Below are 72,089 nucleotides of genomic sequence, written 5' to 3'. Positions count from 1 at the left end.
TCTCAATTGCTCGCCGATCATCGGGCAAGTCAACCAAAGTCCATACTTTGTTCTCATATATGGATCCCATCTCACATTTCATGGCTTCAAGCCACTTTGCGGAATCTGGGCTCACCATCGCTTCTTCATAATTCGTAGGTTCATCATGATCTAGTAGCATGACTTCTAGGACGGGATTACCGTACCACTCTGGCGCGGATCTTACTCTGGTTGATCTACGAGGTTCAGTAGTATCTTGTTCTGAAGTTTCATGATCATTATCATTAGCTTCCTCACTAACTGGTGTAGGTGTCACAGAAACAGTTTTCTGTGATGTACTACTTTCCAATAAGGGAGCAGGTACAGTTACCTCGTCAAGTTCTACTTTCCTCCCACTCACTTCTTTCGAGAGAAACTCCTTCTCTAGAAAGTTTCCGAATTTAGCAACAAAAGTCTTGCCTTCGGATCTGTGATAGAAGGTGTATCCAATAGTCTCCTTTGGATGTCCTATGAAGACACATTTCTCCGATTTGGGTTCGAGCTTATCAGGTTGAAGCTTTTTCACATAAGCATCGCAGCCCCAAACTTTCAGAAACGACAACTTTGGTTTCTTGCCAAACCACAGTTCATAAGGCGTCGTCTCAACGGATTTTGATGGTGCCCTATTTAACGTGAATGCGGCCGTCTCTAGAGCGTATCCCCAAAACGGTAGCGGTAAATCAGTAAGAGACATCATAGATCGCACCATATCCAGTAAAGTACGATTACGACGTTCGGACACACCATTACGCTGTGGTGTTCTGGGTGGCGTGAGTTGCGAAACTATTCCACAATTTTTCAAATGTACACCAAACTCGTAACTCAAATATTCTCCTCCACGATCAGATCGTAGAAACTTTATTTTCTTGTTACGATGATTTTCAACTTCACTCTGAAATTCCTTGAACTTTTCAAATGTTTCAGACTTATGTTTCATTAAGTAGATATACCCATATCTGCTTAAATCATCTGTGAAGGTGAGAAAATAACGATATCCGCCACGAGCCTCAATATTCATCGGACCGCATACATCTGTATGTATGATTTCCAACAAATCTGTTGCTCTCTCCATAGTACCGGAGAACGGTGTTTTAGTCATCTTGCCCATGAGGCACGGTTCGCAAGTACCAAGTGATTCATGATCAAGTGGTTCCAAAAGTCCATCAGTATGGAGTTTCTTCATGCGCTTTACACCGATATGACCTAAACGGCAGTGCCACAAATAAGTTGCACTATCATTATTAACTCTGCATCTTTTGGCTTCAACATTATGAATATGTGTGTTACTACTATCGAGATTCAACAAGAATAGACCACTCTTCAAGGGTGCATGACCATGAAAGATATTACTCATATAAATAGAACAACCATTATTCTCTGATTTAAATGAATAACCGTCTCGCATCAAACAAGATCCAGAAATAATGTCCATGCTTAACGCTGGCACCAAATAACAATTATTTAGGTCTAATATTAATCCCGAAGGTAGATGTAGAGGTAGCGTGCCGACTGCGATCACATCGACTTTGGAACCGTTTCCCACGCGCATCGTCACCTCGTCCTTAACCAATCTTCGCTTGATCCATAGTCCTGTTTTGAGTTGCAAATATTAGCAATAGAACCAGTATCAAATACCCAGGTGCTACTGCGAGCATTAGTAAGGTACACATCAATAACATGTATATCACATATACCTTTGTTCACCTTGCCATCCTTCTTATCCGCCAAATACTTGGGGCAGTTCCGCTTCCAGTGACCAGTCTGCTTGCAATAGAAGCACTCAGTTTCAGGCTTAGGTCCAGGTTTGGGTTTCTTCTCTTGAATAGCAACTTGCTTGCCGTTCTTTTTGAAGTTCCCCTTCTTCTTTCCTTTGCCCTTTTCCTTGAAACTAGTGGTCTTGTTGACCATCAACACTTGATGCTCCTTCTTGATTTCTACCTCCGCAGCTTTCAGCATTGCGAAGAGCTCGGGAATAGTCTTATTCATCCCTTGCATATTATAGTTCATCACGAAGCTCTTGTAGCTTGGTGGCAGTGATTGGAGAATTCTGTCAATGACGCAATCATCTGGAAGATTAACTCCCAATTGAATCAAGTGATTATTATACCCAGACATTTTGAGTATATGCTCACTAACAGAACTGTTCTCCTCCATCTTGCAGCTATAGAACTTATTGGAGACTTCATATCTCTCAATCCAGGCATTTGCTTGAAATATTAACTTCAACTCCTGGAACATCTCATATGCTCCATGACGTTCAAAACGTCGTTGAAGTCCCGATTCTAAGCCGTAAAGCATGGCACACTGAACTATCGAGTAGTCATCATCTTTGCTCTGCCAGACATTCATAACATCCGGCGTTGCTCCTGCTGCGGGTCTGGCACCCAGCGGTGCTTCCAGGACGTAATTCTTCTGTGCAGCAATGAGGATAATCCTCAAGTTACAGACCCAGTCCGTGTAATTGCTACCATCATCTTTCAACTTTGCTTTCTCAAGGAACGCATTAAAATTCAACGGAATAACAGCACGAGCCATCTATCTACAATCAAACATAAACAAGCAAGATACTAATCAGGTACTAAGTTTCATGATAAATTTAAGTTCAGATAATTTACTTAAAGAACTCCCACTTAGATAGACATCCCTCTAATCCTCTAAGTGATTACGTGATCCAAATCAACTAAACCATGTCCGATCATCACGTGAGATGGAGTAGTTTCATTGGTGAACATCATTATGTTGATCATATCTACTATATGATTCACGCTCGACCTTTCGGTCTCCGTGTTCCGAGGCCATATCTGTATATGCTTGGCTCGTCAAGTATAACCTGAGTATTCCGCGTGTGCAACTATTTTGCACCCGTTGTATTTGAACGTAGAACCTATCACACCCGATCATCACGTGGTGTCTCAGCACGAAGAACTTTCGCAACGGTGCATACTCAGGGAGAACACTTCTTGATAATTAGTGAGAGATCATCTTATAATGCTACCGTCAATCAAAGCAAGATAAGATGCATAAAAGATAAACATCACATGCAATCAATATAAGTGATATGATATGGCCATCATCATCTTGTGCTTGTGATCTTCATCTCCGAAGCACCGTCGTGATCACCATCGTCACCGGCGTGACACCTTGATCTCCATCGTAGCATCGTTGTCGTCTCGCCAAGCTTGTGCTTCTACGACTATCGCTACCGTTTAGTGACAAAGTAAAGCATTACATCGCGATTGCATTGCATACAATAAAGCGACAACCATATGGCTCCTGCCAGTTGCCGATAACTTGGTTACAAAACATGATCATCTCATACAATAAAATTCAGCATCATGTCTTGACCATATCACATCACAACATGCCCTGCAAAAACAAGTTAGAAGTCCTCTACTTTGTTGTTGCAAGTTTTACGTGGCTGCTATGGGCTTAAGCAAGAACTAATCTTACCTACGCATCAGAACCACAACGATAGTTTGTCAGTTGGTGTTGTTTTAACCTTCGCAAGGACCGGGCGTAGCCACACTTGGTTCAACTAAAGTTGGAGAAACTGTCACCCACAAGCCACCTCTGTGCAAAGCACGTCGGGAGAACCGGTCTCGCGTAAGCGTGCGCGTAATGTCGGTCTGGGCCGCTTCATCCAACAATACCGCCGAACCAAAGTATGACATGCTGGTAAGCAGTATGACTTATATCGCCCACAACTCACTTGTGTTCTACTCGTGCATATAACATCAACATATAAAACCTAGGCTCGGATGCCACTGTTGGGTTTCGTAGTAATTTCAAAAAAATTCCTATGCACACGCAAGATCATGGTGATGCATAGCAACGAGAGGGGGAGTATGATCTACATACCTAGTAGATCGACAACGGAAGCGTTTGGTTGATGTAGTCGTACGTCTCCACAATCCGACCGATCAAGCACCGAAACTACGGCACCTCCGAGTTCTAGCACACGTTCAGCTCGATGACGATTCCCGGACTCCGATCCAGCAAAGTGTCGGGGAAGAGTTCCGTCAGCACGACGGCGTGGTGACGATCTTGATGTACTACTGCTGCAGGGCTTCGCCTAAGCACCGCTACAATATTATCGAGGACTATGGTGGCTGGGGGCGCCGCACACGGCTAAGGAATAGATCACGTGGATCAACTTGTGTGTCTCTGGGGTGCCCCTGCCTCCGTATATAAAGGACTAGAGGGGGGAGGCCGGCCGGCCATGAGGGGCGCGCCAGGAGGAGTCCTACTCCCTCCGGGAGTAGGACTTCTCCCCCAATCCTAGTCGGAATAGGATTCATGAGGTGGAAAAGAGAGAGAGAGAAGGATGAGGGCGCCGGCCCCCTCTCTCCTTGTCCTATTCGGACTAGGGGGGAGGGGCGCGCGGCCCAAGCCCTGGCTGCCTCTCCTCTTCTTCCACTATGGCCCATTAAGGCCCATATAGCTCCCGGGGGGTTCCGGTAACCTCCCGGTACTCCGGTAAAATCCCGATTTCACCCGGAACACTTCCGATATCCAAACATAGGCTTCCAATATATCAATCTTTATGTCTCGACCATTTCGAGACTCCTCGTCATGTCCGTGATCACATCCGGGACTCCGAACAACCTTCGGTACATCAAAATGCATAAACTCATAATATAACTGTCATCGTAACCTTAAGCGTGCGGACCCTACGGGTTCGAGAACAATGTAGACATGACCGAGACATGTCTCTGGTCAATAACCAATAGCGGAACCTGGATGCTCATATTGGCTCCTACATATTCTACGAAGATCTTTATCGGTCAGACCGCATAACAACATACATTGTTCCCTTTGTCATCGGTATGTTACTTGCCCGAGATTAGATCGTCGGTATTCCAAATACCTAGTTCAATCTTGTTACCGGCAAGTCTCTTTACTCGTTCTGTAATACATCATCCCGCAACTAACTTCATTAGTTGCAATGCTTGCAAGGCTTAAGTGATGTGCATTACCGAGAGGGCCCAGAGATACCTCTCCGACAATCGGAGTGACAAAACCTAATCTCAAAATACGCCAACCCAACATGTACCTTTGGAGACACCTGTAGTACTCCTTTATAATCACCCAGTTACGTTGTGACGTTTGGTAGCACCCAAAGTGTTCCTCCGGTAAACGGGAGTTGCATAATCTCATGGTTATAGGAACATGTATAAGTCATGAAGAAAGCAATAGCAACATACTAAACGATCGGGTGCTAAGCTAATGGAATGGGTCATGTCAATCAGATCATTCACTTAATGATGTGATCCCGTTAATCAAATAACAACTACTTGTTCATGGTTAGGAAACAAAACCATCTTTGATTAACGAGCTAGTCAAGTAGAGGCATACTAGTGACACTTTGTTTGTCTATGTATTCACACATGTATTATGTTTCCGGTTAATACAATTCTAGCATGAATAATAAACATTTATCATGATATAAGGAAATAAATAATAACTTTATTATTGCCTCTAGGGCATATTTCCTTCAGCACCAGCCCACCTGGGGCTGATCCCCTCCCACACTTGGCCCATGCAGCCCTCTGGGGCTATTGGCCCCACTTGGTGGACCACCGGGACCCTCCAGGTGGTCCCGGTACATTACCGATAAAACCCGAAACTTTTCCGGCGACCAAAACAGGACTTCCCATATATAAATCTTTACCTCCGGACCATTCCGGAACTCCTCGTGACGTCCGGGATCTCATCCGGGACTCCGAACAACATTCAGTAACCGCGTTCATACTTTCCCTATAACCCTAGCGTCATCAAACCTTAAGTGTGTAGACCCTACGGGTTCGGGAAACATGGAGACATGACCGAGACACCTCTCCGGTCAATAACCAACAGCGGGATCTGGATACCCATGCTGGCTCCCACATGCTCCACGATGATCTCATCGGATGAACCACGATGTCAAGGACTTAATCAATCCCGTATACAATTCCCTTTGTCTATCGGTACGATGCTTGCCCGAGATTCGATCGGCGGTATCCCGATACCTTGTTCAATCTCGTTACCGGCAAGTCTCTTTACTCGTTCCGTAACACATCATCCCGTGATCAACTCCTTGATCACATTGTGCACATTATGATGATGTCCTACCGAGTGGGCCCAGAGATACCTCTCTGTTTACACGGAGTGACAAATCCCAGTCTCGATTCGTGCCAACCCAACAGACACTTTCGAAGATACCTGTAGTGTACCTTTATAGCCACCCAGTTACGTTGTGACGTTTGGCACACCCAAAGCACTCCTACGGTATCCGGGAGTTGCACAATCTCATGGTCTAAGGAAATGATACTTGACATTTAGAAAAGCTTTAGCATACGAACTACATGATCTTGTGCTAGGCTTAGGATTGGGTCTTGTCCATCACATCATTCTTCTAATGATGTGATCCTGTTATCAATGACATCCAATGTCCATGGTCAGGAAACCGTAACCATCTATTGATCAACGAGCTAGTCAAACTAGAGGCTTACTAGGGACATGGTGTTGTCTATGTATCCACACATGTATCTGAGTTTCCTATCAATACAATTCTAGCATGGATAATAAACTATTATCATGAACAAGGAAATATAATAATAACTAATTTATTATTGCCTCTAGGGCATATTTCCAACACCACTTGGGTGGCGTTTTCAGACCATTCATCCCAGACATACAAGGTTTGAGGTTCTGGTTGTAGATGCTCTTAATTTTGTAGCAAGTATATAGGATTTTTTTGAGAAAAACTTTCGATCTATTCATCAACTGTCAATGTAGTACAAAGAACACCTAAAATAATACATCGATGTTCATAAAGCACCGAACGATGACTACAAACACTGTAGCGAGTCGAAGGCGCGCCGCCGTCTTCACCCATCCTTCATTGAAGCCGGACAAACATTGTTGTATTAGACAGTCGGAAAGTCGTAGTGCTATAGTCACTAGACGGATCCAAAGTATCTAACCGTCAGCCATGTCGAAGAAGGCTAGTGATTGTCAAAGAGGAGCATGATGGGGCGAGGGGGGCGAGGGGTGGAGCGGAGCGGAATGAAAGTGGATTGCTAGAGTTTGGTCCGGGATGCAAATAACAATTTTGTGGAGTTGAGGTGGGCCAACGTGGACCGGATCCGACGTGGCGAACATGTTTGGACGTCCCCATATCTGCCCTACATATGAGCTGGTTATGGGAGGTGTCGGACATATCAGACATATATGACAGTTTAAGGGACCCAATTGGGGGGGGGGGGCGTTTTTGGACGATTCTTCCCAAACATATAAGGTTTGAGGTTTCGGTTGTAGATGCTCTTAATTTTGTAGCGAAAATATAGGGTTCTTTTGATCTATTCATCAACTGTCAATGTAGTACAAAGAACACAAGAAGTAAAATATACATTGATGTCCGTAGACCACCTAGTCAGGACTACAAGCACCGGAGCGAGCCGAAGGCGTGCCGACAGCTTTGCCCCTCCCTTGTTAGAACACGACAAACATTATTATAACTAGTAATTGCGCACGTGCAACGCACGTTAAATACTTAGTCAATATATTAATTACACGCGGATATAAGGTATGCTATTATTTATGTGTTAATCATGTGATTAGTGCAATATTTGATATGATACTAATTGCACGTTAAACACGTTTAACGCTCGCCATTGGAGCAGTCTAGGTCGTTGGATTGACTTAGTTCAATGGTTGAGATTGATTGGATCTACTCCTTTGAGTTTTTTTATATTGGTATATAGATAGATAGACAGTTGGAAAACCGTCGTGTTATAGGAGAGCTGCGATATGGCTCGTACTGGCATTTGCTCATATTATCTGGACCGTAAGTAGCAACATGATGAACTGTGCAGCAGCAGTTAATGCGAATGGGTGCGAGCTGGGGAAATTGGTGCCTTGCCGGAATACAGTGATAGTACGTATGTACGTCTGACGCACGTGGATCAGGGTTTGACGGCTGGAGGCACGGTCCATGGACGTTTCGCGTCTGTAACGGTATTTGCACTATAAGTGTACCTGGTCCAGAATTTGGCCGGACTGAAGCTAATTCTTTATTTTAGCTGGGAAAGCTAAGGTTTAGCTGTGCGTATGTTTCGGTGCTGACTTGGAGTGAAATCACAGATAATAGTACTTGCCTTTTTTTTTCGGGGATACATTAGTTGGCTAACGTTGGTCCTACTCGGCTAGATGATTGTATTTATCCGCCGAGTCATTTGCTTCGTCTTACCAAGCCTTATATAGCAGTAGTAAGTTTTACGGCGAACCAACGTGTGCTTGGATGGTTAGAGGGACTGTGGTATTCCTAACCCATCAGAGTTCAAATCCTGGTGCTCGCATATACCGGCTCAGTCTTTCGGAGGTGCTCATAGGGGTAGGGTGTGCGTGTGTGCGTTTATAGGGGTGAGTGTGTGCGCATGTATATGAGCGCCTGTGTCTGTACTGATGTTCAAAAAAAAGTAAGTTTTACGTAGTCACCCTGAAAAAAAGAAGTTCTACGTACTTAACTGAACAATTTTCCATGTACACCCTACAATCCAATATAATTGGCATTTTGAAAAATTTAGGATAGATTAAGGAGGTGCTGAAATCTCCTTTGTGCCCTTTGTTTTGGAAGAGTTTCAAGTGATACCATCCTTCACATGCTTCCGTGCTCTCAAGTTTGATAAATATTTAAATGCTTATAAACATCTTGAATATTTTTTTTGAATGTTCACAGGACATGTGTCTACAAATCAAGAAGGTTCAAATCCAAATTTGAAAGACACATAGGTAAACTAAAAAGATAAATCCACATGTGAGCAGTGTCAGTTTTTGACACTATTCATGTTTTAGACAACTCATCCTAGCTTTGTCTTTTTTGTTGCTCTACATGTATTTTGAATTTTGTAGAAGTTGTACGCACATGCCTTCTAAGCATTCACAAAAAAAAGGATATTTTTGGAACATCTTAAATGCATTTTTTAATTTGCAAGCATTTGAGCATGTGAAGAGTAGCATCACCTAATATTTACCTTTCGTTTTTCTGCTAGTAACCGAACATGCAACTAAAAAAAGTAACCAAAACATGCAGCATTACAGATTTACAGTGGAGGAGGACGATGGACAGTTTAGGTAAAGATGGGCTAGCCACTAAAATGACTCGAAACATGGTGAAGAATGGAGGTAGTGACCTCCTGGCGCTGTTTGGCATAAGGGCTGTAGATAATAGGAGCATATGGAAGTGCGACCCATATTGAATTTTTGCTATTAGTAAGTTCTACATACTCAGCCAGTCAGCCGAACCATTTTTCGAGAACTCCCCATGATCCATATAATTTGCGTTTTCAAAAATTCAGGATAGATTAAGGATATTCTGAAATCTCCTAATTTGCGTTTTCAAAAATTCAGGATAGATTAAGGATATTCTGAAATCTCCTTTCTACCCTTCGTTTTGGGGAGAGACTCGGGTGATACCACCCTTTGCATACTCCGGTGCTCCTAATAAGTTTGAAAAATATTTCAATGTTTAAAATATCTTGAAAAAAATTATGTATGCTCACAGGTCTTAAATAATTCAAATCCAAATTTGAAACACATATATAGAGAAACTGAAATAACTGATCAAGATGTGAATATTGTCGACTTTTTGACACTATTCATGTCTTTACCCTTTTTTGTGGAAAAAAACACAATTCATCATATATTTGTCTTTTTTGCTGCTCTATGTGTATTTTGAATTTGAATTTGAGTTTTGTAGAAGCTGTACACACATGCCTTTTGAACATTAAAAAAACAGGATTTTTTTGGAACATTTTAAATGCGAGTTTTAAAATTTGGGTGCATGTGAAGAGTAGTACTATTTACCTTTCGTTTTCCTGCTAGTAACCGAACATGCAACCCAATGGACCGCAAATGGTGCTCAACCATTGCTCCAGGATAACATGTACTTAAAATAAAAAAAACATGTCATTACCAGAGCTCGTGACATCCAGTTTTACATTGCAAAGTGATTTTTTTTGTTTTGTGAGGGCATAGCAAAGGGATTTTGGAGCACTAACCATCTGACATACCTACAGTGGTAATCAGGTGGCAGTTGGACCAGTAAATGCCGTGCGGCTGCGCAACACCAGCATCACACCTAGACTGTACAGAAAATACATCCATCTGTACCACCACTCCACCAGCTATCTAAGGGGGTGTTTGTTTTCAGGAACTTTTTTATGTAGGGACTAAAAAAAATCTTTTTTAAAGACTTTTTGACCAAACGAGAGGAACTTTTTAGGAATTAAACTAGGCATTTGTGACTAAATGAAGAAAGACTCTCCCTATATTAGAAGTTACTCTACGTATTGCTCCACGAAAAACCAATAATGGATTTGTTTCTGTCTTTTGTTGAATCTTTTTCACGGCTCAATAGAGAATTTGATAAGCCAATGATTTTTTTTTCGTCTTTCATAATACGGTTAACCACCATGTTAATTAATCGATTATGAAAAATTGGATCGGATTTTGCAGTTCTTTTTTCTGCAGTACCTCGACATGACATGAGCGTGAAAAAGGTTCAAGAATCCGTTTTCTTTTTATAAGGGCTAAAATCACTTATTTTTTTTGGCTTTTTGACCCCATATTGTAGGGTGGATCTCTCTCAAGGAGAGTCTTTTTAGGACTTTTCCAACAATGCCCCTCTATGCACCCATTGGCCCGCCACCCTATGGTGTTATTTGATTGTTATTTTTCTATATACTAGGGGCAACACGGTCATTTAATAACCTCTAGTAAGGGACTAGGGACTTTTTAGTCTCCGGAAACAAACAGGAAATGACTTTTTAGGGACTAGAGACTTTTTAGTTGGGACTAAAAAAAGTCCTAGGACTAGAGAACCAAACACCACCTAAGAGCATCTCCAGCCGCGCCCCCAACAGACCCCCCAGGCCACTTTTTCCGCGCCGGCGCCAAAAAAACGCCCCAGTCGCGCCCCCAGGACGCCGAAAAACGCCGGTTCGGCCCTTTTTTCCGCCCGGCGGTCACAGGCCGAACCCGGCGCACTGGAGCGGCAGTTGGGGGCTCCGGCGCAAGGGAAAAGCGCGGCTGGCCCACGCCATCAGGGAAAAAGTCAAGGTTTTCTTCCCTGACTCGCCTCCCACCCCCCGCGCACTCGGCCGCCAGTAGCTATATCCCGGCGCCGCCCGCCGCCTTCACCACTAGATAGCCATTCCACGCCGGAAAGATAGCAGAGCTTCGCCGCGGCAGCCCCTCCAACAGCAGCTGGGCATTTTCGGCCGCCGTTTTCGGCCGCGGAGGGGCAGTTTAGTGGCGGGGACACGCCCACCGAATGCAAGGTGTTCGGCGATTTGCCTGCCTCGGCGATGGACTCGGATGACGAGGAAGCGCTCGCCGCGCTGCTGGAGGAGGAAGCCGAGGCGACGTCCAGGAAGAAGAGCATCTCATGGTGCTCGCCGCCCTCGCCCAGCTGCTGACGAGCAATGAAAAGCCGCAACGAGGTGGCTCGGCACCGGGCGGGTGAAAGCAAAGAACCGGCATCGTCTCGAAGGCTACTGCATGCTCTACTCCGACTACTTCGCCGATGCTCCACTTCATGGCAAGAAAACATTTCGACGCCGTTATCGGATGATCCGAAAACTCTTCGTCAGGATTGTGAATTCCATCCGGGAATTCGACAACTACTTCAAGTGCAAGATGGATTGCACCGGCGCCCTTGGATTCACCTTCATCCAGAAGTGCACGACAGCGATGAGGATGCTTGCATACGGAGCTCCCGGTGATTCACTCGACGACTATGGGCGCATGGCCGAGTCCACCAGCATAGAGTGTTTCTACAAGTTCTGTCGGGCAGTGGTGGCAGTGTTTGGACCGCAATACTTGAGAACACCCAATGCGGAAGACACTGCTTGGATCCTAGCACAGAATGCAGCAAGAGGATTTCCTGGGATGCTTGGAAGCATCGACTGCATGCATTGGAAATGGAAGAATTGCCCATTTGCTTGGCAGGGGATGTACAAAGGCGCCAAAGGCGGTTGCAGTGTGGTACTTGAGGCGGTGGCCACACAGGACCTCTGGATTTGACACTCCTTCTTTGGTATGCCAGGAACTCACAATGACATCAGTGTGCTGCAGTGCTCTCCTGTCTTTGCCAAGCTTGTTGAAGGTCATTCTTCTCCGGTGAACTTCGAGATCAATGGGCGGCACTACAACAAGGGGTACTATCTAGCTGATGGCATCTATCCGAGATGGTCGATATTTGTGAAGACGATCTCAAACCCTGTGCCAGGAGGCAAGAACGTCTGGTTTGCGAATGTTCAGGAGGCTTGCAGGAAGGATGTCGAGCGGGCATTTGATGTGCTCCAATCTCGATTTGCTGTTGTCCGGTACCCCGCTCAGACCTGGTCGAAAGATCAAATGTGGGAGATTATGACTTGCTGTGTCATCTTGCACAACATGATCATCGAGAGCGAGCAAGAAGACCCAGTGTTTGACACTGAACCATACTACAGGCAGGGTCCTCTAGCCGAAGTTGATCACCAGCTACCGGCAACCTGGACTGCCTATCTTAGTATGCGTTAGGAGATCCGAGACCCACAGGTGCATCATCAACTGCAGCAAGATCTGATAGAGCATCTATGAAGGCTCAAGGGTGACGTCGGGCGCGGCGTGTGATGAAATATGAGTTTTTATTTATTGAACTATATAATTTGTATTGAACTATTTATTGTTGTATTATTTTGTTGAAGTATTTGATATTTCTGTGATGAAATATGTAATAAAAAATTTATATGCGTAATTGAACGTCGAACAACGGCGAACCACGCCGAATATGGGCCTATTGTCGCCCATATGGATCCTTTATTCGCCGAAATGGGGCTGAAAAGTGGGCCAATATCGGCGCCTGGGGGCGAAACCGCCCCCAACACCGATTGTATCGCCGGCTCGCCCCCAGGGGCAATTTTTATGCGTCCTGGGGGGGGGGGGGGGGGCGAACGGCTGAAGATGCTCTAACATCAGCATACGAAATGAATGCACTGCAGATGTGGGCCTGCGAACTGTAGCAATATGACGAGAAAATAAAAATACGGACTGCAATACACTGCAGCACCCAGATCCCAAGACATGTCAATGCTTGAGATAATGTGAGCATATGGATGTACAACCCATATTGAATTTTCGGTGCTATAGTCACTTCTGTCACACACGGGACACGGATACTATGAAGTATACCACGGAGTGTCCAACTCAAAAAAAAAAACCCCCCCACGAAGTGCAGCTTCTGCGAGTGAGAGGCAAGTGCGGTGGGAAATTAAACCGCAAGCGACACGGCAGCGGCATACGAGAGCCATTCATTGCTACAGGACATACTACTACTACGTAATCACGTATACAATGGTAGCCAGCTATTTTCCGACGGTGCAGCGCGCTCATGAGCCGCAGAAACTTCTAAATGCGGTTCTTAACCTTTCCGTTTCGAGAATGCATGGACGAGGCATGAGAGGTACGAGGAAGTGGTAGTTGAGAGCTGGCAACCTCAAGCAAATGACCTGCCCGGGGTATATGACGCACTGAATTCCGTTCGCCAAAAGCTGCAGAAATGGAGTAGGGAGGAGTTTGGTTCTGTTCAAAAACAGCTCAAAGCTATGAGACACCGGCTGGAGAGGGTGCGAGCAACTTCTCTGCGGTCTGGACCAACTAGAGCCGAGAAAGACCTCTTGAAACGTATATCTGAATTGTTGGCTAGGGAGGAGGCGTTGACAAAGCAACGTTCCAGGGTACTATGGCTGTCGGAAGGTGATAGAAACACTGAATTTTTCCATGCTAAGATGAAAGAAAGATCCCGCATAAATAAGATCAAAAAATTGAAGAAGCCAGATGGCTCAGTGGCGATGACACAGCCGGAGCTGGAGACCCTCGCTATGAATTTTTATTCTGATCTCTTCACAGCCCAACATGAGACGAGGCCGGAGCTAGTGACAGACTGGGTTCCAAACAAAGTTACTGAAGCAATGAATGTTAGGCTGTGTGCACCAATTTCTAATGAAGAGATAGAGAATGCGCTCTTTATGATGCATCCCAATAAAGCCCCTGATCCTGATGGGTTTATGGCGAGGCTTCTATATTCGTCATTGGCACTTACTTAAAGATGTTGTTTGTGATGCAATTCACACTTTCCTTGAGGGAGGAGAAATGCCGGAGATTGTGAACAATACCGTGTTGGTTCTTATTCCTAAAATCAAAAATCCACAAGATTTAACACAGTACAAACCGATCTCCTTGTGTAATGTGTTCTATAAGCTAGCTTCGAAAGTCCTTGCTCTACGACTGAGACCAGTACTGAATGATATCATTGTGGAAGAGCAGTCAACATTTGTCCCGGGCCGGCTGATTTCGGACAACGTCCTAACGGCATATGAGTGCATTCATTATCTTAAGAAAAAGAAGGGCAAGTCTGGAGATATGGCAGTGAAGCTTGATATGGCTAAGGCGTACGATAGGGTGGAATGGACATACTTGCGTGCGATGATGGAGAAACTTGGGTTTGCTGTTGAGTGGATCGACCGGGTAATGGTATGCGTTCAGTCTGTGTCTTTTTCAATTCGAGTTAATGGCCAATTCTCAGAATCTTTCAGACCTACCAAAGGCATCAGGCAGGGCGATCCCATCTCACCGTATCTATTTCTCATATGTGCGGAAGGGTTGAGCAGTTTGTTGAAATTCCGTGGCCCAGACCAGCTATCCCGAGGTGTTAGGGTTGGAATACATGCTCCATGGGTGTCCCACTTGTTGTTTGCAGATGATTGTCTGGTGTTTACACATGCCTCTTCTGAGGCAGCTACCAGATTGCATAATACTCTGGACGTCTATCGAGAAGCTTTAGGCCAAATGGTGAACCGAGCGAAGTCTGCCATATTCTTCAGTGCCAATTGTTCCGATGAGATGAAAGCGGTGGTCCGTGAGCAAACTGAGATTGAGACGGAAGCTCTTGTTGAGAAGTATTTGAGGCTGCCAACGGCCATTGGTCGCTCATCCGATGTTCAATTCGAACACATTGCCACCAGTATCCGTAAACTAGTAAATGGGTATGTTCCCAAACTTCTGAGCACCGCAGCAAGGGAAGTTTTGATCAAAGCGGTTTGTCAGGCAATTCCCACATATTCCATGAGTTGTTTTAGGTTGTCCAAAAAACTATGTAAAAAGTTGACTGTTATAGTGGCTCGATTCTTCTGGGGTGGAGATGAAAGCCGAAGGAAGCTTCATTGGAAAAAATGGAGAGATATAGCTATACCAAAAGGAGATGGAGGCATGGGCTTTAGGGAGAAATGTTTAATCAAGCTATGCTTGCAAAGCAGGGCTGGAGGTTAATTACCACACCAAAATCATTGTGTGCTAGAGTTCTTAAGGGCAGGTATTTTCATGATCATGACTTTATGTTAGCCAAGAACAAGAGAGGGTCATCACACATTTGGAGGGCAATACTCCATGGCAGAGAGGTACTAAAACCGGGGTTGGTGAAGAGGGTTGGAGATGGCTCTTCTATTCGGCCTTGGGATGATCCATGTATTCCATCTAATTATGGTTTCAAACCTATTGTGAAGCTCCCAGGTGCAGCCGTGAACACAGTACAAGATCTGATAGATGAAGACACTGGGGAATGGGATATCAATATGATAAAATTGCATTTTGTTGAACCTGATGTGAGTGCAATCTGCAGGATCCCCCTCGGTTGCTTCATCGAGGACTCATGGGCGTGGCACTTTGAAAAGTATGGGAATTTCACAGTAAGATCAGCATATAGAGAGCTAGTAGCTAAATGCCATCAAAGAGTCCAGCCGAGTTCCAGTAGCAGTCAAGCAAATGCATGGAAGAAAATGTGGCGACTTCAAGTTCCTCCAAAGGTTAGGAATTTCTGGTGGCGTATTTGTCATGATTTCATTCCGTGCCGCGCGGTGCTGAAGCGAAGACATATGGAGGAAATTGACTTCTGTGAAAGTTGTGGGCAGCCGGAAACTTCGATGCATGCAATTTTTTATTGCATTTGGGCTCGGAGTTTTTGGGACGAGATTAAAAGTCTAACTGGCATTAAAATTCCCAAACTTCACCCGCAGTCGTGGACACTTGATCTTGTTGATGGAACCAAGGTTTCTCAAGCAGATGCTTGCGTTATTTGTTGTGGTGCGTGGGCAATATGGACTGAGCGAAATGCAAGAAGACATGGGGAGGCTGGACGTACCATAGCGCAATCTGTCAAATGGGTTACTGATACAGTGATGGATTTGGTTATGGCAGGAAAAGAAACCATAGTTAAGGCGTCGAAGGTGAAAGCTAAATGGTCACCACCTGAAAATGGAGTGATCAAGGTGAATGTTGATGCCTCCTTTGATGAGAATACCAATCAAGGGTCTTCCGAGCTGGTGATCCGTGATAGTTTTGGCAATCTCTTACGTGCACAGGCCCTTTGGTATGAGTTTGCAGCAAGCTCGATGGCAATGGAAGCTGAGGCGATTCGGGATGGGGTCCGAATGGCCCTGGAGAGAGGCTTCCGTAGAGTTGTCGTCGAGAGCGACGCTCAAGCAATCATAAAGTTGTGGGAGACAAAAGATTTTGATCGTGCTGAGATCGTTGGAGTTTTTCATGAGATCAAAGAACTGAGTGCACAATTTGAGAGTTTTAGGCTAATTTTCGTATGAAGAGACGCTAATGAGGCGGCTCACTTATGTGCGAAGCAGGCGACAAATGTTAGGAGGAGATGCTTATGGCTTAATTGCATTCCAGTATTCCTAACGGATACGTTGTATCATGATTGTATGCCTGATTAGTTAGCAATAAAGCTCTTTTACTAGCAAAAAAAAAGGTGCAGGTGCATGAACAAACGCGGCTTCTTCTTTTCGCGGAGAGGTAAAACAAATGCGGTTCCCAGCAAAAGAAGAAGAAAACAAATGCGGTCGCACGCAACAGAATTTGTCGCAGACAGCGGCAGTGCATGCAGCCGATGGCTCGCCAGCACGGAACACTTGTCACGGCGCGCCTGCCACAAAGCGAAACACTTGGCGCGGTGCATTCCTCCGAGCCGGAGCACCTGTCTTCACCGCCTCGGGAACCGGCCGGGCGCTAATCTCCAAGCCAAACCGGAGCCTCCACGGCCGTCGATGCGACGCTGCCAAGAACCAGTGCGGGCGCCGAGCAAAGCGACGGAAAGGGGAGCGTCCTTTTCCCCGGCCGCCCGGCGAGGGGAGCTGGCAGTGGCACCGGCTGCACCTGACCCACGCCTCCTCCTCCTCCTGGCAGCCAGCTCCTCCGGCGCGCGCGCCCGTGTATAAATAGGGGCGCGGGCACCGTCGCCCAGCCATCTCACTCGCTCTCACCGCGCACCAAACCCGGGCCAGTTCGCCTCGCGTTTCCCCGGTGACGTTTCCTTGTTCCTCGCCCTCCTCCTCTGGAGCAAGGTAAAGAAACCATGTCCAGTTTCCCTGTACTTTAAGAGTGGCTATGGTTGGGACACTACGGAGATAACTGGGGCTAGCATAGTTTCAGTGATTCAAGAGGGGTGCTGCAAAATTCTCTTTCTAGTTTCTTCAGCTTAGGTTCGAGAGCATATATACTGATAAAAAGATTGTGGATTAATCTGGTCTTCTCGGTCTCTGCATGCACTTTGGGTCCAAGCCCTGGTGTCATGCTCTTGGTTGCTGTAGCTAGCCAGCCCAAAGGAGAAGATCTTCTCTCTTCTTTCGCAAGCTGGAACTAGGGTGGCAGAGTGGGTGAACTGCTTGGAGATCCATGTGATTATTACGCCGGTTTGTACACTAAATCAGTGTAGGCGCATGGGCGTATGTCAGTACTGTAGAGATCCAGTGCAGAGTTGCATACCATGCATGTCCGCCTGTGTGGGATCCTTCGGGGAGGCCAGGCTTATCCTCAGTTTGAGCATATTCGGAGTTTCTGGAATGCAAAAGTAAATCTAGCAGTTGTTTTTTTTGCTTCCTATTTTATGCAACTTGTTAAAGCTATTAACTTTTCCTGCAGACCAAAGCTATTAACTCTGTACTCCAAAGTTTCTCCAAGGCCAGTAATTAATTAAGCTTCTTGCCTTGTGGATCATGTGCATGTCATTGTATAATACTAGGAGTACTAAATTACTTGATCCGTTTCTATTATCTGCATGTCCTCCATTGGAAAACTGGAGAGCCTGCCCGGCAATAGTTCCGTGCTCCTGTGCTCACTCATATACTTTGGTCAGTTTTAATTAGCTTGCCAAGCCACGCAAGAAACGGCTACAATACATCTCACGCTAATCCCATGATCTGGTTCCCAAAGCACAGGCTTCTAGGCACTCTTGCACGCCACGCCAACCTTTCTTCTTCCTCCGGCTCTATATATCAGTAGAGCTCATGCATCGTTGCCAGGACAGAGCGCCCTGTTGTGTGGGAGGAGGCTCCACTGTTTCTGCTGTTCAGATTTACATGACTGTTTCCGCTGTTCAGGTTTGAGGACAGCAATGGGGGAGACTGCCGGAGAGCGTGCCCTGAGCCGCATCCACAGCGTGAGGGAGCGCATCGGTGATTCCCTCTCTGCGCACACCAATGAGCTCGTCGCCGTCTTCTCAAGGTCTGTTCCTGATCTTTTGCAGGCTAGACTGGCTGCCAATTTGTACAAATCTCTGCATGTGAGACACGGTTAAGCGATGAATTATGGTTGCCTTGCGTATTTCTATGTCATGCTATAGTATGAGCTGGATCAATGATTTTTTTCTTTACAAAATTTGTACCAAGGGCCATTAAAAGAACTGATGATGAAGTTTCAACAATTGTTCCTGCATTTCTATATAATACCGCTCCTTCCATTTGTCTTTTAACTTCTTTCTTAATACTAGTTGTATTCATACTATAACAAAGTACCTGAACATTTTCTTACTGCTACAATTGTTACCACACTTTGTTCAAGTAACGTTTGTTGATAGATCTGACCCACCTGCTGTTACACGATAACTTGTTCAGGCTTGTTAACCAAGGAAAGGGGATGCTGCAGCCCCATCAGATCACTGCTGAGTACAATGCCGCGATCCCTGAGGCCGAGCGCGAGAAGCTCAAGGACACCGCCTTTGAGGATCTCCTAAGGGGCGCACAGGTTTGCACCACCAAAACGCACTGCACTGTCATTCCAGTGATGTTCAGCTCTTGATCTGTTGGTTTCTCATATAGGAGGCAATTGTCATCCCTCCATGGGTTGCTCTCGCCATCCGGCCAAGGCCCGGCGTCTGGGAGTATGTGAGGGTCAATGTGAGCGAGCTTGGTGTTGAGGAGTTGAGCGTCGCTGAGTATTTGCAGTTCAAGGAACAACTGGCGAATGGAAGGTATCTGTGGTTTTGTGAAATTATTAAGATTCAAGAAGTCAGATTATACCTTAGTTTTTATTATATAACACTTCTTCTGTTCAAATTGCAGCATCGATAACAACTTTGTGCTTGAGCTGGACTTTGAGCCATTCAACGCCTCCTTCCCGCGCCCATCGCTGTCGAAGTCCATTGGCAACGGTGTGCAGTTCCTGAACAGGCACTTGTCATCGAAGCTGTTCCATGACAAGGAGAGCATGTACCCATTGCTCAACTTCCTTCGCGCGCACAACTACAAGGGGATGGTAGGTTACACTCTCCAGTGTCTTGCTTTGTAGATTGGATCGTTTGGCTTTGTAGATTGGATGATTCGACTATATCTTTGCTGAAGGTTCTATAGAAACTACATCTTTGTTGCTGAAAACTGACAGGCTTACATCATTTGTTAATGGCATGGCGATCTCTTAGATATATCTAAAGGCAGCATATGAGCATAGTCAGCCTGCAAGAAAATATAGACACGATCTTACTTAATGTGTCAGGCATTTGCCCTGATGATATGTGCATTTTGTATGTAAAAAAAGTTTTAGAACAAATTCTTTAAGTAAGTGCAAAAGCCTGATTGCTATCTATGAGCCAACTGAAAGTTTAAACTGGAACTACCATACCTGCTGCTTAATCATGACGAGCATGTAATATTTTCTTTCTTTCTTCAGACCATGATGTTGAACGACAGGATTCGCAGTCTCGGTACCCTCCAAGGTGCACTCAGGAAGGCAGAGACACATCTGTCAGGCCTTCCAGCTGACACCCCTTACTCAGAGTTCCACCACCGGTACTGTATATAATCATCATACACATGATCACTGAAATCCTTATTGTTCTCAACAAAGAACTAAAATCGTTGCATAATTCAGGTTCCAGGAACTTGGTTTGGAGAAAGGTTGGGGCGACTGTGCTCAGCGTGCGAGCGAGACTATCCACCTTCTCTTGGACCTTCTCGAGGCCCCTGATCCATCCTCCTTGGAGAAGTTCCTCGGAACAATCCCAATGGTGTTCAATGTCGTTATCCTCTCTCCTCATGGTTACTTTGCTCAGGCCAATGTCTTGGGGTACCCTGATACTGGTGGACAGGTAGAATCCCCTACATCATTTTTGACAGTTTGACATATTTCCTCTTGATAAAATGAACACTATGAAATCTTTGTTATCACCAATTATCTTATGTCATGGCAACCCATAGGTTGTTTACATTTTGGACCAAGTCCGTGCTATGGAGAATGAGATGCTGTTGAGAATCAAGCAGCAAGGTCTCGACATTACACCAAAGATTCTAATTGTAAGTTTAGTACCCAACATGATCGAATATGAGCTCTCTGTTATAAACTTATAATTGATTCCTAATGAGGTCTCTTTGGCCTTACATAGGTCACCAGGTTGCTCCCTGATGCACATGGCACCACCTGTGGCCAGCGCCTCGAGAAGGTCCTTGGCACCGAGCACACCCACATCCTGCGTGTGCCATTCAAAACAGAAGATGGTATTGTTCGCAAATGGATCTCGCGTTTTGAAGTCTGGCCTTACCTGGAAGCTTACACTGATGTATGCATTTCACTTTCCAGCAGGTTGTTTGTAGCGTTTCATTAGAATGGCAATCCATAATTTTTTTCCTGTTGCTTTCAGGATGTGGCACACGAGATCGCCGGAGAGCTGCAGGCCACTCCTGACCTGATCATTGGAAACTACAGTGATGGCAACCTAGTCGCATGTTTGTTAGCTCACAAGTTGGGAGTTACCCATGTACGCATTCTACCCCTTTTGCTCAGTACAAGATGTATTCTCATCTCCGTAGTATCCTATCATAATTCTTATTTCCTCATGTGCAGTGTACCATTGCTCATGCACTTGAGAAAACCAAGTATCCCAACTCCGACCTTTACTGGAAGAAATTCGAGGATCACTACCACTTCTCCTGCCAGTTTACAGCCGACCTGATTGCAATGAACCATGCCGACTTCATCATCACCAGTACTTTCCAAGAGATTGCCGGAAAGTAAGATTCTCTCTTTCACAGAAACACCGCCGTGGTCATTTGCAAATAGGATAAACTGATCTAATGTTTATCGTTCAATTTTCAGCAAGGACACCGTAGGGCAGTACGAGTCGCACATGGCATTCACAATGCCTGGCCTCTATCGTGTTGTCCATGGTATTGATGTCTTCGACCCCAAGTTCAACATCGTCTCCCCTGGTGCTGACATGTCCATCTACTTCCCATACACTGAACAGCAGAAGAGGCTTACCTCCCTCCATACTGAGATTGAGGAGCTACTCTTCAGTGATATTGAGAATGCTGAGCACAAGTATAATCATATATAACTCTTGACTTATAAAATAGATTGCCTACCGTGCTGGTTATCTAACTTGACTACCTCTCCAGATTTGTGCTGAAGGACAAGAAGAAGCCGATCATCTTCTCGATGGCTAGGTTGGACCGTGTCAAGAATATGACTGGCCTGGTAGAAATGTATGGGCGGAATCCTCGCCTACAGGAGCTGGTAAACCTAGTGGTTGTCTGTGGTGACCATGGAAAGGTGTCCAAGGACAAGGAGGAGCAGGCAGAGTTCAAGAAGATGTTTGATCTTATTGAACAGTACAACCTGATTGGACACATCCGCTGGATCTCTGCTCAGATGAACCGTGTCCGCAATGGTGAGCTCTACCGCTACATCTGCGACATGAAGGGAGCCTTTGTGCAGGTGAAGGACACTGTCAACCTAGGAACTCACTATGACTGAATCACGACATTTACTAGTTCTGACGCTCTTTTTTCATGTTTGGCTTCCTGTGCTCAGCCTGCTTTCTATGAGGCTTTCGGTCTTACTGTGATAGAGGCCATGACATGTGGCCTTCCAACATTCGCCACTGCATATGGTGGTCCAGCTGAGATCATTGTGAATGGTGTGTCCGGCTACCACATCGATCCTTACCAGAATGACAAGGCCTCCGCACTGCTTGTGGACTTCTTTGGGAAGTGCAAGGAAGACCCGAGCCACTGGAACAAGATCTCACAGGGAGGACTCCAGCGCATCGAGGAGAAGTATATATGCAATTCTCTGTTACCTATCTATGTTACCATCTGATGCACATGCTCTGACTCTTTTAACAGCACTGAGCTGAGATTGATGCCCTGGGATCTTGACGCAGGTACACCTGGAAGCTGTACTCTGAGAGGTTGATGACCCTTTCTGGTGTCTATGGTTTCTGGAAGTACGTCTCCAACCTCGACAGGCGCGAGACTCGTCGCTACCTTGAAATGCTCTATGCCCTCAAGTACCGCAAAATGGTATGTGCCATGACATTGCGTTCGACCACCTTGATAATTTCAGCTCGGTTCATGTCTTGAGACTTAATTTCTCTGTGCCTTTGTTGTGTGCAGGCTGAAACTGTCCCATTGGCTGTTGAGGGCGAGACCTCGGGCAAATGATTTGTCCTTACCAGAGAAATAAATGGCGGGCGAGCGCTCCGCTTTACCGTTCTTGATTCAGTGATGGAGCACAGATCGGAGGGTGTTATGCCTTTGCTTGTCCTTTGTTACCGTTCTTGATTCAGTGATGAACTTTTTCCTGTTGAGTCCCCGTGTTGTCGCGGTAGGGGAACTGGATGGATGCTGTGTTGTTGGTACTTTCTCATGGATACAGTATTTGAATGAATGAATAAGATAGTCTTTGTTTTACTCCCAAGTTTCCCAAAATTCTGTGCAATTAGCATTTATTAGGACCGGATTTTGATTGAGTCATTTTTCTGAGGGAAAAGGGAAAAGGAAGATTCAAAATCCTTTTTCTTCAGACTTTCACAAAGACATGGCTTCCTTTCTTTTTAGATATATTTCATTAATTAAATTTCTCTATAGTTAACACTAGAACATCTTGCTAATCCTATAAGATCTCGAAAAGGGTGGTAACAGTGAAACCAAATCTACATGAGGTCTACATACACATTGAACTTCCTATCTTGCCAAGCTAGCACCTCTCCATCCTCCTCCGCCTCAATCTTACCTTGGCTCACAAACCCCAAGTTTGTTTAGTTGTTTTTTTAGAATGGATTTTCTATGAGGAATACTATTGGATAGGGCCTCGTTGCCAAGGGCTACAAGACCTTAGTGCACTGGAACTCGTGGTTATGGATCCAAATCCTTCAGTATGAAATATTGTCTTTTCTAAATAAAAACCTGTAGTATATTGAAAAAGGTAATTTCGTTCTTGTGGAATAAGAACCCCTCGCACCCTAATGAAATGAAAGGAAAAAAAAATCATATTTTTTCGTTCCTATAAATCTTACCACTAAAATACTCGATAGGGCTACATTAACTCCCTAAACTATATAGGAAGAGGGGTACTTGACAAATAGGGGGCAATTGCATTGCAAATGACGGTGAGGGACCTCTTGATACCTTTTGTTCATTTCCTAACCGTAGCAGGTTTCGTGTGGCAGAAGCCTTTTTTGGGTTTAAACCGAGCCAAAACAGAGAGTTTCCATTGAAGAAGGAAGTAATGATGCTAGCCGGAGAATCAAGAAATAAATAGTACTCCCATTCAAAGAAATATAAGATCGAATACTTCCCATTCCGATTCTTTTTTTAGTCCAAGACATAATAATTTCTTGGTTTTGGCAAGAGCGGCGCGTGACAACCTTCAGAGCTCGCTGGTCGGTAGTTCTGGGCGATCGATTTCGAGGCACCCGAGATCAAAATCTACGACCGACGATAAAATAATTTGGGCATTCGGTCTAACCCGGAAGATTTCAGCGATATTTCCACGGAACCGAAGCAACAAGCTAAGCAGAGGACTCACACGCGATAGGCGCGCAGACGGAAGACCCGGACGCGGGCGCCGGCCGCCCTCCTCCTCCACACTGCCAGCTCGCAGCCGCGGGTGCCGACAAGAACCCGGGCGAGCCACGCCGTCGCGCCGCTCCAGTCTCGAGCGGTCGAGCTTCGCTTTCTGCCGCGGCCGCCGGAGGCCGGAGCGGCCGGTGTCACACGGCAGCACGATAGGAGAGGGCGCAAAACCGGCCGGCCCATCATCCCGCATCACCTGCCTTCCTGGGCCTGAAGTGGGCCCCGCGGGTCCGAAAAGCAAACCGAATCCGTCACGGCTCTGCCCACCCAGGTCGGACCGGATTGACCAGGACCCAGCCCAAGCCCGAGCCCGATAACGTACAGATGAGGCAGCCGCGTGCGGCGTGCCCGCATCGGCACTTCCTTCAACTTCTTCCCCTTCACACGCCGGCGAACGGAAGAAACCCACCCCAATCCCCACGCCCGACGCTTCCTCCCGCGACGATCGCCTCGAACCCCCGCCCCCGGCCCCCGCCCTCCGATCCGGCGCGGCCATAGGTCGGTACCGCCTGCTCCCCTCAATCCTCCTCCGTGGCTCGCGCGTTCTACGGCGGGGCGATTCGTTAGGGCGGACGGGTGGAGACGATTGATTTAGCTTAGCTGCCTTACGCTTGCCGAGTCGTTTGATGCGATCATGCAGTATTTTTTTGATTGATCTGTGGTGTTTGTTCGCGGTTGCTGTTCTACTGGCTAGGCAGGGTTGATTTTTCCGTTGATCGACCCATCTATTTCGTCTAGGGTTTCAGAAATTGCCCCCAATTGCTTGCTTAGTTGCTTACCCGTGGACGCTAGGCATGCGTGGTTAAGCGGTCGCGTTTTGGGAGTTACTTTGGGTGTGTTTTGCTGCAGTGCAGCTGCGATTTCACCTCTTGTTTTGGAGTCATGATGCACAGAATTACACGGGTTGTTAGTGGCTCTGTTGCAATGCGTGATGTTGAATACATTGCACAATTAGAAGGCTACTCAAAGTTGTTAGCAATATCTCACATACGTGTATACACTATAAAGTTTGATATATTTGCTAGAAGTAGACAATAAACAGAATGAATTGGGTGAAAGAATGGGCTTGTTATAATAATGTTGTATTATGAACTAGAGAGTAGCGACACTTTGAAGGATCTGCACCTTATTGATCTTTGTTTCCATCTCTGTTTTATCAGGTCTTTCTGTGTCATTGCTTATTACCTACATGAGTGCTGTATCTACATGATCCCATGGAGACCCCAAATGAAGTGACATCGTACTCATCCCCCTCCAAAATTGATAGCTACCACAGCCAGGCGGCTCCTATGTCCGATCTAGCTCCAGAAAACACATACCCAGTGTATGACTATCTCTATGAGCCATCTCTGGAACCAGACTTTCCATCTGAATATGGTTCAAGAGAAGATCCCTTTCCGACAGCTCAAGCTAGCTCAACTATCAACCTGAAGACTGTTCTAGGTGGTCTTGCTGCAATTGTTTCGCGTCCAAGCAAGATTGGGGATGATGCATCACGGCAGCAAAGTTTCAGCACGGATGTATCATTTCTAGGTGCTGGCAAGGATGGTGATTTGCATTCATCTGTTTGCGTTCCGAGTGCACCGCCGCTACTTGAGGCAAATGCTTTACAGTTCAGTGCATACAGGGAGGTGCTTCAGGCAGATCCCCCGGAATGGTTACCGGATAGCTCTACCAGTGTATGCCTGCAGTGCAGCTGTCCTTTCACAGCTCTGACTCGTGGAAGGCACCATTGCCGCTTCTGTGGAGGTATATTCTGCAAAGAATGTTCCAAGGGAAGATGCTTGATGCCCATGAAGTTCAGACTGCGTGATCCTCAGAGAGTGTGTGATGCTTGCTACGATAGACTTGATCCACTCCAGGCCTTATTGATCAACTACAACAGTAATGCCATGCAGCCTGCCAAACATGACGTCATGGATTGGACAAGTACGAGGAGCTGGTTGAATTTGCCTGTTGGATTATCAATGGAGTATGAAATATACAAGGCAACAAACACACTGAGGAAATATTGCCAGGTATGTTTAATTTTGTACCCAACCGATATATACTTGTATTCCAGAGCTGAGAAGTGTTTCTGTTTTGGTATGTGTAGGTTTCTAGATTAAATCCTGAGAAGTCAATACCATCATCTATCCTCAAGGGAGCAAAGGGGCTTGCTGTGCTCACAGTGGCCAAAGCAGGTGCAGTTCTTACGTACAAAATGGGCACTGGTCTTGTAGTTGCTCGCCGATCAGATGGATCATGGTCTGCGCCATCAGCGATTTTATCTGTTGGATTGGGATGGGGAGTGCAGGTATTTCTCCAGTAAAATCTTCTCTCTGAATCCACGGGCAACGCCTAAGCTTATCTGCTGGTGATATAATTCTTGTGATGTTCACCAGACAAAAGGAACATGCATGTTACTCATTTCATTCTTGTGATCTTCACAGAATAATTTCCATGAAATGCATTAAGCATCATGTCCTGTTTGCTTATGAGATTGGCATGATATCAGAGACAAGTTTATGTTGAAGCACTCTTGTTATTTGGACACTGAACTACACTATGTCATTACTTAAGATCATCTCACCATGATAATGACATTTCTTTGTGTTTTCCAGATTGGAGGAGAATTGACAGATTTTATAATTGTGCTTCATGATCTTAAAGCTGTCAAGGCATTCAGCAGCCGCATGCATCTTTCTCTTGGGGCAGGATTGAGTGCGGCAGCAGGACCAATTGGCAGAGCCCTTGAAGCAGATGTTCGAGCAAGTGAAAAAGGTTCTGGGATATGCTACACTTATAGCTGCAGCAAAGGTAATAAGAAAGTCGTGTCTGAGAATTATTGCTGTTGTTTCAGATGTGCATTAGACATGACTGAAATGGGTGGAGATCAGCACAATTTTAACACTGTTATCAAGTAAAAAAAAGAGTTAAATATGCTGGAGGTGCCTCAACTTGTCTTGCACGATTAGTTTAGTGCCTAAAGTTGCAAAATACATGAAACTGGTGCTCGAACTTGTCCTGACATGCAAATACGGCGCCTCCATCTGTATCCGGACGTACGTCCAGCCTGCGTGGCGTGCCAGCGTGGCAGTGGCTGAGAGTTGGAAGGCGCTAGGTGGCCCGAGCGTGAGGATTTTTTTTACAAGACCCCCTCATATAATTAGTCATGCAGGCAAATCTCATGAATTAGAAATTAGAAAAGGGAAAAAAATGTGATACAGGATCGAACCCTCGTTGTCACACATTGCATTGTACGCAAAGGTTGTCCACCATGTCATACATAGCTCAGTAAATATTGAGGTCGAACTCCATATATTGCATCGCTATGCATAAAGTAACTTTGGAGCACGGGTTGTGTCCTATTTTTTTGAAGTTCAAAGAAACGGATTTTTTATAGCTAAAAAATTTCTGAATGTTTTTGATTTTTTGTACATGCACACATAGAAGTGTAATATATCCTTGTGAATTTTCATTAATATATGTGCTTGTATGCGAGAGATAAAAAAGACAAATACATGCAAAAATTGGCTTTTTGTTTGGCCGTGATGTTCTCTTGTTTTTTGCAGGATATAATATAACATAATTTCAAATGAAATTTGAAAGTCACTTAGAGCACATGCATACATTTTTGTGTGAAAACAATCAACTCCTTTTGAAACTTTTAAGTGGCAGATGTTAGCCTTTAAAAAATGTGCTCAGTGGCCACCATGCTCTAAAAATCCTCTTTGGTTGCTATGTACCTCTTCAAGCGATTCTTATTTATATATGGCACTTCTATGGACCCGCACAAACTTTATTTCAGTTTTTCAAGTTCTTTATTTTTATTTTTCACACTGTTTTTTTCGTTCAAGAAAAAATGTAAGAAAAAATACGACTGCCATAAACTCAAAGAAAGTGTTAGTGCATTTGAAAAATGTTTAGCATGTATTAAAAAATTAGAATGTGCATTTAAAAAATGTTTGTCTTGCATTACAAAATTGGCAATGTGTATTTAAAAAGAGTTCAACGTGTATTAAAATTATTCTGTAACATTTTTGAATAATTGTATTAAAAAGCTCACCAAAATACCTTTTAATGCATGTTAAATAGTTTACAGAATACAACGTTGTAAAATTGTTAATAATTAGGTATTTTAGAAATACAATGAAGATAAACAATAATAGTGTGTGCTTGTGGTCCAGAATGAACATACATAAATTTACACAATAATTTCTAATATAGGCAGAACTATTTCAATCCCCATAAATTTTTGAAAAGTTAATGTCTACCTCTTCAAAGTATGCAATAACAAAAAAGAAAAAATATTTAAAATAAAAAATAATTGCATATTGTATTTTTTATATGGGAAAGTTACGTCTCATGAAACTAAACAAGAAATTGGATAAAAATAAAAATGAAACTGATAGATAATGAATTAGGAAAATTAAAGAGTGATACGTGCGTCCACATAGCTTTCTAGCTAAGAGGTGAACACAATACATATTTTGGGCAAGTGGACAGATCAGCCGTAGTTGACCAGGAGGTTTTAAACCCCTTCATGATGATTTTTTCATCTTATTTCTCGCTAGCATACACTGTATTTCACGTCTTTCCTATGTGATTAAAATAAATATAAGGGGGGTTTTGTAAAATAATTCCTCATGCACGGAGTACCCAACACTTTCCTACTCTCAGCCACTTATAGGTGGGCCACCGCCATGCTGGGACGTCATGCAGATTGGACGTACGTTTGGATATGGAAGGAGACACCATATTTGCATGATTAGACAAGTTCAAGCACTAGTTTCATGTATTTTGCAACTTTAGGCACCAAACTGACCGCCCAGGACAAGTTGAGGCACCTCCAGTGTATTTAACTCTAAAAAAAACAAATTTAAGTTTTTAAACTTTGGACTGAGCTTGTTCTCTGAAGTTATTTGTCAAGTTTAAGAGTGTTTATTGTGTCATGTAAAATAATGTTTGAAAGTTACTTTACAATCTCATTTTTAAGGAGGAAAAAAAGGTCATAGGCACACATTCTGTCTCCAATGTTTGGCTTTCCCTGTTAAGAATCTTGTAGGCTTCATTACAGGTATCTCAGTATCCTTCTGATTCATAGCTTCATCTCAAAACTTGAAACAGGTGCCTTTGTTGGGGTCTCCCTTGAAGGAAATGTCGTGACAACAAGATCAGACACCAATCTGCGCTTCTATGGGGACGCCTACGTGACCACGACCGATATCCTGTTTGGGAGGGTGGAGAAGCCCAGAGCTGCGCAACCCTTGTACTCGGCTCTCGATGATCTGTTCTCAAAAATGGTTTGCTAGTTCTAGCCATTGTAGTCTCAGCATTCAGCGGTGTACATATATCTAAAATATGCTAGGAACAGTCCTTGGGAGAAAATATCCCAGAAAAAAATGTACAGCTTTTATTGGGTGGGTTCACTGCAAGTATGTGTCGACGCATGTAAATATTGTCAGGAGATCACTATGTTATCCGTCGTCGTGGCTTGATTATTGCAGTGTGATGCTATTAAAATATTTCACTATTTTAGCACTTGAAGGGCGTAAAATTGCTTGATTTGGCTTGTTTTAGCTGTTAAAATGTTGACAGGTTCGTGTTCGTAAGACTCAGTACACACAATTTAAGAGTAGGAACGTCGATATGATGGGCCTGTTTGGTAATCCACCGGCTCCATGAATCTGGCGGAGCACCTATTCCATCTCTTTGGAAATTTGAACTGCAGCCCACTCCGCTCCGTGACAGAGTTGTGGAGCGGAGGGCCTCTGAACGGGCACAATAAGTCAGAAGTTAATTACAATCCTGTGATGAATAACACGTGATGAATAACACTTCAATAAATTTGCAAAGTTGCTATCGTCTAAAAAATGTGCAATTAAATACTGTGAGATTTCTGACTGTATTATTAGCGATGCATGTTGTGTCGAGAGCATCTACAACGAGAGTCCCCATTATCCTCCCCAAACGTTTGACCGGCTTGCTCAGTTACTATCCGGATAACAAATCGGTTACTCTCCGGACAACAAGTTGTCATCCAACTGGACCTGGCAAACTCAACCCAAATGTCTCGGCTGTCCGACACCCTCAGTACCCAACTCATATTTAAGGTGGATATGGGGAGGCCTCGACTCATTTGCCACATCAAATATGGTCCACTATGGGCCACCATGAGCCCACAAATAATCCACCGCCGGCCGAAACCCTAGTCAAAGTCCATAATCTTGGTCGCTTCCACTTTTCGTCTCCTCCCCTTCCCATCCCCCCCCTCCCCCACCATGGCCGTCTTCGATAGCCACTTCGACAGCGAGTCTGATTCCATCGACTGGGACAAGCTCTCGAAGGAGGACGGCTTCGGCAACGAGCCTCTGGACGACGAGGAGCTCGCGCTCCGCATTGCCATCCAACGTTCGCGGGTGGACATTGGCAGGAGCTTGAGCCCTGCGACGCCCCTGATGACCTGGCTACGCAATGTGGGCGAGCACGGGGCCCATCATGCTCCGTGCCACTGCAGATTTGTCGTCAGGCGCGCCACATCCCTTTTCCTCCGGCCCCAGCTCCCCTTGGGCAACCAGGCAACGTTGGATGCTCATGCCCGTGCCGAGCCAATGGATGAGGATGTCGGACGCAGGGTGTCGTGGAATTGTCACGGCAGATATCCTAGAGAAAGGACTTAGTCGTAGGGCCATCGCAACTAGGAAGCTTAAAGGGGTTAATCGGGACAAAGGACACGAGAGGTTTTATACTAGTTCGACCCCTTACGATGAAGGTAAAAGCCTACGTCTAGTTGTGTTGGTATTGCTGGGGGTTCGATCACCAAGAGGCTTAACTCGTCGGCTTGGTTATTGAGCTCTTGTTTCTTGCCCTAAGCCGCCACCGGGTCGTCCCCTTATATACACGGGTTGACGCCTGGTGGTTTACAGAGTCCCGGCCGGCTCATAATCGTGTCCGGCTCGGTGACTTCTTTTACATGCCTTTCTTTACAAGTCTTTCCTTACATACGGCGGTTCACAATACCGGGCCTTAAGCCGCCTCCAGGCCTTTGGGCCTTCTATAAGATTTGACAAACTATCGTCTTTAAGGTTTACTGGGCTTCTTGTGTAACCCGCCATTGGGGCTGACCCGGCCCCTCCTGGGCGGGTCATAACTGATAGTTATATCCCCAACATTAGGCCCAGGTTGACTTTGAACTTCGTTCTTTGTCAATCTTCAACACTTAAACAAAATCCATCTTCTTATCCATGCAGAAGTTCTTGTAACCCGCCATGACGTCATCTCTTGAAAACGCAAAAAACTTTTATGACGTCATCTCCCAACGGATCTTCATCTTTAATGTCTTCTGAGAATCGAGGTGTCTGTGTAGTTGGGTAACCATTATTCGGCTATCCCTCGATTTTCGCGCCCGTCTGTTCACATTTTCCTTATAAATAGGCACGCTTCGGCCTTCCTCATTCTTCTCTCTCTCCGTCTTCTTCCTCTCGCAACCCTTCTGCTGCTCGAGCCTCACCGCCGTCGCGCTTCTCCTTCGTCTCCGTCGACCTTGGCCGCTGCATCAACTCGAATCGGTCCAGAGAAACGGCGGCGGCCTCCGCAGAAGACTTGTGACGGTAAGTGTTCTTCCTTTCGTTTCTCAGATCTGCATTAGGGTTTCCAGGCTCCTGCGTGTTCTTCATGGTTCATCATAGTTCTTCGCAGTTCTTCCACCGCAGTTCTTCTTGATCCAAAAAGATATGTATGCTTGTGTGGTAGTGGTTTTGTTCCTACTCTTGATATCCACAGATCTCTTTCTCTGGTTCAAAGACCTCATTAGAACTTACAGACTCCTCTGCACCAAACTTTTTAGGTCTAGAATTTTTTTGGATTGTGAATAACCATTTGATCTGGAATAATACCAAGCAATTTAGGAAACTTGTTTGTCTCAACACTTAGCTAAATTTGTAGCTAAATTTGCTTTCTTCAAATATCTACAGTCATGGCGGCTTACTGTGCCGGCTTTCTTTTCCTTATATGACATTAGCCCTTAATTAAGACGCCATTACTTATTTGCATCATCATCACTTCACTATTAAAATCACCATTGAATTGAACCGGCATGTTGTCTTTCTTTTCAGTTCGTCTTTGAACATCATGCCGTCCAAAGCACCAACCATCTGTAACTGGGTTCCCTCAACCGTAACTGAGGAACGTTTGAAAGAGTTCTTCACCATAGGATTTCTGCCAGGAAAAGACGTCATGTCTTACCGTGCCCCTAACCCAGACGAAGAACGGCCCAATCCAAGGGCAGGTGAGGTGATTGTTTGTACTGACCATATGAACCGTGGCTTCTCACCGCCCGGCTCAAAGTTCTTCAGAGAGGTCCTCCACTTTTTCGAACTCCACCCTCAAGATATTGGGCCCAATTCCATATCTAACATCTGTAACTTCCAAGTGCTCTGTGAGGTGTATCTTCAACAAGAGCCGACTGTGGATCTGTTTAGAGAATACTTTTATCTGAACTGACAGAACGAGTGCACCAACGACCTTAGCTTAGAGCTTGGAGGCATCTCAATTCAACGCCGGCAGGGCGCTGTCTTCCCCCCCATAGTCTTGCCGAGTCATCCAAAAGACTGGAATCAGACTTGGTTTTACTGCCAAGACATTTCACCGGCAAACGAGAGGCCACTGCCGGGTTATCGCCCCGAACGTCTTGACTCCAAGTTCGCGCTTCCTGACAAGCTCACTGCCGCTGAATGCAGAAAGCTGATACCATACATCAAAAGGATTAATGCTCTGTTAGGGAACGGGTTAACTGGAGTTGATCTGACCCGCTGCTGGATCTCATGGCGGGTCATCCCTCTAAGCCGTCGGTCAAAGCTGATGTATGAGTATGGTGGAGGCCCGGATGACTCTCTTCGTCACAACCCTGCTCAATTAACAGAAGAAGATATTGTTTCAATGTCAACCCTTTTGGTGAACGGTAAATACGAAGATTGCAGTATTGTCGGGTTAAACCCCTTCTGCAAGCTTAACCCGGTGCCAGAAGTAAGGATATTCTGATCTCTTCTCCTTTGTATTTTTCCCAGCCGTATTGTTTAATACTTGCCTGACCTTTTCATCGTGTTTTTACCTGTCTGCAGGCCAACTCTGACTTCTGGAAAGTTAAATATGACCACGAGGCTGCCAAGAAAGCGAGAGCCGCAGCCATAAATGCCAAGAAGACGACCCGAAGGTCGAAAAAGAAGAAGAAGAACACTGCTGAAGATTGGATGAAGCTTGACGATACATCTGAGTCGGAGGTAGCCCTTGATTCCCTTGGCCAATTTTTTTAATAATCTTATTAACACTGATCATTACCAGGATGACACTGGGGCCAGTCAGGCCGTGGAAGAAGAAGAGGTAACTATCATTTCCTTCGACTCAGAGCCCTTGCCAAGACAAAAAATTCGACGAGTGATCCGTAAAGTAAGGTTTTCTAACCCTTTAGCTCACTTGGATCCCAACTTTATTTTGAAAAAGCAGCAACATGAGAGCCGCCGTCAAGCCCGGACCGAAGACGAACCGGCTGTTGTTCTTCAACAAACTCCTCAGAAGCGCCGGAATGAGGTTTACTTCTTTTGTCCTTAATTAACTCCGTTTAATGGATCCTTTCCCTTGCATTACTTTAACTTTATTTTATCTTTTCAGGAGGTGTCTCGCTCTTCTGGCGACTCATCACAGACTCAATTTCCGGCCTTCAAGACTGCCCCTGGGTAATGAAAAATCCTCCTTTTTTTCGGGTTGTTCAAATTGTATTTTTATACCGACAGTCCTGCAACATTTCTCTTATTGGCCAAGCTAAGTCCAAGAAGGTAAAGGCAGCTAAACCGGTGGAAGACCCGCCAATGCTTGCATCTGACCCGGCCAGGCCATCTTCTCCTCCATTAACTGACGCTCCAGAAGACCCGCCTGTCGATGCAGAAGAAAATCCTCCTGAGTCGTCGTTTGATGAGACCACTGTGAACCCTTCCACAACTGGACCATCAAGCTCAGCCAACCCGCCATCACCGTCTGCACAAGATGTTTTGATCACCGGGAGCCGTTTTATTGAGCCGGGGAATCCAACCGTGCTGGCTCGCCACACGACGAAACAAGAGGCATTGGAGAGGCAGAAAGTGCGCTTTGACATTGCCAATTATGATCATCTAAATGCCAACGATATTTTATCCGGCTATCTCAGCCATGTGCACTCTAGTCGCGACTCTGAGATCGAAATGGTCAAACAGTTGCAGTTGAAATACGAGGTATGTTCTTCCGGCTTATCTATATTCCTCCAGCCCCCAAGTCTTCACATTATGAGAGAACCGGAATGATCTGTAGACTTTATAATATAGGCCAAGACCTTTACCTTTGAAACTTTTCTTGAATTCACTAAAATAGAACAAAGCTTCACCTGTAGTCCCCAAGGGCCGGTTCCTTTTGATCATAAATGAGTCGGTACTTTAAATTGTTTTGTACCATATTCAAAGGACTTAATACTCCGGCTTAACCTTGAGAAACTTCCTGAACTGCATACATTAGCCCCCAAGTGCCAAGTGCTGTTACTTTGTAAAGTACTTGGGACTTAAAGTATGTCTTTAGAGTCATAAAAATTTGTTTTGGCATACATTAGCCCCCAAGTGTCAAGTGGTTTTTTGTAAAGTACTTGAGACTTGAATCTTGATTTTTGAACTTTAAGCAAAATCTTGACTCATCTGAGTGTTTTTTTTGCAGAATGCCTTATCTGAACTGAACTCGCAATTGACTGATGCGAAGACCAGGCTAGCGAGTCAGGAGGCAGAAATCAAATCTGCTAACTCCAAACTGCAAATAAGTCTCTCTGAGACGGAAAATTTAAAGACCAGCTTCACCGCCAAGAAGAAAACCTGGGCAGAGGAAAAAACGCTTCTGACACAATGTGCCGAAAAGGCCGAAGCAGCCCTTGAAGAGGTTTCAACAGAACTAAACGGTTTAAAGGGTCGGGTGTCTCAAATGGAGGCCGCCATCTTTGGTAAGCCATCTGTCTTTAATCTTGTGTACTTTTTACTGATCCGGAATATAAGTCGCCAGCTGACTTTGTGTATAAAATATGCGCAGGCCCACGAAGCAAAAACCTGAGCCAAGATCCTTTGATTAAACTGAAGGCAGTGTATACCTTAGTAGAACAACTGTATATTGGCGCACAACGGGCACTTGCTTCCATCTCTCCTGCCAATTAAGGACCCAACCGGCTCAGCGACGTCTTGAAGAAACTATCAGTCCTGCCTGCCAGATTTCAAGAAGTGAAGCGCTCCTATGCGCGAGCCGGAGCTTTGACTGCCATGAGCCGCTCCAAGGCTTGGGTGCCAGACCTAGACCCAGCGGACGTGGCCAGAGGCTATCCCACCGTGAAGGAAGATGGATCTCCCTTTGAGCAGGATGACTTCATGGCTTGCGTGCGCGGAGTCCGACCTCAGGCAACTACCCTTGGAGATGATACCAACATCGACAAATACCAGCCGGGTTTTGATGTTGAAAATAAGAAGATGGCGACTCCCTCGTACAAAGTGACAGATTTGATCCCGCCTGTAAGAGAAAATACATTTTCCCTGGAAGTTGACCCGGCCGGCCTGATCGACGAAGAAGCCGAATTTGTCGCCGTGAATGGTTTTGACTAGTCAAAACCCAGCTTCCAGCCAACAGAGGGCGGTGAACCGGCGAGGGAGGAGCAATAATCATCTTCATGGGTTTATAAAAACCTTGTAATAGTTTAGTTGTGAAAACACTATGCTTTGCTTATGCCCTCACGCATAAAACACTTATATGTGATTCTGTGTTTCCTGATGTCAATATGTGCATCATACTTATGGTTGTCCCTGTAATATTTTAGCTCTGTTCCTGTAGATACAAGGGAAAAGACTGGCTTGGCAGCTTAGTACCGAACGGGTTAGAACACCCGGCTTATAGCCAATATGTTTACCATAATAAAAAATAGAAACAGAAAAAAGAGAACAAGGCTGAAACTAACCCGTTGGTTAATGTAGCAGGCAATTGCGTATAAACAATAACCATACGTGTACCTTTGATCCTTAGACCACCGGTTTAAATGACCTGGGTAATGAAGTTGATAACTCAATTTTTTTTGAGAAGTCAATGCTTCTGAATACTCAATGATCATCATACCTTGGTGGCTTTGTTGTCAAATAGTCCAATCAGCGAAGAAGACGAGGCTAATTATTTGTAATATTGAGACAACAAAAAATTAAAAGGCAAACAACAGATAATAAGTATAATTTAACCTTGAATTGAAAAGGTTGGGGGCTTCTGATTCGAATACGATCAGTAAACCGGACCAAAGGGGTTAAGCTAAGGTTCGAATACGACCATATAGCCCCCAGTGGCTTTGGCATTGCGCCGATCAAGAGGGTACCGACAGCTATGTTCTCTTTGGTTCGAATATGACCTATGTTTGAACATGAAGCCCCCAAATGACCTTGAGAGGTTTTTAACGACCCTGATTCGAATACGATCCAAGTCGGACCCAAAAGGGGTTAAGCTATGATTCGGATACGATCAAGAAGCCCCCAAGTGAGTTTGGCCTTGAGCCGATCAAGAGGGTTACGACAACTATGTTCTCTTTGGTTTGAATAGGACATATGTTTGAACAGGAAGCCCCCAAGTGACCATGATATTGCAGCTAGATTCGAATACGATCATAAGCTGGACCAAAAAAGGTTAGACTTGATTCAAATATGATCAACTCCTTAATAGTCAGTTGAAAATAAAACATAACAAAGATACATAATCTTTTGAAAAGAAAAGAGACCGATGGTCCTGCTTTATTACTTGTCATGGTATATACAATGTTAAAGTATGTACATGATGAGAGCCGGTGGCTCAGGTGTAGTATGGCCGAAGTTGAGCAATGTTCCACGGCCGGCGGGTCTCCTCCTCCGACTTACGTGAGTCTTTGTGCTCTCGAATGTCAATGAGGTAATATGACCCGTTGGTTAAGTTCTTGCTGACCACAAAGGGTCCTTCCCAAGGTGGGGATAACTTGTGTGCATCTGACAGATCCTGGATGAGCCGGAGCACCAGGTCGCCTTCCTGAAAAGTTCTGGACTTAACCCGGCGGCTGTGATAATGGCGCATGTCCTGTTGATAAATTGCTGATCGAGCCGCTGCTAAGTCTCTTTCTTCATCTAACAAGTCGAGTGCATCCTGTCTGGCTTGTTCATTATTAGCTTCAACATAAGCCGCCACGCGGGGTGAGTCATGACGGATGTCACTAGGCAACACTGCTTCTGCTCCATACACCATGAAAAAAGGTGTGTAACCTGTAGACCTATTAGGTGTGGTGTTGATACTCCACAGCACCGAGGGTAATTCCTCTATCCACAACCCGGTGTTCGCTGTAAGGGAACCATAAGCCGGGGTTTGAGATCTTTTAAAATTTACCGATTTGCTCTCTCAACTTGACCATTAGATTGAGGATGAGCTACGGAAGAAACATCAAGCCGAATATGTTCACGTTGACAAAACTCCTCCATAGCCCCTTGGGATAAATTAGTGCCATTGTCCGTGATAATGCTGTGTGGAAAACCAAAATGAAAGATCACCTTTTTCATGAACTGAACCGCCGTGGCCGCGTCACACTTACTTACTGGCTCCGCCTCAACCCACTTAGTGAATTTATCAACTGCCACCAAGAGATGCGTCTTTTTATCCTTAGACCTTTTGAAAGGTCCCACCATGTCAAGCCCCCAGACCGCAAACAGCCAAGTGATTGGAATCATCCGGAGCTCTTGAGCCGACACATGTGCTCGTCGTGCAAACTTTTGACATCCATCACATCTGCTGACCAAATCCTCTGCATCAGCGTGAGCCGTCAACCAGTAAAAAGTAAAAACCATGACGAAAAGCCTTGGCCACCAGAGATTTTGACCCGGTGTGATGACCACATCGCATTCATGGATCTCACGAAGTATTTCTTGGCCTTCTTCGGGGGAAACACACCGCTGAAACGCTCCAGAGACGCTGCGATGGTATAGTTCTCCATCTGAAATCGTCATTGACTTAGACCGCCGGGTTATCTGTCGAGCCAGAGTCTCATCCGCTGGCAACTCTCCCCGGGTCATGTAAGCCAAGAACGGCACTATCCAATCTGGGATGACATGAAGAGCCACCACCAACTGCGCCTCCGGGTCAGGAACGGCTAAATCTTCTTCTGTGGGCAATTTGACAGACGGGTTATGCAAAACATCCAAAAAGGTGTTAGGTGGTACCGGCTTACGCTGAGACCCCAACCGGCTTAAAGCATCAGCCGCTTCGTTCTTCCTACGGTCAATGTGCTCCACCTGATAACCTTTAAAATGCCCTGCAACAGCATCAACCTCCCGGCGATAAGCCGCTATGAAAGGATCCTTGGAATCCCACTTGCCTGACACCTGTTGAGCCACTAAATCTGAGTCGCCAAGACATCTGACCCGGCTCAAACTCATCTCTTTTGCCACTCAAAGACCATGGAGCAAGGCTTCATACTCCGCTGCATTGTTAGTGCAAGGAAACATCAGCCGTAACACATAACAAAATTTGTCACCTCGAGGAGAGGTTAAAACAACTCCATCCCCGAGCCCTCCAACTGTCTGGATCCATCAAAATGAATAGTCCAGTATGTGTTGTCTGGTTTCTCTTCTGGCATCTGCATCTCCGTCCAGTCATTAATGAAGTCAACCAGTGCTTGAGATTTGATCGCAGTACGTGGTACATACTTCAACCCATGAGACCCAAGCTCAATGTCCCACTTGGCGACTCGTCCAGTGGCTTCTCTGTTTTGAATGATGTCTCCCAAAGGAGCAGAGCTGACCACAGTGATTGGATGACCCCGAAAATAATGTTTAAGCTTCCGGCTTGCCATAAACACCCCATATACGAGCTTCTGCCAATGTGGATATCGTTGCTTGGATTCAATTAACACCTCACTGACGTAGTAAACCGGACGTTGAACCGGATGTTCCTTGCCAGCCTCCTTGCGCTCCACCACAATAGCCACACTAACAGCTCGTGAGTTGGCGGCCACGTATAACAACAGTGGCTCTTTCTCAACTGGAGCAGCAAGGACCGGCGGCTCAGCAAGCTGTGTCTTCAGATCTTCAAAAGCAGAGTTTGCAGCATCGCTCCAAACAAAATCATCTGTTTTCTTCATCATCTGATACAAAGGCATTGCCTTCTCCCCTAACCGGCTTATGAACTGGCTCAAAGCAGCAACACGACCTGCCAGCCGTTGAATGTCATTGATGCATGTTGGTTTGGCCAGGGATGTAATTGCCTTGATTTTCTCCGGGTTAGCTTCAATACCTCGGTCGGACACCAAAAAACCCAAGAGCTTGCCGGCTGGGACTCCAAAAACACACTTAGCCGGGTTAAGCATCATTTTGTAGACCCGGAGATTATCAAAGGTCTGTTTCAGATCCGCAACCAAGGTTTCCTCTTTCCTGGATTTAACCACTATACCATCCACATAGGCATGAACATTATGTCCAATCTGATTATGAAGACAATTCTGCACACACCGTTGATAAGTCGCCTGGGCACTCTTAAGCCCAAAAGGCATAGATACATAGCAGAAAGCTCCAAAGGGGGTGATAAAAGCCGTCTTCTCCTGATCTTTGACCGCCATCTTGATATGATGGTAACCTGAATAAGCATCCAAGAAACTCAAACGTGCGCAACCCGCTGTAGCATCGATGATCTGATCAATACGGGCCAGGGCAAAAGGATCAGCCGGACAAGCCTTGTTCAGATCGGTGTAATCCACACACATACGCCAGGTGCCATTCTTTTTGAGTACAAGCACCGGGTTGGCTAACCACTCTGGGTGAAAGACTTCTACGATGAACCCAGCCGCCAAGAGCCGGGCCACCTCTTCTCCAACGGCCTAGCGCCTTTCTTCATTGAACCGTCGGAGAAACTGTCTGACAGGTTTATACTTTGGATCAATATTGAGAGTGTGCTCAACGAGTTTGTAACACCCACGATGCGGCTATATCTCCCACGTGTCGAAGCACGACTTAGAGGCATAACCGCATTGTAAGCAATGTCGCAAGTGGGGTAATCTTCACACAACCCATGTAATGAATAAGGGAAAAAGGTACATAGTTGGCTTACACTCGCCACGTCACACAGTAGCATAAATAACATTACATTCATCCAGATACAATCAAGGTCCGACTACGGAACCAAAATAAAAAACAAACCCAAATGCAACAAAGTCCCCGGTCGCCCCAACTGGGCTCCACTACTGATCGTCTGGAAAGGAAACGTAGTATCGTCCTGAGTCCTCATCGAACTCCCACTTGAGCTTAGTCGAATCTCCTGGAGCGGTATCATCAGTCCCTGCATCTGGTTTTGGAAGTAATCTGTGAGTCATGGGGACTCAGCAATCTTACACCCTCGCGATCAAGACTAATTAAGCTTATAGGAAGGATAAAAGGTATGAGGTGGAGCTGCAGCAAGCACTAGCATATATGGTGGCTAACATACGCAAATGAGAGCGAGAAGAGAAGGCAAAGGCATGATCGATTAACTATGATCAAGAAGTGATCCTAGAACAACCTACGTTCAAGCATAACTCGAGACTGTGTTCTCTTCCCGGACTCCACCGAAAAAAGACCATCACGGCCACACACTCTGTTGATTCATTTTAAATAATTTAAGTTAGAGGTTTTCTACAACCGGACATTAACAAATTCCCATCTGCCCATAACCGCGGGCACGACTTTCGAAAGATCAAATCCCTGCAGGGGTGTCCCAACTTAGCCCATCACAAGCTCTCAGGGTCAATGAAGGATATTCCTTCTCCCAAGACAATCCGATCAGACTCGGAATCCCGGTTACAAGACATCTCGACAATGGTAAAACTAAACCAGCAAAGCCACCCGAATGTGCCGACAAATCCCGATAGGAGCTGCACATATCTCGTTCTCAGGGCACAACGGATGAGACTAGCTATGAGTAAAACCAACCCTCAAGTTTCCCCGAGGTGGCCCCGCAGGTAGCTCAGTTGGACCAACACTCAGAGGAGCACTGGCCCGGGGGTTTAAAATAAAGATGACCCTTGAGTCCGCGAAACCCAAGGGAAAAGGCTAGGTGGCGAATGGTAAAACCAATGTTGGGCATTGCTGGAAGAGTTTTATTCAAGGCGAACTGTCAAGGGGTTCCCATTATAACCCAACCGTGTAAGGAATGCAAAATCAAGGAACATAACACCGAAATGACGGAAACTAGAGCGGCAAGAGTGGGACACAACACCAGGCATAAGGCCGAGCCTTCCACCCTTTACCAAGTATATAGATGCATTAAAATAGACAAGATATAATAATGATATCCCATCAGTAAACATGTTCCAACAAGGAACAAACTCCAATCTTCACCTGCAACTAGCAACGCTATAAGAGGGGCCGAGCAAAGCGGTAACATAGCCAAACAACGGTTTGCTAGGACAAGGTGGGTTAGAGGTTTGACATGGCAATATGGGAGGCATGATAAGCAAGTGATAGGTATCGTAGCATAGGCATAGAAATAGAGCGAGCATCTAGCAAGCAAAGATAGAAGTGATTTCGAGGTTATGGTCATCTTGCCTGCAAAGTTCTCCGAGTTGACATTAGCTTGATCCTCGTAAACGTACTCAACGGGCTCCTCGATCACGTACTCGTCTCCCGGATCTACCCAAAGCAACAAAACAATCAAAGGGAGATGCAATCAACCACGTGCAATGCACAAGCAACATGATGAAAAACATGGCATGATATGCGGGATGTGATATGCGATGCATATGCATGTTTCGGAAAAGAAAGATTGAACCTGGCCTCAACATGGAAATCCAAGAGTGCCACTGGAAAGAGGAGTTGATTTCGGTCGAAATTGATATAAAGATCACCAGAATCGGATGCACGGTTTGCAAATGACAAGCAAAACAAATATGGCACCGATCTGCGATTAACAGCACGAGACCATCTAAATGCATCAAGAACAACAAGCTACTGCACTCTAACATAACAACAAAATACATGGCAGGGATCCACTCAAGATGCTTGACAAAAGATGAACACTGAGCTACGGCTAATTCACTCAATAACAGGTTCAAACAAGCATGGAAAAAGAGCAAAAGATAACAGGTTACCGACTTAGTGAAAATAACAACATGCCAGGAATTTAACATCATGAAGCAATGTTTAGAGCATGAAAACTACATGCTACAGGAACACATCATGGCAAATCAAGGCATGGAATGAAGCTACTCAAAGCATACAACAAAATTCCCTTACTGACCATAAGCCAAAAGGGATCAGAAAATACAATGGCAACCATGTGAACATAGCGATTATCGTTAACAGATTCAGACTTAGTAGAAAACTGGAGCATGGCAAAACAGATATTAAGTAGGCATGTTTACGAGCTCGATGCACTCACCACAAGGCATTGCATGATAAACTAAGCATACACCCAGCAAGTAGACATGGCATAGAAGCTAAACATGGCAAGAAAAACATCATAGCATGCATGGATCGACTACAACAACCTCGGCAAAAATGCTTAAAACGTAAACATTCTGCCAGGAACATTTTATAGCAAAAGTAGAGCTCGATTGACTCAATCTAGGGTGCTCCATAATTGCAAACAAATACATGGATGGATAGAGCACCACAATATCTACAAAACATCCTTACCGATCATGCTCAAAAGAGGCATGGATCACTCTGTAGCAACATGAATACATGGCATAAAAATATAATCAGGAAAATGACTTAGGATTTCTAAGTCCTGAAATCAGCAACATTACGAGAGCTACTTTGCATGCTTGTGCTAGTCACCATAGAGATCACAAAAATACATGGCATACACCCCTGTAAAGATGGCATGACATACTTCAAAACACATGTAGAGCTCAAGTTCATAGGAGGCACACATTAATCATGGCAAAAAAGACAAATGTCCAATTACTGATAAGAATCTGAAACTAATATAAACTAGCACTCTTGAAACAACATTTAGGGCATCAAGATGAGCTCAAATGAACATGGTGCAATGAGATGAAATGAAGTACTCGTCGAGACAAACAATTTGACATGCTACACGCCCAAAACGGAGCCACGGATGCAGAGTTATGATGCGATGAAATATGCAAAAATTAATGGGACGAGGGCAAAAAGTCAACCCTAATACGAATCTGGATCGGGCCGGCGCGAAAAACAAGGATCGTCGGGGTCGGCGCCGGAGTAGAGGAAGAAGCTCGGCCGGGGCTCGCTGGAGCTCGACGGGGAGGCGGGGAGGCGACCTCGGGGCCCTCTGGCCACGACAGGCGACGACGGCGAGCAGAGGCGAGGCGGCGGGCGGCGGAGGAGGCGCGGCGAGGCGAGAGGCGGTGGTCGGGGCCAGCGAGGCGGCGGCGCGACGAAGGAGGAGGCAGGCGCAGGCGCTGCGGGTGGCGGCCGGGCGACGTGGGCTGCAGGGGCCCTCCTCGGGCCCGGGAGGTGGCTGGCGTGCCACGTGGCGCTCATTCACTGGCTCGAGGCGGCGGCGCGGCATGTCCGGCAAGAAACGGACATGTCCGGCGCGCGGATGAGGAGCGGGGCTAGGGTTAGGGATGGAATGATCCGAAATTTTCGAGGGAGAGAACTTTTTATAGGTAGGAGGAGCTAGGAGGCTCCAAATTGAGCATGGTTTTCGGCCACGTGATCATGATCAAACGACCTAGATGATGGAGAGGTTTTAGGTGGGTTTTGGGCCACTTTGGAGAGGTGTTGGGCTGCAACACACATGAGGCCTTTTCGGTCCCTCGGTTAACCGTTGGAGTATCAAACGAAGTCCAAATGACACGAAACTGGACAGGCGGTCTACCGGTAGTAAACCAAGGCCACTTGGCAAGTCTCGGTCCAATCTGAGAACGTTTAACACCCGCACATGAAAAGAGGTAGAAAGGGACACCGGAGGAGATAGGAGCGCCGGAATGCAAAACGGACAACGGGGAAAATGCGCGGATGCATGAGACGAACACGTATGCAAATGCGATACACATGATGACATGATATGAGATGCTCTGCACAGAGATACTCTAGCTAATTGCTCCCACTTTCAATATGTATCCAGATTGAGACTTAGAGTCATCTGGATCAGTGTCAAAACTTGCATCGACGTAACCCTTTACGACAAACCTTTTGTCACCTCCATAACCGAGAAACATATCCTTATTCCACTAAGGATAATTTTGACCAATGTCCAGTGATCTACTCCTAGATCACTATTGTACTCCCTTGCCAAACTGAGGGCAGGGTATACAATAGGTCTGGTACACAGCATGGCATACTTTATAGAACCTATGGCTGAGGCATAGGGAATGACTTTCATTCTCTCTCTATCTTCTGCCGCGGTCGGGTTTTTAGTCTTACTCAACTTCACACCTTGTAACACAGGCAAGAACTCCTTTTTGACTGTTCCATTTTGAACTACTTCAAAATCTTGTCAAGGTATGTACTCATTGAAAAAACTTATCAAGCGTCTTGATCTATCTCTATAGATCTTGATGCTCAATATGTAAGCAGCTTCACCGAGGTCTTTCTTTGAAAAACTCCTTTCAAACATTCCTTTATGCTTTGCAGAATAATTCGACATTATCTCCGATCAACAATATGTCATTCACATATACTTATCAGAAATGCTGTAATGCTCCCACTCACTTTCTTGTAAATACAGGCTTCACCACAAGTCTGTATAAAACTATATGCTTTGATCAACTTATCAAAGCGTATATTCCAACTCTGAGATGCTTGCACCAGTCCATAGATGGATCGCTGGAGCTTGCATATTTTGTTAGTACCTTTAGGATTGACAAAACCTTCTGGTTGCATCATATACAACTCTTCTTTAATAAATCCTATTAAGGAATGTAGTTTTGTTTATCCATTTGCCAGATTTCATAAAATGCGGCAATTGCTAACATGATTCGGACAGACCTAAGCATAGATAAGAGTGAGAAACTCTCATCGTAGTCAACACCTTGAACTTGTCGAAAACCTTTTCGCGACAATTCTAGCTTTGTAGATAGTAACACTACTATCAGCGTCCGTCTTCCTCTTGAAGATCCATTTAATCTCAATGGCTCGCCGATCAATGGGCAAGTCAATCAAAGTCCATACTTTGTTCTCATACATGGATCTCATCTCAGATTTCATGGCCTCAAGCCATTTCGCGGAATCTGGGCTCATCATGCTTCCTCATAGTTCGTAGGCTCGTCATGGTCAAGTAACATGACCTCTAGAACAGGATTACCGTACCACTCTGGTGCGGATATCACTCTGGTTTACCTACAAGGTTCGGTAGTAACTTGATCTGAAGTTACATGATCATCATCATTAGCTTCCTCACTAATTGGTGTAGTAGTCACAGGAACAGATTTCTGTGATGAACTACTTTCCAATAAGGGAGCAGGTACAGTTACCTCATCAAGTTCTACTTTCCTCCCACTCACTTCTTTCGAGAGAAACTCCTTCTCTAGAAAGGATCCATTCTCAGCAACGAATATCTGGCCTTCGGATCTGTGATAGAAGGTGTACCCAACATTTTCTTTTGGGTATCCTATGAAGACACACTTCTCCGATTTGGGTTTGAGCTTATCAGGTTGAAACTCTTTCACATAAGCATTGCAACCTCAAACTTGAAGAAACGACAACTTAGGTTTCTTGCCAAACCATAGTTCATACGGTGTCGTCTCAATGGATTTAGATGGTGCCCTATTTAACGTGAATATAGCTGTCTCTAATGCATGACCCCAAAACGATAGCGCTAAATCAGTAAGAGACGTCATAGATCGCACCATATCTAATAAAGCACGGTTACGACGTTCGGACACACCATTACACTGTGGTGTTCCAGGTGGCGTGAGTAGTGAAACTATTTCACATTGTTTTAACTGAAGGCCAAACTCGTAACTCAAATATTTTACTTCTGCGATCATATCGTAGAAACTTTTAATTTTGTTACGATGATTCTCCACTTCACTCTGAAATTCTTTGAACTTTTCAAATGTTTCAGACTTGTGTTTCATCAAGTAGATATACTCATATCTTCTCAAATCATCTGTGAAGATCAGAAAATAATGATACCTTCCGCGAGCTTCAATATTCATCGGAGCACATACATCAGTATGCATGATTTCCAACAAATCTGTTGCTTGCTGCATTGTTCCGGAGAACGGAGTCTTAGTCATCTTGCCCATGAGGCATGGTTCGCAAGCATCAACTGATTCATAATCAAGTGATTCCAAAAGTCCATCAGCATGGAGTTTCTTCATGCGCTTTACACCAACATGACCTAAACGGCAGTGCCACAAATAAGTTGCACTATCATTATTAACTTTGCATCTTTTGGTTTCAATATTATGAATATGTGTATCACTACGATCAAGATCCAACGAACCATTTTCACTGGGTGTGTAACCATATATGTAAACAGAACAACAATTTATTCTCTTACTTAAATGAATAACCGTATTGCAATAAACATGATCAAATCATATTCATGCTCAATGCAAACACCAAATAACACTTATTTAGGTTCAACACTAATCCCGAAAGTATAGGGAGTGTGCGATGATGATCATATCAATCTTGGAACCATTTTCTATACACATCGTCACTTCACCCTTAACTAGTCTTTGTTCATTCTGCAACTCCTGTTTCGAGTTACTATTCTTAGCAACTGAACTAGTATGAAATACTGAGGGGTTGCTATAAACACTAGTAAAGTACACATCAATAACATGTATATCAAATATACCTATGTTCACTTTGCCATCCTTCTTATCCGCCAATTACTTGGGGTAGTTCCGCTTCTAGTGACCAGTCCCTTTGCAGTGGAAGCACTTAGTCTCAGGCTTAGGTCCAGACTTGGGCTTCTTCACTTGAGCAGCAACTTGCTTGCCGTTCTTCTTGAAGTTCCCTTTCTTTCCCTTTGCCCCTTTCTTGAAACCAGTGGTCTTGTTAACCATCAACACTTGATGCTTTTCTTGATTTCTACCTTCGTCGATTTCATGATCATGAAAAGCTCGGGAATCGTTTTCGTCATCCCTTGCATACTATAGTTCATCACGAAGTTCTACTAACTTGGTGATGGTGACTAGAGAATTCTATCAATCACTATTTTATCTGGAAGATTAACTCCCACTTGATTCAAGCGATTGTAGTACCCAGACAATCTGAGCACATGCTCACTGCTTGAGCTATTCTCCTCCATCTTTTAGCTATAGAACTTGTTGGAGACTTCATATCTCTCAACTCGGGTATTTTACTTGAAATATTAACTTCAACTCCTAGAACATCTCATATGGTCCATGACATTCAAAACGTCTTTGAAGTCCCAATTCTAAGCTGTTAAGCATGGTGCACTAAACTATCAAGTAGTCATCATATTGAGCTAGCCAAACGTTCATAACGTCTGTATCAGCTCCTGCAATAGGTCTGTCACCTAGTGGTGCATCAAGGACATAATTCTTCTGTGCAGCAATGAGGATAAACCTCAGATCACGGATCGAATCCGCATCATTGCTACTAACATCTTTCAACTTAGTTTTCTCTAGGAACATATCAAAAATAAAACAGGGGAGCTAAACGCGAGCTATTGATCTACAACATAGATATGCTAATACTACCAGGACTAAGTTCATGATAAATTTAAGTTCAATTAATCATATTACTTAAGAACTCCCACTTAGATAGACATCCCTCTAATCCTCTAAGTGATCACGTGATCCAAATCAACTAAACCATGTCCGATCATCACATGAGATGGAGTAGTTTCAATGGTGAACATCACTATGTTGATCATATCTATTATATGATTCACGCTCGACCTTTCGGTCTCCGTGTTTCGAGGCCATATCTGTTATATGCTAGGCTCGTCAAGTTTAACCTGAGTATTCCGCGTGTGCAACTGTTTTTCACCCGTTGTATTTGAACGTAGAGCCTATCACACCCGATCATCACGTGGTGTCTCAGCACGAAGAACTTTCGCAATGGTGCATACTCAGGGAGAACACTTGTACCTTGGTAATTAAGTGAGAGATTATCTTATAAAGCTACCGCCAAACTAAGCAAAATAAGATGTATAAAAGATAAACATCACATGCAATCATAATATGTGACATGATATGGCCATCATCATCTTGTGCCTTTGATCTCCATCTCCAAAGCATCGTCATGATCTCCATCGTCACCGGCATGACACCATGATCTCCATCATCTTGATCTATATCAATGTGTCGTCACATGGTTGTCTCGCCAACAATTGCTCTTGCAACTATTGCTATCGTATAGCGATAAAGTAAAGCAATCATTTGGCGCTTGCATCTTATGCAATAGAGAGATAACCATAAGGCTTTTGCCAGTTGCCGATAACTTCAAAAAAACATGATCATCTCATACAACAACTTATATCTCATCACGTCTTGACCATATCACATCACAACATGCCCTGCAAAAACAAGTTAGACGTCCTCTACTTTGTTGTTGCAAGTTTTACGTGGCTGCTATGGGATGAGCAAGAACCGTTCTTACCTATGCATCAAAACCGCAACGATAGTTTGTCAAGTTGGTGCTGTTTTAACCTTCGCAAGGACCGAGCGTAGCCACACTCGGTTCAACTAAAGTTGGAGAAACTGACACCCGCCAGCCACCTGTGTGCAAAGCATGTCGGTAGAACCAGTCTCGCGTAAGCGTACGCGTAATGTCGGTCCGGGCCGCTTCATCCAACAATACCGCCGAACCAAAGTGTGACATGCTGGTAAGTAGTATGAATTATATCGCCCACAACTCACTTGTGTTCTACTCGGACATATTACATCAACGCATAAAACCTAGGCTCTGATACCACTGTTGGGAAACGTAGTAATTTCAAAAAAATTCCTACGCACACGCAAGATCATGGTGATGCATAGCAACGAGAGGGGAGAGTGTTGTCTACGTACCCTCGTAGACCGGAAGCGGAAGCGTTAGCACAACGCGGTTGATGTAGTCGTACGTCTTCACGATCCAACCGATCAAGTACCGAACGCACGGCACCTCTGAGTCCTGCACACGTTCAACTCGATGACATCCCTCGAACTCCGATCCAGCCGAGTGTTGAGGGAGAGTTTCATCAACACGACGGCGTGGTGACGATGATGATGTTCTTCTGACGCAGGGCTTCGCCTAAGCACCGCTACGATATGACCGAGGTGGATTATGGTGGAGGGGGGCACCGCACACGGCTAAGAGATCAAGAGATCAATTGTTGTGTCTATGGGGTGCCCCCTGCCCCCGTATATAAAGGAGTGGAGGAGGAGGAGGGCCGGCCCTCTCTATGGCGCGCCCTAGGGGAGTCCTACTCCCACCGGGAGTAGGATTCCCCCTTTCCTAGTAGAACTAGGAGCCCTTCCAAGTAGTAGGAGTAGGAGGGAAGGAAAAGGAAGGGAAAAGGAGAAGGAAGGAAGGCCCCCCTCCCTAGTCCAATTCAGACCAGCCCATGGGGAGGGGTGCGGCCACCCTTTGAGGCCTTTCTCTCCTTTCCCGTATGGCCCATTAAGGCCCAAAACGAATTCCCGTAACTCCCCGGTACTCTCGAAAATACCCGAATCACTCGGAACCTTTCCGAAGTCCGAATATAGTCGTCCAATATATCGATCTTTACGTCTCGACCATTTCGAGACTCCTCGTCATGTCCCCGATCTCATCCGGGACTCCGAACTCCTTCGGTACATAAAACATATAAACTCATAATATAACTGTCATCGTAGCGTTAAGCATGCGGACCCTACGGGTTCGAGAACTATGTAGACATGACCGAGACACGTCTCCGGTCAATAACCAATAGCGGAACCTGGATGCTCATATTGGCTCCTACATATTTTACGAAGATCTTTATCGGTCAAACCGCATAACAACATACGTTGTTCCCTTTGTCATCGGTATGTTACTTGCCCGAGATTCGATCGTCGGTATCTCAATACCTAGTTCAATCTCGTTACCGGCAAGTCTCTTTACTCGTTCCGTAACACATCATCCCGCAACTAACTCATTATTTGCAATGCTTAAGTGATGTGCATTACCGAGAGGGCCCAGAGATACCTCTCCGACAATCGGAGTGACAAATCCTAATCTCGAAATACGCCAACCCAACAAGTACCTTCGGAGACACCTATAGAGCACCTTTATAATCACCCAGTTACGTTGTGACGTTTGGTAGCACACAAAGTGTTCCTCCGGTAAACGGGAGTTGCATAATCTCATAGTCATAGGAACATGTATAAGTCATGAAGAAAGCAATAGCAACAAACTAAACGATCAAGTGCTAAGCTAATGGAATGGGTCAAGTCAATCACATCATTCTCCTAATGATGTGATCCCGTTAATCAAATGACAACTCATGTCTATGGTTAGGAAACATAACCATTTTTGATCAACGAGCTAGTCAAGTAGAGGCATACTAGTGACACTCTGTTTGTCTATGTATTCACACATGTATTATGTTTCTAGTTAATACAATTCTAGCATGAATAATAAACATTTATCATGATATAAGGAAATAAATAATAACTTTATTATTGCCTCTAGGGCATATTTCCTTCAGGAGTATCAAACGAAGTCCAAATGGCACGAAACTTGACAGGTGGTCTACCGGTAGTAAACCAAGGCCACTTGGCAAGTCTCGGTCCAATCTGATAACGTTTAACACCCGCACATGAAAAGACGTAGAAAGGGACACCAGAGGACATAGGAGCGCCGGAATGCAAAACGGACAACGGAAAAAAAATGCTCGGATGCATGAGACGAACACGTATGCAAATGCGATGCACATGATGATATGATATGAGATGCATGACAAAGACAAAACAACACGAAGACAAAAACCCGACAACGAGGAAATATCATAACTTAGTGCCGGAAATGGCAAGAGTTGGAATACAAATATGGCAAGTTACATACGGGGTGTTACAACACTCCACCACTACGAAAGGATCTCGTCCCGAGATCTAGGACTGGAAAAACTCTGGGTAATCGGAACGGAGGTGGTCCTCGCGTTCCCAGGTGGCTTCACGGTCGGAATGATGTGACCACTTGACTTTCAGGAATTTGATAGACTTGTTACGAGTCTTGCGCTCAGTTTCTTTAAGAATAGCAACAGGGTGCTCACGATAAGACGGGTCTTCTTGGAGATCAATCTCTTCAAAGTTGATGGTGCGGTCAGGAGTCTTGAAACACTTGCGGAGTTGAGACACGTGAAACACGTCGTGCACGTTTGCAAAGTTGGATGGAAGCTCAAATTGATAGGCGAGATCGCCTCTTTTGTTGATGATCTTGAAAGGACCCACGTATCTAGGGGCAAGCTTCCCTTTGATAACGAAGCGACGAGTACCTTTCATAGGAGAGACGTAGAGGTAGACATGATCTCCGATCTCGAAAGCCAAGTCATGATTCTTGCTATCATAGTAACTCTTCTGGCGCGATTGCGCGGCTTTGAGATTTTCACGAATGACTTTGCACATTTCTTCAGCCTCTATGATCAAGTCATTTCCAAGAAGTTGGCGTTCACCAGTCTCTGACCAGTTAAGAGGAGTATGACACTTCCTGCCATAGAGAATCTCGAATGGGGCCTTGCCCGAACTCGCTTGGAAGCTGTTGTTGTAGGAGAACTCGGCATATGGAAGACAATCTTCCCACTTCATACCGAAAGAGATGACACAAGCCCTGAGCATATCTTCAAGAATTTGATTGACTCGCTCGACTTGGCCACTAGTTTGAGGATGAAAAGCTGTGCTTAATCGAATCATTGGCGTTGTTGAGTCTAGAAAAATGTTTTGAGTCATTTAGGATTATATATATCGGAGAGTAGGATTGTTTTTACTCCTCAGTCCCTTCGTCGCTCTGGTGAGGCATCTTGACGTAGAGTTTTGACTCTTCTCTTGTCAAATTTCACTAATTTTTTTGTAGGATCACGCGGGTATCTTGGAATCGTTTCGATGGATTTGTGACGAGAACATTGTTCTTGGTGCCTCCTGACATTTAGGGGTTGTGGCAGTGTCCCGGGGAGTTGAGCTCTGAGGTGTTGTCGTCACAATTTTATCGTTGCAATTCTGGAATACATGAGTTTCGCCGACATCGAAAATCTCTTTTATGCAGTTGTTGGTGAGATAACCTGGACGCCACCTAGTACTGGGGCGGGAGTTTGGGAGTATCGCCATAACTCGTATAATGGATGCTTTTCGAAGGTTGAGGTAAATGATTTTCGAAGGCTTCTTGGTTATGTGTTGAAGGATGGATACATCTGGATGTAGGATTTGCTAGCTTTGGGTGAGATGTTATGCTTCCCATGTATCCCCAACACCTGATTGCATAACCGGGAAAATTTCGGGAGTTTCATAGGTGGGAATTCATGTAGTTCTAGTATTTCTTCCACGGATATTTGGTTTGTGAATGGGTAATCCTTACCAAGTATTTGTTCTTGTCCGTACCTTGTTGTTTTAATCTTCTACCTCTATCTAAGTGCCTTCTCAATTTATCGAAGTGTGACCATTTCAATTGGAATTCATTCATTCATTTTGTTTGGATGTTAAGACTATATGTTGCAATTTCGATCCATTTGATTCAGCTTGAATATATGTTTGTCAAGATGCTAACGGATGTCACCCTCTTCAGGATGGCTCCTCCAACGCGCCAGAATCCTGAACCGCCACCACCACCTCCACCTCCGGAGGCATGGCAGCTGTGATGGCCGCTACCAATGCAAACACGCAGCTGATCATGCAACTCTTGCAAGAGCGCAACCAAGGGAATCAAGGCCATGGCAACAATCAGAATCAGTTTGCTACACTCAAACAGTTCCTCGCAAACACATTACGACCTTCAGTAACCTGGCTCTGATACCAACTTGTAATGCCCATGATGCGATCAAGCAGGGGGCTCCTAAGTCGGGGAAGGCTCTGATACCAACTTGTAACGCCCACGATGCGGCTATATCTCCCACGTGTCGAAGCACGACTTAGAGGCATAACCGCATTGTAAGCAATGTCGCAAGTGAGGTAATCTTCACACAACCCATGTAATGAATAAGGGAAAAAAGTACATAGTTGGCTTACACTCGCCACGTCACACAGTAGCATAAATAACATTACATTCATCCAGATACAATCAAGGTTCGACTACAGAACCAAAATAAAGAACAAACCCAAATGCAACAAAGTCCCCGATCGCCCCAACTGGGCTCCACTACTGATCGTCTAGAAAGGAAACATAGTATCATCCTGAGTCCTCATCGAACTCCCACTTGAGCTCAATCGAATCTCCTGGAGCGGTATCATCGGTCCCTGCATCTGGTTTTGGAAGTAATCTGTGAGTCACGGGGACTCATCAATCTCACACCCTCGTGGTCAAGACTAATTAAGCTTATAGGAAGGATAAAAGGTATGAGGTGGAGCTGCAGCAAGCACTAGCATATATGGTGGCTAACATACGCAAATGAGAGCGAGAAGAGAAGGCAAAGGCACGATCGATTAACTATGATCAAGAAGTGATCCTAGAACAACCTACATTCAAGCATAACTCGAGACCGTGTTCTCTTCCCGGACTCCGCCGAAAAGAGACCATCATGTCCACACACTCTGTTGATTCATTTTAAATAAGTTAAGTTAGAGGTTTTCTACAACCGGACATTAACAAATTCCCATCTGCCCATAACCGCGGGCACGACTTTCAAAAGATCAAATCCCTGTAGGGGTGTCCCAACTTAGCCCATCACAAGCTCTCACGGTCAACGAAGGATATTCCTTCTCCCAAGACAATCCGATCAGACTCGGAATCCCGATTACAAGACATCTCGACAACGGTAAAACTAAACCAGCAAAGCCACCCGAATGTGCCGACAAATCCCGATAGGAGCTGCACATATCTCGTTCTCAGGGCACAATGGATGAGACTAGCTACGAGTAAAACCAACCCTCAAGTTTCCCCGAGGTGGCCCCGCAGGCAGCTCAGTTTGGACCAACACTCAGAGGAGCACTGGCCCGAGGGTTTAAAATAAAGATGACCCTTGAGTCCGCGAAACCCAAGGGAAAAGGCTAGGTGGCGAATGGTAAAACCAATGTTGGGCATTGCTGGAAGAGTTTTATTCAAGGCGAACTGTCAAGGGGTTCCCATTATAACCCAACCGTGTAAGGAACGCAAAATCAAGGAACATAACACCGGTATGACGGAAACTAGGGCGGCAAGAGTGGAACAAAACACCAGGCATAAGGCCGAGCCTTCCACCCTTTACCAAGTATATAGATGCATTAAAATAGACAAGATATAATAATGATATCCCATCAGTAAACATGTTCCAACAAGGAACAAACTCCAATCTTCACCTGCAACTAGCAACGCTATAAGAGGGGCCGAGCAAAGCGGTAACATAGCCAAACAACGGTTTGCTAGGACAAGGTGGGTTAGAGGTTTGACATGGCAATATGGGAGGCATGATAAGCAAGTGGTAGGTATCGTAGCATAGGCATAGCAATAGAGCGAGCATCTAGCAAGCAAAGATATAAGTGATTTCGAGGTTATGGTCATCTTGCCCGCAAAGTTCTCCGAGTTGACGTTAGCTTGATCCTCGTAAACGTACTCAACGGGCTCCTCAATCACGTACTCGTCTCCCGGATCTACCCAAAGAAACAAAACAATCAAAGGGAGATGCAATCAACCACGTGCAATGCACAAGCAACATGATGCAAAACATGGCATGATATGCGGGATGTGATATGTGATGCATATGCATGTTTCGGAAAAGAAAGATTGAACCTGGACTCAACATGGAAATCCAAGAGTGCCACTGGAAAGAGGAGTTGATTTCGGTCGAAATTGATATAAAGATCACCGGAATCGGATGCACAGTTTGCAAATGACAAGCAAAACAAATATGGCACCGATCTGCGATTAACAGCACGAGACCATCTAAATGCATCAAGAACAACAAGCTACTGCACTCTAACATAACAACAAAATACATGGCAGGGATCCACTCAAGATGCTTGACAAAAGATGAACACTGAGCTACGGCTAATTCACTCAATAACAGGTTCAAACAAGCATGGAAAAAGAGCAATGTTTAGAGCATGAAAACTACATGCTACAGGAACATATCATGGCAAATCAAGGCATGGCATGAAGCTACTCAAAGCATACAACAAAAGTCCCTTAGTGACCATAAGCCAAAAGGGATCAGAAAATACAATGGCAACCATGTGAACATAGCAATTATCGTTAACAGATTCAGACTTAGTAGAAAACTGGAGTATGGCAAAACAGATATTAAGTAGGCATGTTTACGAGCTCGATGCACTCACCACAAGGCATTGCATGATAAACTAAGCATACACCCAGCAAGTAGACATGGCATAGAAGCTAAACATGGCATGAAAAACATCATAGCATGCATGGATCGACTACAACAACCTCGGCAAAAATGCTTAACACGTAAACATTCTGCCAGGAACATTTTATAGCAAAAGTAGAGCTCGATTGACTCAAGCTAGGGTGCTCCATAATTGCAAACAACTACATGGATGGATAGAGCACCACAATATCTACAAAACATCTTTACTGATCATGCTCAAAAGAGGCATGGATCACTCTGTAGCAACATGAATACATGGCATAAAAATATAATCAGGAAAATGACTTAGGATTTCTAAGTCCTGAAATCAGCAACATTACGAGAGCTACTTTGCATGCTTGTGCTAGTCACCACAGAGATCACAAAAATACATGGCATACACCCCTGTAAAGATGGCATGGCATACTTCAAAACACATGTAGAGCTCAAGTTCATAGGAGGCACACATTAATCATGGCAAAAATGACAAATGTCCAATTACTGATAAGAATCTGAAACTAATATAAACTAGCACTCTTGCAACAGCATTTAGGGCATCAAGATGAGCTCAAATGAACATGGTGCAATGATATGAAATGAAGTACTCATCGAGACGAACAATTTGACATGCTACACACCCAAAACGGAGCCACAGATGCAGAGTTATGATGCGATGAAATATGCAAAAATAAATGGGACGAGGGCAAAAAGTCAACCCTAATCCGAATCTGGATCTGGATCGGGCCGGCGCGGAAAACGAGGATCGTCGGGGTCGGCGCCGGAGTAGAGGAAGAAGCTCGGCCGGGGCTCGCCGGAGCTCGACGGGGAGGCGGGGAGGCGACCTCGGGGCCCTTTGGCCATGGCAGGCGACGGCAGCGAGCAGAGGCGAGGCGGCGGGCGGCGAAGGAGGCGCGGCAAGGCGAGAGGCAGCGGTCGGCGGCGCGACGAAGCGGGCGCTGCGGGCGGCGGCCGGGCGACGTGGGCCGCGGGGGCCCTCCTCGGGCCCGGGCGGGCCGCGGCGCGGGAGGTGGCCGGCGTGCCACGTGGCGCTCGTTCACTGGCTCGGGGCGGCGGCGCGTCGTGTTCGCCGAGAAACGGACATGTCCGGCGCGTGGATGAGGAGCGGGGCTAGGGTTAGGGGTGGAATGATCCGAAATTTTCGGGGGAGAGACCTTTTTATAGGTAGGAGGAGCTAGGAGGCTCCAAATTGAGCACGGTTTTCGGCCACGCGATCGTGATCGAACGACCTAGATGATGGAGGGGTTTTAGGTGGGTTTTGGGCCACTTTGGAGAGGTGTTGGGCTGCAACACACATGAGGCCTTTTCGGTCCCTCGGTTAACCGTTGGAGTATCAAACGAAGTCCAAATGGCACGAAACTTGACAAGCGGTCTACCGGTAGTAAACCAAGGCCGCTTGGCAAGTCTCGGTCCAATCCGAGAACATTTAACACCCGCACACGAAAAGAGGTAGAAAGGGACACCGGAGGACATAGGAGCACCGGAATGCAAAATGGACAACGGGGAAAATGCTCGGATGCATGAGACGAACACGTATGCAAATGCGATGCACATGATGACATGATATGAGATGCATGACAAAGACAAAACAACACGAAGAAAAAACCCGACAATGAGGAAATATCATAACTTAGTGCCGGAAATGGCAAGAGTCGGAATACAAATGTGGCAAGTTACATACGGGGTGTTACTTCCCTCGGGACACCCGGCATGTCTGAAGGTTTCCATGCAAAGATGTCCCAGTTCTCAGGGATGAACTCAATGAGCGCGCTTTCCTATTTTGGATCCAAGTTTGCACTGATGATGAACTGTTTGGATGAGTTGCCAGGCACAAAGTCAACCATCTTGGTGTCATCAGCTGATTTGAATTTCAACACTAGCTCATGCTCTATTGTAGGTTTCTTTAATGACGTCATGTCTGCCGGGTCAACATGATCCTTGTAAAACTTTAACTCCTATGTTGCACAAATAGATTCAGCATAGGCAGCATCACCTTCTTCACACTCCAAAGCTATTTTCCGGCTCCCATGTACTGTGATGGTGGCCTTATAGCCCGGCATCTTGAGCTGCAAATACACATAACACGGCCGAGCCATGAACTTGGGATAAGCCGGCCGTCCAAACAGAGCATGATATGGGCTTTTGATCTTCACCACCTCAAAGGTTAATTTTTTTCTCTAGAATCATACTCATCCCCAAAGGCTACTTCCAGTTTAATCTTACCCACTGGGTACGCCGACTTGCCAGGAACCACACCGTGAAAAACAGTGTTGGATTGTTTAAGACTCTTATCAGTCAACCCCATCCGGCGGAACGTCTCATAGTAGAGGATGTTGATGCTGCTGCCTCCATCCATGAGTACCTTAGTGAATTTGTATCCACCAACCTGAGGCGCCACTACAAAAGCCAAGTGACCCGGATTATCGACCCGGGGTGGGTGATCCCCTCTGCTCCACACAATAGGCTGCTCTAACCAACATAAGTAACATGGAATTGCCGGCTCAACGGCATTGATGACCCTCTTGTGAAGCTTCTGTCCCTCTTACATAAACTAGTGGTGAATACATGGTATTGCCCACTATTTAGTTGTTTTGGGTTGCTCTGATATCCGGACTGTTGCTGCTGATTACCTTGGCCGAGTTGTGTATTATATCCTCCTTGGTTACCAGGATGGCCCTGACCGTGAAATCCTCCTCCACCTGAACCGGCGCCCGGGCCTTGGAAACTGCCTCCACCTGAACCGCCACCTGGGCCGTGACCTCCATCAAACGCGTTTGAATTTTTAAACGCCTTCATGATCGTACAATCTTTCCACAGGTGGGTGGCTGGCTTCTCCCGGGTGTCGTGCCTTGGACAAGGTTCATTCAATAGTTGCTCAAGGGTGGGACCTGACCCGCCCGACTGAGGGGGTTGTCTGCCCTTGCGCCGTTGATTTTCACCCTGTGCATTGGTGTTAGCAACAAACTCATCAGCCTTACGTTTATTACCTCCTTGATTTGCCGGGTTATTCTGGTGACCCTTGCCGTTCTTCTTTCCCTTCGCTGTCTTTTCTTCATCAGACACCGGGTCTTTGGTACTATCAGAATCAACATACTTGACGAGAGCCGCCATCAACTGGCCCATGTCATTACAGTCACGCTTGAGCCGCCCCAACTTCTGCTTCAGAGGTTCAAAACGGCAATTTTTCTCCAACATCAAAACTGCTGAGCCGGCATCCATCTTATCAGACGAATGTATTATCTCCTTGACCCAGCGCACCCAATGGGTTGTAGACTCACCGTCCTCTTGCTTACAATTAGTTAGGTCCACAATCGACATAGTCTGCTTACACGTGTCTTTGAAGTTCTGAATGAACCGGGCCTTTAACTCCGCCCATGAGCCGATATAATTAGGCGACAACCCCTTCAATCAAGTACGAGCTATCCCATCCAACATCATAGTGAAATACTTGGCCATTGCTGCGTCGCTGACCTCCAACAACTCCATAGCCATCTCATAACTCTCAATCCAAGCCCCGGGCTGTAAGTCAGCCGTGTAATTAGGCACCTTACGAGGCCCCTTAAAGTCCTTTGGCAAACGCTCATTACGTATGGCCGGCACCAAGCAAGGGACGCCTCCGGTTCTTGTGGCCACTCCTGCCTCGACCGAGGTTGCTGGATAAGCCGGAAAAGTTTGACGAACCGCCTGATCTGCTGCCAGTTGAACTGCTTGTTCCGCCTCTTATCGAATCCTCTCCTGATCCGCCAAGTTAAGGGCTCCGGCCCGCACCGGCTCATGCCTGTGTGGCCGGTTGCGGCATTGAGCATTGCTTGACATGTCTGCGAATTCCATATGCCTACTGCAGCTCGGGCTCCGGCTTGCGCGAGGAGTTGAATGGATTCTGTCTCGACTGCAGGAGTACGTATCCTACTGTGCTAGAGCTGTTTGAAGAAGTTCTCTTACCCTCCATGTTTCGACGGCCGCGGTGAGTCACCCTCCATTGGGGGAGCCGCCAAACGAGCCGATGCTGCGATGAGGTTTTCCAAGGGGTTGGAGAAGTGACCCGGCGGTGTTGGTACGTAGTGAGGCGGAGCGGTAACGATACGAGGTGGTTCCATGGCACGCGACTGGACCGGCACGCCGAGTGTCGTGATCCGGTGTGCCTCCGGCGGGTTGCTTCCCCAAGCTCCGGGTGTATGGAATAGGTTCCTAGGATCAAGCGTCAGAGGTAGACGTGACTGAGTTTTCTGATGCCTTCTCCTCATGACCTCGTTTGACGCGTTCAGATCCACCGAGAGACGAAAGGTCTCTGCTTGAAGCTGTTGAGCACGAACGTCCAGAGCCGCCCGTTCCGCTGCCATCCTAACTTCCTCTGCGGCCAGATTTTCCTTAGCTTGCACCATCTCTTCACGTACACGTGCCACCTCTGCGTCATGCTAGGATTTATCCACCGGCTCTACCACATCAGTCAGCAGAGTCGTCAGTTTATCCGTGAGGTCCATTAGAATCTGAGCCGGGGGGCGCGCGGGATCTCCTGACCCGGCTGCGGCCGACCCGGTAGCTATCGCCGCTGCTGCTGTGGAGTTCTGCCCGGGCTGTGTCCCTACCATGAAGACTCCGGTCCAATTCGGAAGGGGGTCCGGAATACTGCTGCCATCAGAACAACCCCTGAGCATGCCATCCTGCAGCTAGTACAAAGAGTCCGTCTCGCCCGTTGATGATGCAGTGTCAGAACAGACGACCGTCTCACCGCCCTCCACCGATCCTTCAGAGTATTCACTACCGTGGACGCAGCCTACAAAGGCATGCTTCACGACAGATTGAACATGGGTGGTCCTTGCCCGCTGAGCCGTTTCGATGAGGTTGGTGTGGACGTCCGGCTCAGGGCCTGACTCGCCGATCCGGCCGATGAAGACGTGAATTCCACCAAAGGGGACCCGGTACCCGTACTCAATCGAGCCGGCCTCGGGGCCCCAGCCTTCGTCGTCGATGTAGAGCTTGCCGCGACGACTCTTGGTCATCCGGCCCACAGCGTATACCTTGAGCCCTTCGAAGTTGCCCTTCAAGAACTCAAATCCACCGTGCGCTGGCCCCACGGTGAGCGCCAACTGTCGTGGAATTGTCACGGCAAATGTCCTAGAGAAAGGACTTAGTCGTAGGGCCATCGCAACTAGGAAGCTTAAAGGGGTTAATCAGGACAAAGGACACGAGAGGTCTTATACTAGTTCGGCCCCTTACGATGAAGGTAAAAGCCTACGTCTAGTTGTGTTTGTATTGCTGGGGGTTCGATCACCAAGAGGCTTAACTCGCTGACTTGGTTATCGATCTCTTGTTTCTTGCCCTAAGCCGCCACTGGGTCGTCCCCTTATATACACGGGTTGATGCCTGGTGGTTTACAGAGTCCCGGCCGGCTCATAATCGTGTCCGGCTCAGTGACTTCTTTTACATGCCTTTCTTTACAAGTCTTTCCTTACATACGGCGGTTCACAATACCGGTCCTTAAGCCGCCTCCAGGCCTTTGGGCCTTCTATAAGATTTGACAAACTATTGTCTTTAAGGTTTACTGGGCTTCTTGTGCAACCCACCATTGGGGCTGACCCGGCCCCTCCTGGGCGGGTCATAACTGATAGTTATATCCCCAACACAGGGGGTGGCGGAGGCCGGTTCCTCCCTCACGCGCGAGATCCGCGCATGTCGACCCGGAGGAGCATGTGCGATCTCCTTTGCTAGTCACTGATCTCAATGGAAACGGATGCGAGGCGCCTCCACTGCAAGAGTGCAAAGGCGCTCCGGCTTGGTATCGAAGAATCGGAGCGCCTCACAATGCAGAAGGAGGCCGCCAAGGCAAAGGCGGCAAGGCTCATGGAGTAGGTGCCGGTTGTTCGATATCTCATCGTCATCATCGGGCAGCGGTACGACGAGCACGGATGATGATGACACAACTTCTGCTGGGAACACCTACACAGAGGACTACTACCACCGGTCCGATGACTACTGCCGGCCCTGCACCGTCTATCTAGTTTATTTTGTACTACTATGTAGTTAATCTGCCCAGTGATGAATTGTGTCTGATGATGAACTTGATCTTTTGGTTCGGATTGCTCTCTCTCTCATTGTCCATGGATACGCTCTTTTTTTTGCCCGCAAAAAAAAGAAAAAAGAAAGAGCGCTCTCGGATTTTTTTTTGAGGGTACGCCAAAGGCGTACCTTAGCTTTATAGAAGGGGAAAAATATGTACAAGAGATTACACATTTGCTAGTTAGGTGTCACATGTTGACCCTAACCAACCCTCCACACCACTCCCTAGGTGTAACACCCACGATGCGGCTATATCTCCGACGTGTCGGAGCATGACTTAGAGGCATAACCGCATAGTAGGCATGTCGCAAGAGGGGTAATCTTTACACATCCCATGTACTGAATAAGAAAGGGATAAAGAGTTGGCTTACAATCGCCACTTCACACAATACATAAATATAGCATTACATCATCTAGAATACAATCAAGGTCCGACTACAGAACCAAATAAAGAAAGACAACCCCTAATGCAATAGATCCCCGATCGCCCCAACTAGGCTCCTCTACTGATCGTCCGGAAAGGAAACATAGTAACGTCCTGAATCCTCGTCGAACTCCCACTTGAGTTCGGTCGTGTCCCCTACACTGGCATCGTCAGCACCTGCATCTGGTTTTGGAAGTAATCTGTGAGTCACGGGGGACTCATCAATCTCACACCCTCTCGATCAAGACTATTTAAGCTTATGGGTAGGAAAAGGTAGTGAGGTGGAGCTGCAACAAGCACTAGCATATATGGTGGCTAACTTACGCAAATGAGAGCGAGAAGGGAAGCAAAGCATGGTCGATAAGCTATAAAGATCAAGAAGTGATCCTGAAACTACTTACGTTCAAGCATAACAAGAAACAGTGTTCTCTTCTCGGACTCCGCCGAAAAGAGACCATCACAGCTACACACGCAGTTGATTCATTTTAATTAAGTGAAGTTTCAAGTTCTCTACAACCGGATATCAACAAATTCCCATCTGCCCATAACCATGGGCACGGCTTTCGAAAGTTCAAAAACCTGCAGGGGTGTCCCAACTTAGCCCATCACAAGCTCTCACGGTCAAAGAAGGATATTCCTTCTCCCAGGATGACCTGATCAGACTCGGAATCCCAGTTACAAGACATTTCGACAATGGTAAAACAAGACCAGCAAAGCCGCCCGATGTGCTGACAAATCTCGATAGGAGTCGCACATATCTCGTTCTCAGGGCACACCGGATGAGCACTCTGTACAACTAAAACCAAACCTTGAGTTTCCCCGAGGCGGCGCTGCAAAGGACTCTAGTTTGGACCAACACTCAGACGAGCACTGGCCCGAGGGTTTAAAATAAAGACGACCCTTGAGTCCGCGGAACCCAAGAGAAAAAAGCTTAGGTGGCAAATGGTAAAACCAAGGTTGGGCCTTGCTGGAGGAGTTTTATTCAAGGCAAACTGTCAAGGGGTTCCCATTATAACCCAACCGCGTAAGGAACGCAAAATCAAGGAACATAATGATACGTCTCCAACGTATCTATAATTTTTGATTGCTCCATGCTATATTATTTACTGTTTTGAATGTTTATGGGCTTTATTATACACTTTTATATCATTTTTGGGACTAACCTATTAACCCAGAGCCCAGTGCCAGTTTCTATTTTTACCCTGGTTTAGGGTTTCGAAGAAAAGGAAAACCAAACGGAGTCCAATTGACCTGAAACTTCACGGAACTCATTTTTGGAAGAAAAGAAGCCCAGAAGACTTGGAGTGCACGTCGGGGGATCTGCGAGGAGGTCACGAGGCAGGGGGCGCGCCCTCCACCCTCGTGAGCCCCTCGTGCCCCCCTGACGTACTTCTTCCGCATATATATCTCCATATAACCTAAAAACATCGGCGAGCACAATAGATCGGGAGTTCCACCGCCAGAAGCCTCCGTAGCCACTGAAAGCCAATCTAGACCCGTTCCGGAACCCTGCCAGAGGGGGCAATCTCTCTCCGGTGGCTATCTTCATCATCCCGGTGCTCTCCATGACGAGGAGGGAGTAGTTCTCCCTTGGGGCTGAGGGTATGTACCAGTAGCTATGTGTTTGATCTCTCTCTCTCTCTCGTGTTCTTGAGGTGATACGATCTTGATGTATCGCGAGGTTTGCTATTAAATTTGGATCCTATGATGTTTCTTCCCCCCTCTACTCTTTTGTAATGAATTGAGTTTTCCCCTTGAAGTGATCTTATCGGATTGAGTCTTTAAAGATTTGAGAACACTTGATGTATGTCTTGCCGTGGATATCTGTGGTGACAATGGGATACCACGTGATTCACTTGATGTATGTTTTGGTGATCAACTTGCGGGTTCCGCCCATGAACCTATGCATAGGGGTTGGCACATGTTTTCGTCGTGATTCTCCGGTAGAACTTTGGGGTACTCTTTGAGGTCCTTTGTGTCAGTTCAATAGATGAATCTGAGATTGTGCATATCGTATAATCATACCCACGGATACTTGAGGTGACATAGGAGTATCTAGGTGACATTAGGGTTTTGGTTGATGTGTGTCTTAAGGTGTTATTCTAGTATGAACTCTAGGGCTGTTTGTGACACTTATAGGAATAGCCCAACGGGTTGATTGGAAAGAATAACTTTGAGGTGGTTTCATACCCTACCATAATCTCTTCGTTCGTTCTCCGCTATTAGTGACTTTGGAGTGACTCTTTGTTGCATGTTGAGGGATAGTTATGTGATCCAATTATGATATTATTGTTGAGGGAACTTACATTGGCGAAAGTATGAACCCTAGGCCTTATTTCCACGCATTGCAATACCGTTTATGCTCACTTTTATCATTAGTTACCTTGCTGTTTTTATAATTTCAGATTACAAATACCATTATCTACTATCCATATACCACTTGTATCACCATCTCTTCGCCGAACTAGTGCATCTATACAATTTACCATTGTATTGGGTGTGTTGGGGACACAAGAGACTCTTTGTTATTTGGTTGTAGGATTGCTTGATAGAGACCATCTTCATCCTACGCCTCCTACGGATTGATAAACCTTAGGTCATCCACTTGAGGGAAATTTGCTACTGTCCTACAAACCTCTGCACTTGGAGGCCCAACAACGTCTACAAGAAGAAGGTTGTGTAGTAGACATCAAGCTCTTTTCTGGCGCCGTTGCCGGGGAGGTTAGCGCTTGAAGGTATATCTTTAGATCTTGCAATCAAGTATTTTAGTTTCTTGTTTTATCACTAGTTTAGTTTATAAAAGAAAACTATAAAAAATGGAATTGAGTTTGTCTCATACGCTTCACCTTTTTAATATCTTTCGTGAGTATGATGGAAAGGATAATTGTGCTCAAGTGCTAGAAGAAGAAATCTATAAAATGTTTGGCACTAAATATTTGAATGATGAGCATGATTGCAATGTTTTTAGTACGAATTCTTTGAATATCCATGATACTAGTGATGATTGCACTAGTTATGATGAAAATGTCTCCTATAAACATGTCAATTTTTGTGGAGTGCATTGGGCTTGTAAGTACACACCAAATAGGGAAGATAGATATTTCAAGAGGCATAAGTACTTAGAAACTAAATTGTTGCAAGAAAGTCTTGATGATTGTGCTGAAAAATTCAATATTTTTCACGCCCCTTGTGAACTTTGCAATGAACATGGTCATTTAAATCTCCAATGCAAATTGTTTCATGACCAAATCGTATCCAAAAATTGTGATAATTTGACTAACCTTGAGCATCATAAAGAGCTTAGTCTTCTTTTGGGGTATGAGGAAATGAAATGTATAACTGAGGATATTCCAAAGTTTAATCTTGATAGAGTTCTTCATTTTGATCTAGAGGAAATTTATATGTATTGTGCGGTGAATTGCATTGAAAATCCTTATATTTCCAATTACATAAAGAAAAGAAAAAAATAGAAGATGAAGAGAATACTAATGAAAGGGAAGAGACTTCCCAATACCCTCCTATTATTTCTTATGATGAATCAGGTAACGAGGAGGAGCCTCCTATTCAACCAATCTCATTAATAAGGAGCTCCAAAAAGAGGATTGCACCCACACATGATGTGGTGAAGAAGAAGAAAAGAAAAAGGAAGAGAGGTAAAAAGATATATCTCTCAAATAATACTGCCCCTATTACTACTGTGCCTCATGAAAATATAATTGTGGAAGATAATGATACTTCTTATGATCTTGAAAATCTTTTTGGCACTTGCTTGGAAGAATATGATAATTGCTATACTATTGGTGCTATCTATACTATTAATGATGAGAGTGATTATGCTTATGATATGAAAAGGCCGAAGCTTGGGGATGCTATGTTTGATGAAAATGATGTTTTTGAGAATATATTTTCTGCAATTAATGTTTGTCCCAAGCTTGGGGATGCTACTCTTAATGAAGATGATATTTTTAGTCTCCCAAGTTTTGATATGCAAATTTATAATGATGATAGCATGCCTCCTACGTATGATAATTATTGTGATGATACATATGCTATAAAAAGTAGTGCGTATATTTATAAAACTTGTCATGATTATGATTACCCCTTCTCTGAACATTACTCTTTTAATGTGGAAATAATTTATTGTATTCAAGTCTCTTATGATACTCCCACTATTCCGAATGAGAAGAATTTTGCTTATGTGGAGAGTAGTAAATTTTATATGCTTGTAGATCATGAAAAGAATTCTTTAGGTGCTGGTTATATTGTTGAATTCATTCATGATGCTACTGAAAATTATTATGAGGGAGGAACTTATGCTTGTAGGAATGGCAATAATATCAAGTTTCCTCTCTATGTGCTTAAAATTTTGAAGTTATGCTTGTTTTACCATCCTATGCAAGTTGATTATTGTTCCCACAAGTTGTTTGCTCACAAAATACCTATGCATAGGAAGTGTGTTAGACTTAAATGTGCTAGTAATATTCTTCATGATGCTCTCTTTATGTTACAATTCTTATCCTTTATGTGAGCATCATTGAAATCATCGTGCCTAGCTAGGGGCGTTAAACGATAGCGCTTGTTGGGAGGCAACCCAATTTTATTTTTGTTCTTTGATTTTTGATACTGTTTAGTAATAAATAATTCATCTAGCCTCTGTTTATATGTGGTTTTATGCTTTTAATTAGTGTTTGTGCCAAGTAGAACCGTTGGGAAGACTTGGGGAGAGTCTTGTTGATCATGCTGTAAAAAACAGAAACTTTAGCGCTCACGAGAATTGCTTCCATTTTTATTTGGAGAGTGCTATTTAGTTAATTATTTTTGAAGATGATTAATAGATAAATTCCTCACGTCCAGAAATTTATTTGAGGATTTTATGAGTTCCAAAAGTATACGTTTGATCCAGATTACTACAGACTGTTCTGTTTTTGACAGATTCTATTTTTTGTGTGTTGTTTACTTATTTTGATGAATCTATGGCTAGTAAAAGAGTTTATAAACCATAGAGAAGTTGTAATACAGTAGTTTTAACACACATATAAATAAATAATAAGTTCATTACAGTACCTTGAAGTGGTGATTTACTTTCTTATACTAACGGAGCTTACGAGTTTTCTGTTAAGTTTTGTGTTGTGAAGTTTTCAAGTTTTTGGTAAGGATTCGATGGACTATGGAATAAGGAGTGGCAAGAGCCTAAGCTTGGGGATGCCCATGGCACCCCAAGTAAATATTCAAGGACAACAAAGAGCCTAAGCTTGGGGATGCCCCGGAAGGCATCCCCTCTTTCGTCTTCGTTCATCGGTAACTTTACTTGGAGCTATATTTTTATTCACCGCATGATATGTGTTTTTCCTGGAGCGTCATTTTATTTTATATAGTTTTGCTTGCTGTTTGAATAAAATACCAAGATCTGAAATTCTTAAATGTTAGAGAGTCTTCACATAGTTGCATAATTATTCAACTACTCATTGACCTTCACTTATATCTTTCGGAGTAGTTTGTCATTTGCTCTAGTGCTTCACTTATATCCTTTTAGAGCACGGTGGTGGTTTTATTTTGTAGAAATAGATAAACTCTCATGCTTCACTTAGATTATTTTGAGAGTCTTAAATAGCATGGTAATTTGCTTAAAATCCTAATATTCTAGGTATTTCAGAATAGTAAAAACTTTCTTATGAGAGTATTGAATACTAAGAGAAGTTTGATGCTTGATGATTGTTTTGAGATATGGAGGTAATAATATCAAAGTCGTGCTAGTTGAGTAGTTGTGAATTTGAGAAGTGCTTGTGTTGAAGTTTGCAAGTCCTGTAGCATGCACGTATGGTAAACGTTGTGTAACAAATTTGAAACATGAGGTGTTATTTGATTGTCCTCCTTATGAGTGGTGGTCGGGGACGAGCGATGGTCTTTTCCTACCAGTCTATCCCCCTAGGAGCATGCGCGTAGTGCCGAGGTTGATTTTTGCAATAAGTATGTGAGTTCTTTATGACTAATGTTGAGTCCATGGGTTATATGCACTCTCATCCTTCCATCCTTGCTAGCCTCTTCGGTACCATGCATTGCCCTTTCTCACATTGAGAGTTGGTGCAAACTTCGCCGGTGCATCCAAACCCCGTGATATGATACGCTCTGTCACACATAAACCTCCTTATATATTCCTCAAAACAGCCACCATACCTACCTATTATGGCATTTCCATAGCCATTCCGAGATATATTGCCATGCAACTTTCCATCATTCCGTTCATCATGACACATTCATCATTGTCATATTGCTTAGCATGATCATGTAGTTGACATAGTATTTGTGGCAAAGCCACCGTTCATAATTCTTTCATACATGTCACTCTTGATTCATTACATATCCCAGTACACCGCCGGAGGCATTCATATAGAGTCATCTTTGTTCTAGTATCGAGTTGTAATCATTGAGTTGTAAATAAATAGAAGTGTGATGATCATCATTATTAGAGAATTTTCCCAAGTGAGGAATAAAAAAAAGGAGAAAGGCCATAAAAAAGAGAAGGCCCCCAAAAAAGAGAAAGGCCATAAAAAAGAAAAGGCCCAAAAAACTGAGAGAGAAAGAGAGAAGGGACAATGTTACTATCCTTTTACCACACTTGTGCTTCAAAGTAGCACCATGATCTTCATAGTAGAGAGTCTCTCATGTTATCACTTTCATATACTAGTGGGAATTTTTCATTATAGAACTTGGCTTGTATATTCCAACAATGGGCCTCCTCAAGTGCCCTAGGTCTTCTTGAGCAAGCAAGTTGGATGCACACCCACTAGTTTCTTTTTGTTGAGCTTTCATACATTTATAGCTCTAGTGCATCCATTGCATGGCAATCCCTACTCCTTGCATTAACATCAATCGGTGGGCATCTCCATAGCCCATTGATTAGCCTCGTTGATGTGAGACTTTCTCCTTTTTGTCTTCTCCACATAACCCCCCTCATTATATTCTATTCCACCCATAGTGCTATATCCATGGCTCGCGCTCATGTATTGCGTGAAAGTTTATAGGTTTGAGATTACTAAAGTATGAAACAATTGCTTGGCTTGTCATCGGGGTTGTGCATGATGAGAGCATTCTTGTGTGACGAAAATGGAGCATGACTAAACTATATGATTTTGTAGGGATGAACTTTCTTTGGCCATGTTATTTTGAGAAGACATAATTGCTTAGTTAGTATGCTTGAAGTATTATCATTTTTATGTCAATATGAACTTTTGTCTTGAATCTTTCATATCTGAATATTCATACCACAATTAATAAGAACTACATTGAAATTATGCCAAGTAGCACTCCGCATCAAAAATTCTGTTTTTAACATTTACCTACTCGAGGACGAGCAAGAATTAAGCTTGGGGATGCTGATACGTCTCCAACGTATCTATAATTTTTTATTGCTCCATGCTATATTATTTACTGTTTTGAATGTTTATGGGCTTTATTATACACTTTTATATCATTTTTGGGACTAACCTATTAACCAGAGCCTAGTGCCAGTTTCTGTTTTTACCCTGTTTTAGGGTTTCAAAGAAAAGGAAAACCAAACGGAGTCCAATTGACCTGAAACTTCACGGAACTCATTTTTGGAAGAAAAGAAGCCCAGAAGACTTGAAGTGCATGTCGGGGGATCTGCGAGGAGGTCACGAGGCAGGGGGCGCGCCCTCCACCCTCGTGAGCCCCTCGTGGCCCCCTAACGTACTTCTTCCGCCTATATATCTCCATATACCCTAAAAACATCGGTGAGCATGATAGATCGGGAGTTCCGCCGCTAGAAGCCTCCGTAGACACCGAAAGCCAATCTAGACCCATTCCAACACCCTGCCAGAGGGGGCAATCTCTCTCCGGTGGCCATCTTCATCATCCCGGTGCTCTCCATGACGAGGAGGGAGTAGTTCTCCCTCGGGGCTGAGGGTATGTACCAGTAGCTATGTGTTTGATCTCTCTTTATCTCTCGTGTTCTTGAGGTGATACGATCTTGATGTATCATGAGCTTTGCTATTATATTTGGATCCTGTGATGTTTCTTCCCCCCTCTACTCTCTTGTAATGAATTGAGTTTTCCCCTTGAAGTAATCTTATCGGATTGTGTCTTTAAAGATTTGAGAACACTTGATGTATGTCTTGCCGTGGATATCTGTGGTGACAATGGGATACCACGTGATTCACTTGATGTATGTTTTGGTGATCAACTTGCGGGTTCCGCCCATGAACCTATGCATAGGGGTTGGCACACGTTTTCGTCGTGATTCTCCGGTAGAATTTTGGGGTACTCTTTGAGGTCCTTTGTGTTGGTTGAATAGATGAATCTGAGATTGTGTGATGCATATCGTATAATCATACCCACAGATACTTGAGGTGACATTGGAGTATCTAGGTGACATTAGGGTTTTGGTTGATGTGTGTCTTAAGGTGTTATTCTAGTACGAACTCTAGGGCTGTTTGTGACACTTATAGGAATAGCCCAACGGATTGATTGGAAAGAATAACTTTGAGGTGGTTTCCTACCCTACCATAATCTCTTCGTTCGTTCTCCGCTATTAGTGACCTTGGAGTGACTCTTTGTTGCATGTTGAGGGATAGTTATGTGATCCAATTATGATATTATTGTTGAGGGGACTTACACTAGCGAAAGTATGAACCCTAGGCCTTATGTCCACGCATTGCAATACTGTTTACGCTTACTTTTATCATTAGTTACCTTGCTGTTTTTATATATTTGGTTGCAGGATTGCTTGAGAGAGACCATCTTCATCCTACGCCTCCTACAGATTGATAAGCCTTAGGTCATCCACTTGAGGGAAATTTGCTACTGTCCTACAAACCTCTGCACTTGGAGGCCCAACAACGTCTACAAGAAGAAGGTTGTGTAGTAGACATCACATAACACCGGTATGATGGAAACTAGGACGGCAAGAGTGGAACAAAACACCAGGCATAAGGCCGAGCCTTCCACCCTTTACCAAGTATATAGGTGCATTAAAGTAAACAAGATATAATAATGATATCCCAACAATAATCATGTTCCAACAAGGAAAAAACTCCGTCTTCACCTGCAACTATCAACGCTATAAGAGGGGCTGAGCAAAGCGGTAACATAGCCAAACAATGGTTTGCTAGGAAAGGTGGGTTAGAGGTTTGACATGGAAATATGGGAGGCATGATAAAGCATGTGGTAGGTATCACGGCATAGCAATAGAGAAAGCAACTAGCAAGCAAAGATAGAAGTGATTTCGAGGGTATGGTCATCTTGCCTGCAAAGTTCTCCGAGTTGACGTAAGCTTGATCCTCGTAAGCGTACTCAACGGGTTCCTCGATCACGTACTCGTCTCTTGGCTCTACCCAAAGCAAGAACACAAGAAAAGGACCAACAATCAATCACGGTGGAATGCGCAAGCAACATGATGCAAAATATGGCATGATATGCGGGATGTGATATGCAATGCATATGCATGCTCCAGAAGGAAAAGATTGAACCAAGCCTCAACTTGGCAAACCAAGAGTGCCGATGGAAAGATGAGTTGATTTCGGTCGAAATCGATATAAAGATCGCCAGAATGGATGCACGGTTTGCAAATGGCAAGCAAAACAAGAATGGCACAAGTATGTGATTAACAACATGATGCCATCTAGAATGCAACAAGAAACTAAGCTACTGCACTCCAACATAGCAACAAAGCACATGACAGTGATCTACTCAAGATGCTTGACAAAATATGAACACTGAGCTACTGCTAAATCACACAAGATCAGGTTCAAACAAGCATGGGAAAAGTGCGAAAGATATCAGCATCACAGACTTAGTGGAAATAACATGCCAGGAATTAACATCAGGAAGCAATGTTTAGAGCAAGATAACAACATGCTAAAGGAACAGAACATAGCAATACAAGGCATGGCATGAATCTACTCCAAGCATATAACAAAAGTACCTTACTGACCATAAGCCAAAAAGGC

General features: G+C 44.9%; 2 protein-coding genes and 1 long non-coding RNA gene across 3 annotated transcripts; 2 read left to right on the top strand and 1 right to left on the bottom strand.

The window, feature by feature from the left end:
• The first annotated feature begins 17,248 nt into the window (after positions 1–17,248).
• Positions 17,249–23,069, top strand: LOC125536293 (sucrose synthase 2). The gene is made up of 16 exons (XM_048699484.2): positions 17,249–17,450; positions 18,486–18,609; positions 18,999–19,128; positions 19,203–19,354; positions 19,446–19,638; positions 20,050–20,168; positions 20,251–20,467; positions 20,577–20,672; positions 20,762–20,935; positions 21,017–21,133; positions 21,220–21,386; positions 21,472–21,696; positions 21,774–22,092; positions 22,189–22,433; positions 22,541–22,679; positions 22,773–23,069. Exons 2-16 carry the CDS (start codon positions 18,500–18,502, stop codon positions 22,818–22,820), a joined length of 2,451 nt encoding a protein of 816 aa, XP_048555441.1. The 5' UTR covers positions 17,249–17,450; positions 18,486–18,499; the 3' UTR covers positions 22,821–23,069.
• Positions 22,913–24,396, bottom strand: LOC125536295 (uncharacterized). The gene is made up of 2 exons (XR_015615883.1): positions 24,187–24,396; positions 22,913–24,086 (listed from the first exon to the last, which is right to left on the bottom strand). It is a non-coding gene; the product is annotated as an uncharacterized LOC125536295 (long non-coding RNA).
• A 189-nt stretch (positions 24,397–24,585) lies between these two features.
• LOC125536294 (uncharacterized) lies at positions 24,586–29,756 on the top strand. The gene is made up of 5 exons (XM_048699485.2): positions 24,586–24,731; positions 25,394–26,251; positions 26,329–26,529; positions 26,837–27,032; positions 29,343–29,756. The coding sequence occupies exons 2-5, from the start codon at positions 25,448–25,450 to the stop codon at positions 29,525–29,527; spliced, it is 1,386 nt and encodes a 461-aa protein (XP_048555442.2). The 5' UTR covers positions 24,586–24,731; positions 25,394–25,447; the 3' UTR covers positions 29,528–29,756.
• The last annotated feature ends 42,333 nt before the right edge of the window (positions 29,757–72,089 follow it).

Source organism: Triticum urartu, chromosome 2A (assembly GCF_056163025.1).
Source record: "Triticum urartu cultivar PI428250 chromosome 2A, HENAU_Tu73, whole genome shotgun sequence".
Classification (NCBI taxonomy): domain Eukaryota; kingdom Viridiplantae; phylum Streptophyta; class Magnoliopsida; order Poales; family Poaceae; genus Triticum; species Triticum urartu.
Note: the sequence above shows the minus strand (reverse complement) of the source record. Positions and strands in the feature narration are given on the sequence as shown.

Coding starts and splice junctions, on each gene's coding strand:
- LOC125536293 (XM_048699484.2), top strand. CDS start 18,500: ATGGGGGAGACTGCCGGAGAGCGTGCCCTGAGCCGCATCCACAGCGTG. Junction 18,610..18,998: donor CTCGTCGCCGTCTTCTCAAG/GTCTGTTCCTGA, acceptor TAACTTGTTCAG/GCTTGTTAACCAAGGAAAGG. Junction 20,673..20,761: donor TTACACCAAAGATTCTAATT/GTAAGTTTAGTA, acceptor GGCCTTACATAG/GTCACCAGGTTGCTCCCTGA.
- LOC125536294 (XM_048699485.2), top strand. CDS start 25,448: ATGGAGACCCCAAATGAAGTGACATCGTACTCATCCCCCTCCAAAATT. Junction 26,252..26,328: donor CACTGAGGAAATATTGCCAG/GTATGTTTAATT, acceptor TGGTATGTGTAG/GTTTCTAGATTAAATCCTGA. Junction 27,033..29,342: donor CACTTATAGCTGCAGCAAAG/GTAATAAGAAAG, acceptor AACTTGAAACAG/GTGCCTTTGTTGGGGTCTCC.